Source organism: Ostrea edulis, chromosome 7 (genome assembly GCF_947568905.1).
Source record: "Ostrea edulis chromosome 7, xbOstEdul1.1, whole genome shotgun sequence".
NCBI lineage: Eukaryota > Metazoa > Mollusca > Bivalvia > Ostreida > Ostreidae > Ostrea > Ostrea edulis.
In genome coordinates, this window is record NC_079170.1 from 11,228,624 (window position 1) to 11,289,571 (window position 60,948).

Below are 60,948 nucleotides of genomic sequence, written 5' to 3' on the forward strand. Positions count from 1 at the left end.
CGCATTGGATTACTATAGAGTGAGTAACATCAACGTTTAATCTCTTTACATTATTGTGGTCAAGTGATCAATGGTATATTAGTAGAATGGGGTAAATCCAAACCACAGGTTGCCAAGGGATTGACAATTATAAAAATGCGAAGATAACGAACAATAATCAATCTGATAAATCCTATAGATAGATACAAAATTACGAATATGGCAAATACGGATCCCTGGATATACCAGAGGTGGGGATAGGTGTTCCGAAGGCGTAACCATCACATCAAGTGATGTAATGTATTTGGAAAATTAGTTCATTATATATAAGGACCACGAATTTAGCTGTCTTTAAAGAAGGCTTTTAAAATCGGTATACTATCAACTTATTTGTCAATATAATACCTCGATTGAAAAATTAATCTTACGCAGAACGAGTTGTTATAATTTGATGAACTTGAACTGTACACACCGTGGCAACTTGTTCTGCATTTGATGATGAAACAAAAAAGGTCACAACTACACATATATATAATTACAAATATATAACGTACGAAATGGTGGAGGAGTATATATTACTTCCGTAACGTACATCTCTAAGTTGTCTACTTATTTTTTGTTGAAGGTTACTTGTTTTGAAACTATAACAACATTCTCGTTTATATGCAGCATTTCGCAAATTTTATGATCGTTATAATGATCTAGCATGCCAACACAACCTATCGTTTTGACATGTTTCATTCCGATAGATGACTAGCTTTTCATCTTTCATCAAATTCATTATAGCTGATAAAGATATAGAGCTCACAACTCGTGTGCCCGGTCGACAGGGGATGCTTTCTCCTCCTAGGTACCTGATCCTACCTCTGATATATCCAGGAGTTGGTGTTTGCCCAACTCTTTATTTTGTATTGACTATAGGAGTTATGAGATTGATCACTGTTCGTTATGTTTACCTTTCATACATTGATATGAAAGCCTTCATCTACACAACGTGTTAGTGAGTAATCTACCTTGAGTTAAAGCTGACCATGCACAGAAAGAGTTATAACGTATCGAATCAACTGCAGATGCAGGTGATAATGGAAATAATGGTACATTACATGGAAAGTTGACGATGGAGAAGCCGTTTGTTAGTTTGTCGTCATTATCTATGTTTAATAAAAATATCTAAACACGAATCAGATGTAGAAAACCCTGGTTTCTTTTGTTTCCGGTTAACTGTGATATATCAAATCGACGAATGAATAAAATTGACAAGTATCATTTTACACAGAATTCCATGGTTAATGGTAAATTGAATGAAATGCTTGGTGGGGAGTTTTACATTCTCGTGTTATTCAACCCGCCGATTATGAGATTTTAAAATACCTTCATTTAACTTTACCTATTTTCTTTTAGGCGGATGGAATGAAGGTATGTAAAAATCGTCTACTTGTTGTTCTACGTTGTTTTGTTTTTTATTTATAATACACGTAAAAATTAAAAAAGATAATTTCTCATAAGAGATTCATTATATTGCTTTTATTTCAGAAATAATATATCGATTTATATTTGTCGGAGCAGGCGCACTTCTGTTTGGAATGTTTTTCTGGATTGTAATACTTGTTCGTAAATGTAGAAGAAACCTACTATCCAGAGGTGGAAGTTGTAGTATTACATTTCCTTAATTTTTATGCTTTTGCATTGTTACCGATTGTACAATATTTGTATTCATTTTTGATATGATTACTGGTTCGTACTGTGTGAATGACAGTTTTGTGTGTATAATTGTTCTAAATTTGTTTCTTATTGATCGAGACCAGTGTTTTACTTTTGTACAATTTTTGTGTGACCAGGTCTGTAGTACAGTCTGATCAAGAAAACATCAATCGTCAATCCACTCTGTAAGCTGTGCCCAGTGATATTAGGCATTATGAGGTATGACAAACATCTCAAAAGACCACATGTAACATAAGGCATTTTGGAATTAGAATCAATTTACGAATCTGTTGATGACATTATCACCATTACGTATTGTAATAAATCATGTTTGTTAAAGCGACTTTTTCCCCGTCTATGTTTATTTTATATTGTTTTTCAGGAACCTTCAACGTTTGTTCACCAAGATACCCAAAGAGGAGCAAATTACACATACAATCACCTCAATGAACCAGTGGAAAAGGAAGAAAATGCGTTCTCTCAGCAAATGTTTGTAGAGTAGGATCCTTGTGATGACGTGTACAACCACCTCCATGAAAAGGAAGCACCATTGTGTCAAGGCGTGTATGACGTCGCAGAAAATGTCTCTAAACACATGTTCCAGAGTTCTAATGATGACCCCAAATCAGATGATTTCTCTGATTTTGCTGAACCTATAGATGTAAGCACTCTCTAAATATGCGATAATTACATCTGTTAAGCTTTCGTATATTGTATAACTTGAATGTTTGGAATGTAGAACAAATAAATATGTACGCTGAACAACTTCTCGAATGTCAAATGTGAAAATTGAAGCAGAGTATGGATAGATATTCAACGACGGGTTTTCTGAGACGAAGGTTGATGCATGTTCACATACCTATTGAACTATGTTGAACTACCTATTTTGTATTGCTTATAGGAGTTATGAGATTGATCACTGCTCATTATCTTCACCTTACATCAAGACACATCGTACTGAATCATATACACGTTGGTACTTAATACAGGTATACCAATGCTGTAATATTTTATCAACCCCCCTCAATTGTATCGTGTCACCCTTGCAAACGTTCCAATCTTAAAAGTTCAGCAGCTGTAGTGAGTGGAATTTTAAAGTGCACACTAAGTTTCTTTCTGATTAATTCCCATCGTTATGTGTGTTGTATGCGCTTGTGATTAATGGTAAAGTATTAAATTTCACATTCTGAGCTTCATTCGTTCTTTCCCTTAGGGGATTTTATTTCACAACACCATTTCTTATATTTTCATTCACTTTTCTCTTTTCAACGTGCATATCTGCAGAAATCTTCGGTCCCTTGTGCATATTGTGTATTTAAATTTCATATTTGAGCCGTCGAACGTTAGTGTAATGATATGATGATAATATATATTAACTATTGGAAAAATGGAACATTAAATTTTTATAGAGCACGAGGCTGTTTCACTCCAGAATCATTTGTATGAGAACCAACGTAGGAACTGTTAAAGCATTCAAATTGTATATTCAGTAATGACCATTCAGATCTTTGTCAGAAATACAGATTGTAATGTTAAAGGAACTTAATGGCAAAGGTTTTCAACCGGTCGATTTTCCTCAGGAAAGTTAAGTGCGGGGCGGAGCTTATTTCAGGCAAGTGTGAAGACCCGAGCCCGACGAAACCTTGCTAGCTTGTATATACCGTTCCAAATACACAGGATGTTATCTGTGTTACCTGCATTACCTGTACGTTTTTGTAAGATTGAAAAATTAGTTCATGATAGTTATTTTTCTCGTGCAGGTTAATCGAAACTTTGGTAATGAAATCTAATGAATCAAACGTAAGAATTCAAGCTCGATAAATTTACTTCATATGAATGACAGCGTTAGTCATTGAAAACTTAGGCAGAATATTCTTTATTCCAAATTTTCTTTAATCCATTTGACTGCCTTTGTTCGTCGGATACCCAGTATCCGACGATGTTTGACCGCCAAACATACAGTTTCCGACGGGAATTCCTGCGTACTGCGGTAGCTTTTCTGGCTATGTACAGCTGATGTACCGATCATCGTCCCATGCTCCGTGATGACTATATATTAAAAAACAGCTTAGAAAGTTTTATTCTGTTTGAATTAGTTAACTAGACCACACACCAAAATTATCTGCCTACCAAATTTTTCTGTGTGACTCGTCTATGATGCATGGCCTACACATACAGGATATTTGTATTTTTCGACAGTTCCTTCAATAACTGGTCTAGTCGAAGAATTTGCTCTTCCTGTGGATCTCATTTCCAACCATTATAAGCAAAAAATAGCCCTTATAGTGGCTAATGCAAGGTGGAGATAACGAACAGTGATCAATCTCATAACTCCTACAAGCAATACAAAATATATAGTTGGGCAAATACGGACCCCATGACACACCAGAGGTGGGAACAGGTGCCTAGGAGGAGTAAGCATCCCCTGTTGACCGGTCACACCCGCCGTGAGCCCCATATCCTGATCAGGTAAACGGAGTTATCCGCAGTCAAAATCAGTGTGCCAAGAACGGCTTAACAATTCGTTTGAAACACGTCAGACAGCATTTGACCCAATGTGAAGCTGTACTGTCGAACTAGATCGTTATAACGACCATAGAATTTGTGAAATGCTGACTTCAATTGAGACTGTTGAAATCCCTGTACTATCAACTTGTTTGTCGGTAGCTAACCTCGATTAAAAAACTGACTATACCCAGAACAAGCTCTTGCATATCGAATCAGTAGAGATATATAAACACCGTATGCAGGTGATAATGGAATATTGCTACATAAATGTGGGAAGTTGACGATGGAGAAGCTGAAATCATCCCGTTTGTCATACAGTGGAGGTGTTAGTTTGCCGTTAATGTCTACTTTGAATAAAATATCTAAGTATGAAGCAGAAGTGGACGACTCTGTGTTGTCATTTAATTCGAGCTCACAGGGATATATCAAATCGACATATGAATGAAAGCTATCATTGTTAAAATATTAAATTGTTAATACATTTTAAACGAACGTTATTGGTTTCACTTTTGGTAAGCGTACTTATACTCCAACTGCCCCTTCAAGATATGAAATTCTCCAAAAACATGCGTTAGATTTAAACATATTTGATATCCCAGTCAATGGGTTGCATGGATATGAGCTACCGTACCTATACTGGATTCCTAAACTTCATAAAAACCCTTACAAAGTTACATTGCTAAATCCAGTAAGTGTCCTACCAAGCCCCTACTTTGCTTCTCAAACGTACTGTGCGACTACATATGCCAGAAGTTGTGTCAATCAAGTGTGAATTCAAAACATTTCCTAGGCACCTGATCCCACCTGATCCCACCTCTGGTGTGTCCAGAGGTCCGTGTTTGTCCAACTGTCTATTTTGTATTGCTTGGAGGAGTTATGAGATTGATCACTATTCGTTATCTTCACCTTGCATTTCTAAAGACATTTAAGTAAACTTGAAATTGCGAAACTTTTCTCAAATCAATGTCCATGGGAATTCCAACAGACTGTTGGAAGACCTAATCACCAAAAACCAATGCGAAACTCTAGTATACTCTTTATTCTAATTTCAGAGGACTTGTGCGTGGAATGAGAGTGGTGTTTAAAAAGGTAATTTTTTGGATGACCGATCACTATACATGAATCTCTCTCTCTCTCTCTCTCTCTCTCTCTCTCTCTCTCTCTCTCTCTCTCTCTCTCTCTCTCTCTCTCTCTCTCTCGGTCGATCGATCGAAACGAATTCGAGAACTACAAGCACCAATTCTGAACATATTATGTCTAAGCAAAGTATAGTACATTCATTTGCTAGTACTGGATTATATTTCTCATGAAATCATCGTAAATTTAATAGAAAAATAATATTTAGAACTTTTGATGCTTTCATAAACCGTGAGCATTGGTGTGTCATCTTGTATACTAGTGCATTTTGTCTGATAATGAGTAGTATTTAATTTCTTCATACATGAGTATACAATGTATGTGAAAAGAAGATAGCATAGTAAGTAGGACTGTACGACATAAAAAATACAAGTGCATATGCAATTAAAAAAACACTCCGGAAAGTAGTCAAGATAATTTCATTAAACAAACAACACGGCCGCAATAAGTACCTAAACCCCGATTTGACACTTGAACGCTTCTGTATACTAAGTATAGAAAGTGTTTTCCCACTTAGATTTACGTAATTCACTTAATTGCAACTGTGTGTACAGTATATCAACCTGAGGAAATAATCCCACAATTAACATAGATACGTACAAAATAGATAGTTGGACCACGAACTGCATTTAGATGGTGCAGTTTTTGTATATTTCTGATGCAGATACTTTTATATGTGTATTGTATAGAAATTCATGAAAAAAGTCATTTTTTTATATCAGAGACAAATGATAGAAACATTTCAAATTTGTCGAAAAGAGTAAATAAATTTATTGACATTTTTTTCATAAATATAGGTGTAAAATAACCAAAAATACTTGTCAAATCATCGAAATTTAGCTTCGATGTTTAAAAGCAGGGTGGGGGGGGGGGGGGTGAGGAATAAAGTTTACTTGTTTAAAATTCTTGTTAAGTAAAACAACATGATGACAATAATGGATTGTTCTTTTGCCAGAACCTGAAAATGATAACTGATAGTTCAAAGGGTGTGATGTATTTATTAACGGAAGCTGCCTCATTATTTTGTTACACGTACCAGCTCTTGTCCTTTGCAATGTGTTCATGTATAAGGTTTGAATTCATAAGTGCAGGCTCTTAAATTCTGCTCTCATTCAGAAGTACTCCCCTACTTTTTAACCAAACAATAGTTATGTTTTGTGATAAGAACGATGAATATTCTATCATTTGATATTGATGAGTGATCTTCAGTTTTATTTAAATTTTTACAGTTAATAATCCTGGTACTTTGTGCTTCAAAAATATAATTTCTATTATAACAGGAAAGTTTACTTTCACTATAACGCACGGTTTTCCTTTTCCTTTTTGCCTTGCTCAGAAGATCGATCCTTTAACTTTGTTGTTGCAAATGACAATGATCGGTTTAACGCTTTGTGAACTATGAACGCACGGTAAATGATTTGTGTACACAAAACTGTAAGCGGAGAGAACACGGTGAACGTACGGAAAATGGTAAAGTAGAACGTTTCAGGGACTCTGTCTATCTATCCATCTATCCCTTCATCTATCTATCTATCTATCTATCTATCTATCTTTCTATTTATCTATATATCTATGGAAGGTGAAGATAACGAACAGTGATCAATCTCATAAGTCCTATAATCAATACAAAATAGATAGTTGGGCAAAAACGGACCCCTGGACACACCAGAGGTGGGATCAGGTGCCTAGGAGGAGTAAGCATCCCTATCATCTATCTATCTATCTATCTATCTATCTATCTATCTATCTACTTATCTATGAAAGGATAAAAATAACAAAAATGAAATAAATAACGAAAATTTATTTATATCATAACTCCTATGAGGAATACAACACCAAGAGCTGGACAGAAACAGACCCTTAGACATACTAGATGTGGAATCTGGTGACTAGGAAAAGTAAACATCCGCTGTTGAACGGTCACATCCACTTTAACCCCTTCTCTACCGTACCGGTCAATTTGACCGGTGGCGCGTAAAAACGGGACAGCGCAAAAGGAGTTCCTCTAAATCTTTCAAACTACGGTAATAAGATATATGATCTATATATCATATTTTTGGAAAGTTTCTCTATTTTTTAACTATGTAAAAATCAGTTAAGTAAATAAAGCTATTAAATTAATAAAAGCATTTAAAGCGAAAGATGGCTTCGTCTAAATATGACGCAACGCTTTGTTGCAAGGCCATTTTCCCCCTCGATACGATTTTTTTAATCTCCCGTATGAATGCACTATTTTCTATATTTTTGAAAAGCATATATTCCCTGCGTTCAGAACATATAAAAATTATTTCTAATGCCTGGCAAAGTTATAAGAAAATAGCTATTTTTTGCACATGTACGCTTTCTTACAATTTTATTTCTCAGTGTTTAAACAGATCGGCGTTTTACCAATATTCATATATGGAAATAGGGAAAAGTAAATACAGCCTGTAAAAGTACAGGAAATGTTCTTTTTGATGGGCCCTTATTCGTGTTGTAATTCTTGTTAGTTTTTATATTACGATAAAATGAAATTGGGACATGCTGCGCGGTTTTCTTTAAAATTAGTGATAAAACGTCGGTGCTGAAAGCGATCGACGCGCATCGCACAATAAAGCAGTGGAAACTATTTGTATTGTCCTCTGTTGGTAATATGAATACTTTTTGATACACTAAAACAATATACATATATGTATGAAATAATCAGCCAGGTATTCTCTGCTTTAAAAAAAAAGAAGTAGAAAAATCATTATTGGTAAATAACAGTTACACCACCTACTTGTATTGTAACTTCATAAAACACCTAACGAGAATGTTACATCGGTAGAGTGAATAAAAAAATACTTCAAATTCAGATATAAACGTTATGTAATATTTATTCGGTATAGAAATATTTTTTTCTGCCAAACAAAGAAAACAAAAAGACCAGTCTGCATATTGTATATATAATACTTTCCCCCCGTGATCCGGATCGCGACCGCGGGGTTTTCTGAAAGTGTCCACGGGCAACACACGTGTTTCCGTTTCAACGAAAACAACAACACAACAAACGCTTGTATTGTATTTTACATCTTGAAAACGACCTGATGTCAGATGAAGAAGTCTGAAGATACCTTGGATATCCTGTTGCAGGATGACCCAAACGATCATGTATTCAGTATAAACATGTAAGTTGATGTAGCCACATAGACCGACTAGAAAAAAAAAACGTTCGCGGTTATGTCATGTTATGAAAAATGCACGATTAATATATTAACCGCGATTTGATGCCATAATTTGTCGTTTCATGAAAGAAAATATTTATATTTTATGATATCTAAACCAAGTGTATAACACCCAATTGTTATTAAGAGCTGAACATATCTGACATCAATTAATCTGTCCTGGCCCGGCATTAATCAGTCTGACCCCCCCCCCCTTTTGGTATCTCCTCAGCTGACGCGCGAGTGTAAGAAGAGGGTGGATTTAGTGTACGATGAGAAAAGGGTGGGATGGTTTCAATCAGACTGGGCATTCATGACCATTGTTGCGGAGGCTATTTTCCAAGATGTTCTATGTTTATAAAAAAAATCTTTCTATGAAAAGAAAACACAATCTGTTAGGAAAGCATATATTACATTATTGTATTATCGTAATAATAGAATTTATTACCGTAATTTGAGGTTTTTCTTCATATTGTAACAGAAATAAAAACAAAATGTGTGTTTGGGACAAAAGGTGTGTGCGTGGGGGGGGGGGGGGGGGGTTAACATCAATCAAAATCTGGTTATGACAGGCTATTGAAAAAGCATTTAATTATATGATCCATACATGCTGGTGTGCTTTGAGCTGATGGGCATCTGCCCACTTGTTGCTTAGATTTTCTCTAATTTCGACTAAATCCACACCCCATCAGAGTACCATGCCAGGGAATTTAGACAATGTGTACAATGAAGAACCAATTCAATTCTACTTTAAATCTGGGGCCATTCAATTTCCCTCAGAGGCACACTATTTTCGCTGGACACTGTATATTTCAACCTGAATTTCTTCAGTATTTGCTCCCATGTATATGTTGGGCATAATGCTAACACCTCCATGATGTATAGTGTTGTTTTTTTCAATACGCACTCTGCTACACTCGCAAAGTATAATGAAATAATCCATTCATTTGATTTCTAACATATGTATGTAAAACTTATTCGATACCAATTTTGATGCACCAGATGCGCATTTCGACAAATAATGTATCTTCAGTGATGCTCAACCGAAATCTTTGTAATCCGAAATAACTATGTATGTAATCCCTTACCAAGTAGCACTTTAAATATAGGACATCTCTATCTTTAAATAAATATGATCAGTACTTTCGTGCGAAACTGTCCCTTACTATCATGAAGCTTATATTCTGCTTTAAAACACAAACCAATAATTCTTAATTGTACTTTTTCATCTTTAAAAAGGTTATTGACATCCCAATATTTAGTGGGAAGCTTCCAGGTATCTTCCACTAGTGACAGTCTACTGGCAAATCCAGACATGAATTGGAAGTATGTTGATGTGGAGGACACAGGGACACCTGATCAAAGAACTGTGGCATTTCATTCGGAGTGACAACCTGGCAAGCAGTTGGTATGACTCTTTGAGGTTGAATATAGGGTTAAATCCGTATACACTTAGTTAACATTCAAATGAATCCAGATAATACATTCACAAATGGAATCATGACATTATGGTACACTGATATGCGTGTACCATTTTACTGTTTATCGTTGCATTACTAGATATAACATGCATACAAAAAGAGACAAAACACGGAAAATCATTATTCTATTTCTAATTATAAGGTATGCTAAGTGTTTTAAATGCTGACAAATAAGGTATGATGGCCAATACTGATTTTATTTGCATTTTTATTTTCAGATATGGGACCTGATTATTCAGAGAATTGCAGATTTTATGAAGCTGTTTTTGACAGAAGATTTGGTTTTCTCCATCTGTGTTGCCACCAACCATTATGCTGTGGTGGTCATATCTAGGGGGAAGGATTGGCATATGCTTCCCAAGGAAGTTCGAAGCCTGTCACTGAAGAGGAACTGTACAGATATTACTAGTTTTAAAGTACCGATATTGTGACAGTGATTTCCAGTTTAAAACGAATAATAAAATGCATTTTATAAGATTACCTTTACCAAAATTAATCTGGCTGTGCATCTAACACATTTATTAAAGATAAAATTTTACAAGTAATTAAACGCATAATTTTCAGAGGGCCTTGATTATAGAAAACATTTACAGAGCCAATTGAGTATTCAAAAGCTCTGAGAATACATCAGTATATTGGGGCTAAGTATAAACAATCTTTCTTTTTTTCTTCAGATTTTTGGGCATTATCTTATACATGTCTGCTGAGAAGTTCCAGTCGATAGACAGATATTGGTCAACACATGCCCCTATCGGAACAACCTAATATCAAGAATTATGTCTAGAAATATGTTTTAAGAGGTTGAATATAAGAAGGAAGAACAATTTTTATTAAATATAATGCAAGTACATTTAAATTTAGTGATTGAAAGTAAGTACTTGAACATTCGTATACATGTACAATGAACTTGGGGAGGAAAAACGGGCATTATTTTCGCATAGCATTTGATATCATAATGGTGTTGTTGCTTAGCAACCAAATATATTTGAATATAAAAAAATGATTTTTTTTTTTAGATTTTAATAGGAAAGATCTTTGTGTTAATGTTGCAATATTTATACTATTTAGTGGGATACAATAGCAAAACGTCATATTATTAGAAAATGATGAATATGTATATGAAGTACGAAATTTTCATTTTATGACCTTTGACCTTAATTCTCTTCATTATATTTTTTGTTAGAAACCTTTTAAAATGACTAAGATCTAGTTAAAGATTATATTTTTAAAATAATGTGACATTTACTAATCATCATGCAATGTAATTATGTTTGAATTGTGTCGAATGGATGTAGAAAGGCAAATTTGGTCAAAATTACACCATGAGTGTTGTTACTTAGCAACCAAAAATATTTGTTTGTCAATCAAATTGATTAATTTGATTGTGATGTTTTTGTAGTATTTTAAAAGACATATCAGCTCATACATTTAGAATTTCCTATTTCTGACTCGAATCCAGTGAGAGGGGTCGTAATATATATATTCCAGAGAAAAAAGATTGCAAAAATGTGCACTTAAATGACCTTTGACCCCGTAGAACTCTTTGTTGTCATGGGATAACATGACAACCTTTATAAAAAAAATGTTCCCTGTCCAATTCGTAACAAAATTATATATCACATGCCTACCTAAAATCGTGATACATGCAGATGTAACTCTATTTAAAAATATTGTCATTTAGTCTTTAAAAACCTCTAAAATGTACCGGTAGAAAAAGGTTTAAGCCCTGTATATATCTCTATAGGAAAACGGAGTGATCTGTAGTCAAAATCAGGGTGTAAAGAACTGCATAACACGTCAGACAACATTTGGCCTAAAACTAGATCGCTCTAACGACCATAGGATCTGCGAAAATTGTATGTACAATATTTATAATGTAGAATCCTGCTTTCCTCATTACTAATTATTTCAAATACATCCTTCTTAGTATGTCAATGATAGATTGCAGCTCTCTTCACATAAGTGATACACTAAAATTCAATTAGAATTGTTAGTGTTGCACTTCGATAAATCGAATCAAAGGTAAATTTGCAAACACTTTCATCCTTGAAATTCTTGAAAGGTTGAATTTAGATACACTCGGATATGAAACCCTAAACCCTCATATTCGCCGCAATTTTATTCCATATGTGATATTTCAATACAATTGGTATACAACTATTATACATTCTCACACATATGCAGCAATGATTTGAAAAATGACATCATTGTGATTCTCTTATTCCATTTCTCAAGAATACCCGATTGTGATAAATGTCTGCCCTGTGGCGTGTCTTTCATATCCTAGATACCCCATATTAAATGTACAGACCCTGAAAAATACAACTACATCAAATGAACCGTTCCGTTCTCCACTAGAATCGTTCCCACACAAAACCGCTCCATTCGAACCATGCAGCGTACCACAAAATCGTTCCTCTCTTATCTAACAATGAATTATTCATGTGTTACAATCTTCATTTGTACTCTTCAAGTGCGTGTGTGAATCTCTGAAATGCTTAAACAACGGTGAACTACCACACGAATGATTGGAGAAAGAGTAAACGCCTCATGTGAAATCATCATACCTGATACTCCTGTCTGTTTTCAAGTGTCAAAAAAGGACTTACCTGAGCATACGTATCGTATAGATGTCATTGCATACATGTGCCGTCAATTGATTCATTGTGGATGCGCACCCCGCTATTAAATTAAGACGAATCCCAGTGTTTCATGTTTGCAAACATCATTCAGTTTAAAAAAAATCATTTCTGTATAATTTTAAGTTCTTTCATTTTGAGTACATGATTTGTATCATGATGAATGTAGAATCGTCGTCTACATTGACTATATTATTCATCAGGATAATTTTAGATTAAAGATGTTTAGAAGTTAGATTAAATCTGATATTTACAGAGCAAACACTATCAACAAGAAAAAGGAAGTCGCTTCTTTTCGATTGCTCATGATCAACTACAAAATGTTTGCACGCTCACTGACGAAATGATTTGCACACTCTGATATCTTGAATAGAAGTAAATCATCAATGAAAATTAATAGCATCGCAAACATCATTCAGTTTAAAAAAAATCATTTCTGTATAATTTTAAGTTCTTTCATTTTGAGTACATGATTTGTATCATGATAAATGTAGAATCGTCGTCTACATTGACTATATTATTCATCAGGATAATTTTAGATTAAAGATGTTTAGAAGTTAGATTACATCTGATATTTACAGAGCAAACACTATCAACAAGAAAAAGGAAGTCGCTTCTTTTCGATTGCTCATGATCAACTACAAAATGTTTGCACGCTCACTGACGAAATGATTGGCACACTCTGATATCTTGAATAGAAATAAATCATCAAAGAAAATTAATAGCATCGCTGGTGCAATTCACTTCCACTAGACCTGCAAGACTATAATCACATGTACCGAATATCAATATACATGAAAGGTGAAGATAACGAACAGTGATCAATCTCATAACTCCTATAAGCAGTGCGATATATATAGTTGCGCAAACACGGATCCCTGGACACACCAGAGGTGGGATCAGGAGCCTAGGAGGAGTCAGCACCCTTTGTATGTTATATTTTGTTTTTTGTTTTGATGTTTTCCGCCACACTCAAGAGTTTTTCAGTTATATGGTGGTGCCCAGTTTTTATTGGTGGAAGAGAGAACCAAGATACAATGTACCTGGGAAGAGACCACCGACCTTCCGAAAGTAAACTGGGAACCTTTCTCACTTACCGGCGCGAGCGGGATTCGAACCCGCCCCGACAGAGGTGAGAGGCCGTGTGATTTAGAGCGCAATGCTCTAACCACTCGGCCACGGAGGCCCCCCTTGTATGTTATAGGGTGGATAAGTACACTTTATATTACTGTGTAATACCCTGACTATCGTGCATGAACCACGAGTTAAATACATTTATCGCATGGTTTCTCCTCTATCCAGTGGATATCACTTATTACATGAATTTTCGTTATCATATTTTCTCCTACGCTGTTTGTGACGTTTTCAATTTCAGGAAACAAATTTCTCAACAAATTGCACAAATAGTAGCAAATTACTCGTACAATTACCTATACGAACCTGTGGAACAGAAAAAAGACAATGTGTATTCTGAGCTGGACTCTTGTGATGACGTGTACAACCACCTCCATGAAAAGGATGCACCATTGTGTGAAGGCGTGTATGACGTCACAGAAAATGTCTTTAATGACATGAAACACAGTTCTGATGATAACCCTGAATCTGTTGGTCTCTATGAATTTGCTGAACCTATAAATGCTAACATGTATTAAAGATACAGCAGGTGCACGCGTAAAGCTTTTTGTATTCTTTCAACTGTTGATATTCAAATCACAAAAATTATATACCATTGTATTAGAACGTGTTGCTTTAATCAGGAAGACAATTTGATTTTGGCAGTTCGTCAACTGTTGGAATATGAAAAAAAAATATATTAGTTTTACGACTTCTCGAATATCAAAGGTGAAATTTGAAGCAGAATATATTACCACACTTAGTTTTCAGGGACGAAGGTTGATGCATGTAAACGTACCACCAAATATCAAACACAGCTGATATCGATAAATGCAGTGATCTTACAATGCAATTGTATCAATTGAACAATAGTTCTAACTACAAAGGTCCGTCTGCTTTAGTGAGTGTAAATTTCAAGTATAAATATACAAGAGTTCTTTACTCCAAGATCAGCACGTGAATATTATAAACGTGTATCATAGTGATTATCTGATGTATTTACACTGTGGTCTAGTAGTTATCCTGTCATAAACCCGCTAATATTAAATTTGAACAATGCACAGTGCATTGTTAAGTTTGATATTGTTTGTTTCTTGTATAGACCTGTTTAAGATGTAACCATGTTCTATGGAAGATGATTTGTTCACGTCTGATAATGTTTCATGCTGAATTAAGCAATTGCTTTTGATTCTTATTAATATCCGACTGTGATAAAGTTCTGCCCAATGACGTGTATTTCACATAGGCTCGATACTAAATAGTAGATGTATGATGTCACACATTTGGACTCTTTGCAAAAATATGTCTGTCTAAAGTTTTCATGTGATCGTCATATCTTATGAAAACTGATGAAATATACCTGTGTTTTTATTTATTCGTGATTCTAACTTTTATAATTCTGATTCATGCAAAGTTGTCGAGGTTATTGCATGAAAAGTGAAGATAACGAGCAGTGATCAATGTTAAAACTCCCATAAATAATACAAAATTAAGAGTAGGGTAAACACGGGCCCCAATATACACCAGGCATGGGATCAGGTGCCCAGGAGGAGTGAGGATCACCTGTTGATTGACCACACCTGCCGTGAGCGCTATATCGTGACAAGGTAAATGGAATAATCCGTATTAAAAATCAGTATGCAATAACGGTCAACGAATTAGTTTGAAACACGGCAGACATCAACCGATCTAACGACAGTTTGTATTTACTTAAATTCTAAAGAAAAAGTGTTAAAAGAAACGTTTCCCAACAACGCTTATATGTTCGTATTATCTGATCCCGCCTCTGGTGTGTCCAGGAGTCCATGTTTGCTATTTTGTATTGCTCAATTGTCGAAATGCGCATCTGGTGCATCAAAATTGGTGCCGTATAAGTTTTACATTATGACCCCTGGGTCGAGTCCTATGCTGGTGGACTGTTAGTCCCCGAGGGTCTCTACAGCCCAGTAGCTAAGTACTTCCTTACTAGCTTGAAAATACGGATGCATATTTAATTGCTGTTATAAAATTTAGGAATTCTTTTCAAAATTAAGGATTATCTCCCTCACGCATAGCTCTTGTCCTTAGACGAATTTGACTACGCTTTTTTTTTGGCACACTGTTTTTCCCTATAGTAGCACTAAAACTTCATTGTTATTTCGGATTTCAAACATTTCAGTTGAGTATCACTGAAGAGACATTATTTGTCGAAATGCGCATCTGGTGCATCAAAATCGGTACCGTATAAGTTTTTACATAACACCCTTCATATACACAACGTGTTAGTCAGTAGTCTACCTTGATTTGAAGCTGATCATACACAGAAAAAGCTCTATTGGATCGAATCAGTTCAGATACATCAACTACAGATGCAGGTGACAATGGGAATAATGGTATATAAATATGGAAAATTGACGATGGAGAAGGGGTTTGTTAGTTTGCCGTCAGTATTGATGTTTAACAAAAATATCTAAACACGAATCAGATGTAGGAAACCCTTGTTTCCGTTTAACTGGGGTATATCAAATCGACGTATGAATAAAATTGACAAGTATCATTTTACACAGAATTCCATGGCCATGGTTAATTGTTATTTGAGTGCTTGGTAGGGAGTTTTACATTCTCGTGTTATTCAACCCGCCGAGTATGAAATCTTAAATAGCTTCATTCAACTTTACATATTTTCCTTTAGGCGGATGAAATCAAAGTATATAAAAACTGTTTTACTTCTTGTTTTACGTTGTTGTTTTTTTGTTGTTTTTTTTATATCTATGATTCACGTAAACGTAAAAAGGATAAGTTTTGATGGTGAATTATTGCATTGTTTTTATTTCAGAAATAATATATCGATTTATGTTTTTCGGAGTATTTTACTGGATTGTAATACTTGTTCGTAAATGTAGAAGAAACCTACTATCCAGAGGTGGAAGTTGTAGTATTACATTTCCTTATTTTTTATGCTTTTGCATAGTTATCCTTTGTACACTATTTGTATTCATTTTTAATATTTATTTCTTTGAAATATTTGTGTGACCAGGTTTGTAGTACAGTCTGATCAAGAAGCCATCAATCCTCAGTCGACTTTGTATGCTGTGCCCAGCGATATTAGGAATTATGTTGTATGACACAAATCTGAAAAGACTGCATGTAGTATAAGGCATTTTGAAATTAATATCAATTTACGAATTTGTTGATGACATTATCACCCACATATAATGTAATAAATCATGTTTGTTAAAAGGACCTCGTTCTCGTTTATGTTTATTTTATATTGTTTTTCAGGAACCTTTGACGTTTTTTCAACAAGATACCCAAAGGTTAGCAAATTACACATACAATCACCTCAACGAACCAGTGGAAAAGGAAGATAATGCGTTCTCTCAGCAAATGTTTGTAGAGCAGGGTCCTTGTGATGACGTGTACAACCACCTTCATGAAAAGGAAGCACCATTGTGTCATGGCGTGTATGACGTCGTGGAAAATGTCTCTAAACGCATGTCCAGAGTTCTGATGATGACCACAAATCAGTTGATTTCTATGATTTTACTGAACCTGAATGAAAGCACGCTCTAAATTTGGGATAGTTACATCTGTAAAGCTTTCATCTATTGTATAACTTCATTTTGACAATTCTTCAATGTTTGGAATGTAAAACAAATAAATATGTACGTTGAAGAACTTCTCGAATGTCAAATATGGATGTTGAAGCAGAATATGGTTAGATGTATAACGATGGTTTTCTGGGACGAAGATTGATGCATGTTTACATACCAAGACACATCGTACTGAATCATATACACGTTGGTACTTAATACAGGTATACCAATGCTCTAATAGCTCATCAACACCCTTACAATTGTATCGTGTTATCCTTGCAAACGTTCCAATCTTAAAAGTGCAGCAGCTGTAGTGAGTGAAATTTTAAAGTGCATACTAAATTTCTTTCTGACTTATTCCCATCGTTATGTGTGTTACATGTGTTTGTGATTAATGGTAAACTATTAAATTTCACATTCCGAGCTTCATTCGTTTTTTCCATCAGGGGATGAAACCACACCATTTCTTATATCTTCACCTACTTTTCTCTTTTTAACGTGCGTATGTGCAGAAATATCCGATCTCATGCATATTTTGTATTTAAATTTCATATTTGAGCCTTCAAACGTTAATGTAATGATATGGTGATAACATTCATTAACTATTAGAAAAATGGAACATTAGATTTCTATAAATCACGAAGCCGTTTCACCCCAGAATCATATGTATGAGAACCAACGTATCAACTTTTAAAGCATACAAATTGTATACCCAGTAATGGCCGTTTAGATCTTTGTCATTTAGAAATACAAATTGTATTGTCAATGGAACTAAAGGTCGAGGTTTTCAACCGGTCGGTTTTCCTCAGGTAAGTTAATTGCGGAGCGGAGCTTATTTAAGGCAGGTGTGAAGACACGAGCCCGAGAAAACCTTACTAGCTTGTATATACCATCCCAAATACACGGGATGTTATCTGTGTTACCTGCATTACCTGTACGTTTCTGTAAGATTGAAAAATTATTTCATGGTAGTCATTTTTCTCGTGCAGGTTAATCGAAACGTTGATGATTAAATCTAATGAATCACACGTAAGAATTCAAGTTCGATAAATTTATTTCATATGAATGAGAACGTTAGCCATTGAAAACTATGGCAGAATATTCTTTATTCAAAATTTTTTTGAATCCATTTGACTGCCTTCGTTCATCGGATACCCAGTATCCGACGATGTTTGGCTGCCAAACATACAGTTTCCGACGGAAGTTCCTGAGTACTGTGGTATATTTTCTGGCTATGTACAGATGATGTATCGAGCATCGTCCCACGCCCCATGATGACTATATATTCAAAAACAGCTTAGAAAGTTTTATTCTGTTTGAATTGTTTTTTCTGAACCTCACATCAGAATTATCTGCCTACCAAAGTTGTCTGTGTGACTCGTCTATAACGTATGGCCTACAAAGACAGGAAATTCGTATTTTCTGACAGTTCCTTCAATAACTGGTCAAGACAAAGAAATTGTTCTTCCTCTGGATCCCAATTCCAACCATTATAAGCAAGAAATAACCCTGATAGCGGCTAATTTCTCTTCCAATTAGTTAAACTTTTGTGGCCATGTTTCGATGGAAAAATTACGCCTATAAATTTTCAACTGAGTGTTTACAAGATTTCATTAATGTACAATGCATTTACTCATAATTAATCTGTTTAGTATAAAATGGATGTCCGTGTAAATTATATTCAACAATCCATGATAATTATTATCAATCGTACCCATTTCTAAGCATAACCTACTATATTCTATTATAATTTATGTAATTGTACATGCAAAGTTTATTACTATGAGGGTGTGACTATATCTCTACATGAAAAAGACAAAACCGTTTCCCCATCGAGCAGGTTTACGCAGTAAGCATCAACAGATTGCATGAACGTCGCCAGATAAGATAGATAAAATATACACAAAGACTAGTAGCCAAATGTCCATCAATTTCTAGTATCCAATCTGAAGGTTAATTTCTCCTGATTGACAAGGGTTCACAGACCAGGTACATTTGAAAGCGGTGCTAATTTTCTCGGTCTTTAAAACAGATACATTTTTTCCCAATTGTTTTTGGAAAATGACAACATACATATATCTGCTAAAAACACACGATGAAATTCATAGTACCGCTGGGTAAGTAAAATTTGTTTCAATTTTAATCCAAATCGAGAGGGTAGTACCGAGTATATACCCCTTTTGACTCACCTAAAACAACCACCTACAGGAAAGAGCGACTCTGTCTTCATCGACTGGTAGATAATAATAATAATATTTATTGATATAGCGCCCTATATGACTATGAATAATCACTCTAAAGTAAAAGGAAAATATAATAGCATTAAGACCGATAATATCAAAACAATGCTAAAAACATCCATAATGTGAAGTGAAATTTCTAAAATCTACCACATGATATGCATGAAAAACGTTCCACGCCGTACATTCAAATGATATAAAATAGAATAGTTGAAATAAATATATATTTATACACTTGAAAAAGTCATGTTAAAATGATGGTAAAGAAATCATAAAGATTTAACCACTTATAATACAAATAATATGCAAGTCTAAAAATGTGTTTTTAAATATTTTTAAAAGTGTTCAAATTCTGACAACGGCGAATGGCATCAGACAGATAGTTTCAGAGTGTAGCTGCTGCCACATGCAAGCGCCTGTTTCCATATGTGGAGGTTCGACATCTAGGTCTAACTAATGTCAGTGCATTTTCAGATCTTAGGGAACGATTTGGTTGGTAAACAGTGATCACCTCCTCCAAGTATTTTGGTGCCATCTTCTGAATCACTTTATATGCGTAGAGAATAATTTTGTATTGGCTGTGTCTGTTAATAGGAAGCCAATGTAAAGAAATCAGCACTGGAGTTATGTGATCACTTCTCTTGGAACGAGTGATGATTCGTGCTGCCATATTCTGTATCGCAGTTTTGCGGAGTCAGTTGTGTTAATACCGAAAACAAGAGCATTGGCGTAGTCGAGCTATTATTGGGAAGAATATCGACTGCCAAACAAGGGTTTCCTAATCGGCGCATATCTGCTTTGTATTAGCTACTTAATCATATAAAATCCACACCATAGACAAAATGCACAGAAAACACGTCTGGCTTCCAGGATTAAACTGCAAAGAGAGAATCAAGCCAAGATGTTAACAAAAATAATTTCTCTCTCATTTTCACTCTCTTGGTTGACCTATTTCTTTCGATTTATCTAATCATTTATCTATCTATTTTTTATTATTTATCACTCTATCAATCAATCTTTGTATCTATCTATCTATCTATCTATCTATCTATAAATACAGAGAGAACATCGGCCTTTCAATTGGCGACATAACCGTATGACTGTTTTCAATTCTGTCGAAGATTATGCCAAAATAAATAACAAAAAGAACTTGATACATTGTCGGAATGGATTAAAAGTATTTGAGTAATATCAGAATTCCACATTAAACATATTAAAACAAAAATACGTAACGTCTATCCTTCTGTGTTTAGTAAATCATAAGTGTTAAAAGAATTGGATAGGTTACATGAGGAATATGTTTTGGTTTAAGTTGCAAGGCTCATTATTAGAACTGTATTTCAAAAGAACTTGGCACTACTTTCGCTTTAGTCCGCATTGATTTCACTATTGGTAATCGTACTTATATTCCAACTGACCCTTCAAGATATGAAATTCTTCAAAAACATGCATCAGATTTAGACACATTTAATATCCCAGTCAATGAGTTGGATGAATATGAGTTACCGTACCTATGCTCTATTCCTAAACTTCATAAAAACTAGTAAGTGTTCTACCGAGCCCCCGCGTTGCTTCTCAAACGTACTGTGTGACTACATATGCCAGAAATGGTGTCAATCAAGTGTGAATTCAAAACATTTCTAAAGAAATTTAAGTAAACTTGAAATCGCGAAACTTTTCTCAAATCAATGTCCATGAGAATTTCAACAGACTGTTGGAAGACCTGGCCACGAAAGACCAATGCGGAACTGTAGTATATTTTTTTATTTTAACAACAGAGTACTTATGCATGGAATCAGAGTTGTGTTAAAAACGTATTTTTTTGGATGACTGATTACTAAATATGAATCTCTCTCTCTCTCTCTCTCTCTCTCTCTCTCTCTCTCTCTCTCTCTCTCTCTCTCTCTCTCTCTCTCTCTCTCTCTCCCCATATCTCTAAGTAGAATATAAAACGGATTCGAGAACTACATGTACCAGTTCTGAATATGTTGAGTCTAAACAAAGCATAGTACATTCATTTGTTAGTACTGGATTTATATTTCTCATGAAATCATCGTAAATTAAGAAGAAAAATAATATTTAGAACCCTTGAAGTTTTCATAAACCATGAGCATTGGTGCGCCATCTTGGATACTAATGCATTTTGTCTGATAATGAGTAGTATTTAATTTCTTCATACATGAGTATATACAGACTGTGGACAAAAGTATTTGCACGATCGCGTCATTTTTCAAACGTGTTTATCGAGTATCATACATTGCGGGTTATCTCTCTTTTCACAGACATGAGTTATCTTTTCACCAATGATGTATTTCAAAAGTTGAAGGTCAGTTTTATTACGTAATGATGTTTGTGGTCGTCTGCAACTATGTTTATACAGGCAAGGTAGTGATTAGAAAACATGGGTTGTAAAGATCAGAACTTGGTATAGGCTGCTAAGAAAACATTGTAACTTTAGTTCAGGGCTGTAAAAGTTCGGGGAAGTTGGAAAATTATTAAGAATTCCTATATCAACTGTGTATAGTGCTTGGAATAAGTTTTGAGAGCGAGGTACAACAGAAAATTAACAAAGAAGTGGACGAAAGAAATTGTCGAGTGCACGTGCAGAACAGAGACTTGTTGGATAGAAAAAGATCACTGTCGGACGTTACAAAAATATAATCAACTTCACTGCAAATATTTAAAAAACAACAACAACTATTTGGCGATGTTTAAGACTGGGATGGATACTAAATATGTGTTTTTATCAAGAAAATACGATCCGAGTTGTCAATCATGTAAAACGTCTACAATGGTGTGCGGGTAAAATAAACTGGACCGTGGAAAATGAATGGAAAATGGTAATTTCTTCTGACAAGTGCCAGATTGTCTTCGGAAATTACTGTCGAGTAATTTAAATCTTGACTGTCGGACTGTATTTTCCCCCGAAACTGGTAAAATATATGGGGATGCATTACGTGCCATGGCATTATTACTTTTTGTAGAGTCAATACATATAGCAACATGAATAACTCAGAAAAATATGTAGATAAATTGTGGCATGTACAGCAACAGTCTTTCAAGATGACAATTATCTGTTTATGGATGGCCATACACCTGTTCATTGATCTTGTCTTTCAACCAATTACAAAACTGACAAACAAATTCCAGCACTGAAGCGGCCCGCACAATCACCTGATTTATGCCCCGTAGAAAACATATGGCTGGTAATTAAAAGAAAACTTCATATTGCATTCGTACATTAAATTTTGGTGATGAACTGTATCACAAAATTCTGGAAATCTGGACTTCGTTTACAGTAAATTATACAAAACCCCCATGCACCCTTCCACAATGAGTGCGCCAAGTATATCACGGAAGTATTAAGGTACTTGGCATTCTTTTATTTATTTTTATTGATTATTGATAGAAACAAATTGTTATTTACAATATTTTTGCATTTACAAGTTACTTGTCCTGTTCAGATACTCCAAAAACATGTTTGTTTACCGTCAAGCGTTTTCGATAAACAAAATGGCCGCCATCGCCCGTGCAAATGCTTTTGTCCACAGTCTGTACAATGTATGTGAAAAGAAGATAGCATAGTAATTAGGACTGTACGACATTAAAAAAAGATACTGGTATATATGCAATTAAAAAACATTCCGGAAAGTAGTCAAGTTAGCTTCATTAAACAAACAACACGGCCGGTATAAGTACCTATACCCCGATTTGACACTTGAACGCTTCTAAATACTAAGTATAGAAGGTGTATTCCCACTTAAATTTTACGTAATTCACTTTATTGCAACTGTGTGTACAGTATATCAACCTGAGAAAATAATCCCAGAATTAACATACGTACGTACAAAATAGCTAGTGTGACCACGAATTGTATTTAGATGGAGCAATATTTTTACATTTCTGATGCAGATACTTTTATGCGTGTATTGTATAAAAATTCGTTAGAACAGTTTTTTTTTTGGTATCAGAGACAAATGATACAAAGGTTTCAAATATGGCGAAAGGAGTAAATACTTTTATTGATAATTTTTTCATAGATATAGGTGTAAAATAACCAAAAATACTTGTCAGATCGTCGAAATTCAGCATTGGGTTTTTAAAGCATGGTAGGGGTGGGAAGGGATAAGGAAAGAAGTTACGTGTCTAAAATTCTTGTCAGGTAAAACAAAATGATGATAATAATAAATTGTTCTTTTGCCCGAAAACCTGAAAATGCTAAAATGATAGTTCGGAGGGGGTGAGGTATTTATTAACGGAAGCTGTCTCATTACTTTGGTACATGTACCAGCTCTTGTCCTTCGCTATCTGTTCATGTATAATGGTTGAATTCATAACTGTAGGCTCTTACATTCTTCTCTCATTCAGAACTACTCTCCTACTTTTTAACCAAACAATAGTTATGTTCTGTGATACGAACGGTGACTGTTCTATTTTTTTTATATTGATGAGTGATTTGCAGTTTTATTTGAATTTTCACAGTGAATAATCCTGGCATTTTTGTGCTTCAAAAATTGAATTTCTATTATAACAAGAAAATTTACTTTCACTATAACGCATGGTTTTCTTTTTCCTTTTTGCCTTGCTATGAAGATCGATCCTTTAACGTTGGTGTTGCGAATGACAATGATCGGTTTAACGCTTTGTGAACGATGAACGCACGGTGAATGATTTTGTTCGCAAAACAGAAAAAGGAGTGTGCACGGTGAACGGACGTATGTCTATCTATCTATCTATCTATCTATCTATCTATCTATCTATCTATCTATCTATCTATCTATCTGTATGTCTATCTATCTATCTATCTATCTATCTATCTATCTAACTATTTATCTATCTATCTATATATCTATCCATCTATTCATCTATCTATCTATCTATGAAAAGATGAAAATAACAAAAGCGAAATAAATAACGAAGATTGATTAATTTCATAACTCCCGAGGAATACAACATCAAGAGCTGGACAGAAACAGACCCTTAGACATACTAGAGGTGGAATCTGGTGACTAGGAAGAATAAACATCTGCTGTCGAACGGTCACATCCACTTTAACCCTGTATATATCTATAAAGGAAAACGGAGTGATCTGTAGTCAAAATCATGGTGTAAAGAACTGCATAACACCTCAGACAGCATTTGGTCTAATGGTAGGCTGTATTGGCAAATTAGATCGCCCTAGCGACCATAGGATTTGCGAAAATTGTATGTGTAATATTTATAAATTTTGATATAACAAAGTTTAATCAAAACAAAATGTAGAATCTTGCTTTCCTCATTACTAATTATTTCAAGTACATCCGTCTTCGTATGCCAATGATAGAGTGCAGTTATCTTCACATAAGTGATACACTAAAATTCAATTAGAATTGTTCTTGTTGCACTTCGATAAATCGAATCAAAGGTAAATTTGCAATCACTTTCATCCTTGAAATTCTTGAAAGGTTGAATAAATTTGAATACACTCGGATATGAAACTTTAAACCCTCATGTTCGCTAGAATTTTGTTCCGTATGCGATATTTCAATACAATTGGTGTGCAACTATTATACATACTCACACATCTGTAGTAATGATTTAAAAAATATGCATCATTGTTATTCTGTTATTCCATTTTTCATCAATATCCGATTGTGATGAATGTCTGTCCCGTGACGTGTCTTTCATATCCTCCTGTCTGTCTTCAAGTGTCATAACAGGACTTACCTGAGCATAAGTATCGTGTAGATGTCACTACATGCATGTACCGTCAATTGATTCATTGTGGATGCGCACCCCGTTATCAAATTAAGACGAAGCTCAGTGTGTCATGTTTCAAACTTTATTCAGTTATTCTTAAAAGAAATAATTTCTGTATAATTTTGATTTTAATCATTTTGATTACATGATTTGTATCTTGATAAGTGTAGAATCGTCGTCTACATTGAATATATCATTCATCAGGAGCATCTCAGATTAAAGATGATTAGAAATTAGATTAAATCTGATATTTACAGAGCAAACCCTATCAACAACAAACAAAGGAAGTCGCATCTTTTCGATTCCCAATGACCAACTACAAAATGTTGCACGCTCACTAACAAAAGAACTTGCACACTCCGATAATTTAAATAGAAAAATATCGTCAATGAAAAATTAAAGCATAGCTGGATCAATTAACTTCCATTAGAACTGCAAGATTATAATCAGATGTACCGAAGTTTAATATATATGAAAGGTGAATATAACGAACAATGATCAATCTCATAACTCCTATAAAAAATACAATATAGATATAAACTTCTCAACAACGCAGTAACGTAGATAAATAACTGGGTAATATTAACATGTAATAAGAAGGGAACCAAGGACTCGTTTAATAAAATAACATCGGGGCACATGTTTCAAATAAATAATGTTGGTAAGACCCTTCTCTATAAACACATTAATTCCCCAGAACACTTCATCTTGTCGATGAGGGTCAGGATATTAGAAAAATTATTACCATCATACCATCATACAAACAATCCACTATTAAGTACCCCTTTTCGTAGACAACGAAAAGATCACTGGATCAGGACTCTAAGTACTGCAATTTCTTATGGATGCAATGATAATGTATATGATGTTGAAAATTTTATGAGTCCACAAGGAAGTAACGTGAATATGATAGAACTAATTCCCAATATCCAAAGACGGAAACGCAGTCATGGACATTGTTCATATAAAAACCAACTATGCATGCTGTCACGCTTGGTTCACTTTTGCCTTCGTCAACAGACAATTCGGTCCACATCATATTCGCTCAGAGCTTTGCTCTGTTTTATTGAGAGTTGTATTAAAGAAGTCATAGCTAGTATATACTTGGACTGTTCAACACTAAAATATAGACTGAACTCCATGATTATGGATGAAAGGCGAGTATAACGAACAATGATCAATCTCATCAATCCCATAAGCAATACAAAATAGATAGTTGGGCAAAGACTGAACACTAGAAACACCGGATGTGGTATCAGGTGCCTAGGAGGAGTAAGCTTCCCCTGTCAACCGGTCATACCCGTCTTGAGCCCTATATCTTGATCGGGTAAACGGTGTTAACCATAGTCAAAATCGGTGTGTCACGAACGGTCTAAAATCGGTATGAAACACGTCAGACAGCATTTGACCTAATGATAGGTCGTATTGGTGTTGATATTGAAGTTGCCAATCACAGGCTCTTTAAGCCCTCGATGATGATAGCATACCGCCAGTTCCTTAAGGTGAAATTTACAAACAAAGGAATATATACCGTCAACGTAATCAAAGAGTTAAGTCTTGTATTCCAACATATTTCAAGTTCAATTTTACACCTTGTATTTCCTACAGATACACTTCTACTAATGAATCGAAACATTTTAATTATAAACAAACTTTGCAGTACCCAGATATGGACCATTTTATACTTCTAGTTAATCCACTAACCTGTCCTTATTCTCCGTCTTCTTTGAACTGTAGTCTAGCTGGACATGTCATTAGTGGTGATGTTGATAAAGTTGAAAATCAGTACCTTAAAAGACTTATTTTAAAAGATCCTAAATTCATAAAACATCGGTCTTTCAATTGGCGACAGGACTTCATCTCTATTGCGAATTATGTTGAAGATTATGCCAGGCGATGGGCTAAATATGAAAAAGGAGAACTTGATACATTGTCATTTGCAATGTATCACACATTTGAACATCAAAGAAAATGAACAAGTTCCTAATATTTTAGGAATTTAATAGTTGCATTATTTACAACCTGAATAAACCCAAAAAATGTATATTAACCTATGCATCCATTGCTTTGCATATCAATTCTCACATTCATAAGGTCAACATATTGACTTAAGCGTCTTAACGTTACATAATTTCCATGCTGAAAAACAACACCAAGTTTAAATGAATAGAAAACGCAAACTACAATATATATTGTAATAAAATAAGTTGTTCTATATCCTATGAATCTTAGATCATCAATTGTGAAAGTCTCATTTATTTTGACGAAAGGGCCAAGTTTGGTACTTTGTGGCTCTAGTTCTTTTATCCAAATATCATAATTCATGTGAAAAATATTCTACTAGAAAATGCATTAATTTTTATATAATCTCTTGACAATAAGAAATCAACAATTCACGTCATGTTTTAATTGTTAATCAATGGAAAAACATCCTTGGTATGAAATTGTTAATCATGGATACTTGATACTTCTACCAAATAGTAGACTCGGATAATTTGATACATTGTAAAATGCAATAAGACGCATTATGTTTATTAAAAAAAATATGCTGATTAAGAATTGAAAATTAAAAGTATGTATTCACGAATTGTACATTTTTGTACTATTTTCAAATAACAACTGTTTTGTGATAAACTGCAATATTTTACATCTACGATATGCAAGGTGAAGATAACGAACAGTGATCAATCTCATAATTCCTACAAGCAATACAAAATAAATAGTTCGGCAAACACGGACCCCTGGACACACCAGAGGTGGAATCAGGTGCCTAGGAGGAGTAAGTATCCCCTGTTGACCGGTCACACCCGCCGTGAGCCCCATATCCTGATATCTGAGGAATACCATATTTATGTTTAAATAACAACAATAGTTTGTAATTTATTTGACAAGAAGCAAATGTATGCAAGGTGAAGATAACGAACAGTGATCAATCTCATAATTCCTACAAGCAATACAAAATAGATAGTTCGGCAAACACGGACCCCTGGACACACCAGAGGTGGGATCAGGTGCCTAGGAGGAGTAAGTATCTATGAAAAGCAATGCTTCGTTCTTTATGAAAAACAGAAAAAGTAAAGGAGCTGTTTTCGCATTTTTTGACAAAATTGCATTATGATATACTAATATCTGATCCATTGCAATTATTTACATTTACAAACATTTTGGAATAATTCCTTCTGATATTTGAATTATCATATTTTAACATTATATTCCACCAATTTAATCAAGTTTTGTGGCAGGGCCAAATTTTGTTGGCTTGTTTCTTTTGTTACGCGACTTCATATCATAGATCATTTGTATTTCCAAAGAGTAAAACTTGTGATATAATGATCACTATAAATTTATTTAGTAGTGATCTCACTGGACGTAGTTTCTGTACCAAAACTTTTGATAATTTGACTTGTAAATCCTTTACGCTATTGAGTGTAACTTGTGTGGCTTAATTTATGTGGGAGAAACTAAGGGTTCACTTAATAAAAAAAATACCGGGACACAGATGTCAAATAAATAATGGTGTTAAAAAACTTCTTTACAAACATTTCAATTCATAAGATTTTGGAACAAAAAAAAACATCACACAAACAATCCAACATTAAGTACCCCTTTTCGTAGACTACGAGATCACTGGATCAGGACTCTAGGTATTTAATTTCATTATGGATGCAATGATAATATACATGTAGTGGGAAATTTGAATAGTCCACAAGGAAATAACGTGAATGCAAGGTGAAGATAACGAACAGTGATCAATCTCATAACTCTTACAAGCAATACAAAATAGATAGTTGGGCAAACGCGGACCCCTGGATACACTAGAGGTGGGATCAGGTGCCTAGGAGGAATGTGATAGGACTCTTTTCAAATACCCAAAGACGGAAAGCAGTCATGGACATCGTTCATATAAAAGACCAAGTATAAATGATGTCACGTTTGAGTCACGTTTACCCTACGTCAACAAACAATTAGGACCGCATCATATTCGTACAAAACTTTACTCTGTTCCATTGAGAGTTTTACAGAAGCCACAACTAGTCTCTATTTGGATTTTTCATCACCTGAATACAGACTGAACTCTATAATTATGGATGTTGCCAATCACATATTTTTTAAACCAGCACGAGTCATGGATGATATTCTTTCCAAATCATGTTTTACATACGTTATTTGAAATCTTCCCGTTTATCATAAAGTTGAGTTGTTAGTTTGCTGACTCTGTGGTGTCTTTTACTTCGAGGTCACAGGGATATATCAAATCGACATGTGATTGAATATTAGCATTGTTAATATATACATGTAAAACGTCGTCGATAAAAATAAATGTCTATTTGAAGGCCACAACAAGAAATTGTTCCTTTCACGTCAAAGTTCTGCTTCATATGAATATAAAAACAGATCGAATTTTCTAAAGGTATGTCCAAGGTCAATGTTAAGGTAATCAGGTCAACAAGTTTGGTGTCAATGGAAAGGTCTTGTTCCAAGAAATACAAATACTAAATATGAAAGATCTGACAGATATGACTAAAGTTAAAGTATTTTGCCAAAAATAGACATATAGACAGACGGACAGGCCAACAAGGATATGCCCTATTTGATTCCAGGGGCATGACACAATGATAGAGACTCGGTTTTTTTTTTGTCACAGGTAAAAAAAAATGACAATGGGACAATCTTATTGCAATTATGTGTTGCCTATCTGCTCAAACGTTCGGTACGCATATTTGTTTAGCAATTGTGTGATCGGATCTAACATCTTTTGAAAATATTTTGATTGGAATGACCATGCATATATTTTGCCAAAACTACTTTGTTGATTACATGGTGTGTACTTTGTTAATATTCCGAATTTCAAATTAGGATGTTATGATGTCAAAAAATCCGTAAAAAGACATGTTTTTGCAAATTTTTCAGAAAACGGCTGTAAATATTCCTCATATTATCTACATGATAGCGTATATACATTCTGACAAAGTGTTAATGTTTTTCTATTCATATTTAACCGATAACAGAGCTAATCTTTCATGAAAAAACATTTGATTATTAAAAACACTATTGTGAAATACTGTCTGACTGTATCTCTGAATTATTCTATTCCAATCGAAAAGGTTCACTTTAACCCAGAACCTGTACACAAACTGTTTAAAAGAAAACGTTTACTTCGAATGATTTTAATTCTAGTTAGGCATCTTTATCATGCGACAAACTCCTTGCAAAAAAATTATTTTGGGTTTTTTTTAGACTGAGGTGAACAAATACTAAGATGCATTGATAATAAGGAAAACACAGTACCTTGGAATTTCTTGATAAAAGATCAATATAACAAATAGTGATTAATCTTATAACTCCTAAAAGCAATACAAAATGGAAAGTTGGGCAAATACGGACCCTTGGATATACCAGAGGTGAGAGGAGGTGCCTAGGAGGAGTAAACATCCCCTGTCGACTGGTCGTACCCGCCTTGAGCCCTATACAATGATCATGTAAATGGAATTATCTGTATTCAAAATCAGTGTACCGAGAACGGCCTAACAATTGGAATTAAACAAAGTAATTAACATTCGACTCAATGATAAGTTGTATTGGCATACTAGATTGTTATAACGACCATAGAATTTGCATAATGCTGACATTAAACGAGACTGTTAACACTCCTGCACCATCAATTTGTTTATCAATAACCTGCCTCGATGTGAGTTAAAGTGTCCAGGAAGAGAACTCATTCCCTGTTGATAGGATCCATGCGCTACTAAGTATTTGTTTTAGTCAGGTAAACGTAGAATATTTTCTGCGACAATAAGCTGAGAGATATACACCCTCTATGCAGGTGATACCAAAAGTAACGGATGAAATTTTATACACAAAATACAGATGTAAAAATCAAGAATTTAATGGATATATCCTTGTAATAAGTTTCTATGGATTTGTTTAGACGGAGGTGGACAAATACTAACAAAATGACAAGAATCATTGATAGTAGGAAAACACGGGTCATTGGAATTTTCTAATGTCAGATCAGGTGTCTAGGAAGAGGAGTCATCCTCTGTTGACATAATTCATCCGCCACTAGATGTTTGTTTGAGTCAGATAAACGTAGAACATGATCTATATATCTAATCAGGTGAGAAACATATACACCGTATGCAGCTGATAATAAAAGTATCAAATGAGGTATTATACACAAAATGCAGCTGTTAAAATTAAACAATAATGACAATTTCCTTAATTTTAAATGGTACTAAGAATAACAACGAGGAAGCGAGCGTAATTGTCACGTAGAGTATATTCATAATTCAAATTTGCATATGTGGATATGTTTACGTTTTGCTATATAATGAATACATGCTAAAATAAATCAGACAGACAGCCATGATGAGGGGGATGGAGTTAGTCGGTAAGTAACTGGTGATCTCAATACAAATATTTTGCTTTAGTAATATCTTTCAACGTAGTTCAAAGTTGTAACCACAAATTTAATACATTGTATCTCTTGAAAACTCTGTTGTGCATAATTTCGTTCAATAATTTTACTTAATCGCACCTAAAAATTGTTGCAAAATGAACAAGTGAAGATAATGAACAGTGATCAATCTAAAAATTCCCACCGAATACAAAATTAAGAGAAGGGCAAATTCAGAACCCGAAGATGCCAGAGATGGGATTAAGTACCTAGAAGGAGCAAGCATTCACTTTGTACCAGTCACACCCACCGATATTATGCTAATAAAATATTCCGTAGTCAACCGCAAACTGAAATTAGATCATCAGGATGTGTTAAATGTATTTCTATTAAACAACATTATGAGAAATTAACATAATGCAATATATTGTTGAACATTGACATCTAAGCAACGGATGTTAATAAGCCAGGATATAAGGATCAAGGTATGTGTGACAGGTTTACAATGGGTGCAATTTCCTACGCACCTGCTCCCTACTCTGATGTTTCCGGAACTTATTTTTTATTTTTGTTATCGATCTCTGTTTGTTAACTTCACTTTATTCAAACTAAATTTTACAGGAATAATTTCTTTATGATTACAAAATATTACATACTCTTTTAAATCCAGTTTTGAAATTTATGGTGAAAGCCCTTATAATTAATCTTGTTTTATCTCCACTTCGTTTGAGCTATATATTTATGTTTACTTCCCTGTTTCCTTTTCTATTTATAGATATATTTCTATTCGTGATCGGTCTGAATGGGATTTTGTTGTCGCCCAAGTCAATGTTTTCTCTGCATTTCCAAGAGTAAGATTTTCCTTTGAAACACCCAATTTAGAGATTTGTTTCTTTTTGTACACCTTGATACTTAATGTTTTTAAATTGTCGTAAAATGATTTTAAAAAATGGAATATTTAATAAATTTGTGCCGAAACTGTAGCAGGGATCCACGCTATGATGAACAATTCTTGCATTTGCAGGGAATTCAGAATTCAAGATATTATCCGGTTCGTACAGAGCGATCAAAGTTGTGAATTTTTTCTACAGGAAATCCCATCACTCATTCGACAAGGTATTGCGCAATAACAAATGCCATACAAAGAAACAAGAAATCATATTTAGGTGTTTAAGATTCTCTACCCCATTCTTAACATTTCAGACAACTTGACATCTCATCAAAATGGGGAGACTTGCACACTTCTCACTTCCTTCGACAATTCGTCATCAAATGAAACGATCCGGCTTAGCGGTATTGTTGTAAGGCTCTATGCAAATGTCAAGAAATATGAATTTTCTATGATGCCTAACCAATGCAAAGGAAACACTTCATTCAACGAAATTCAGATTCATGTCTCATGTCAACCTACAAAAGGTAATACATACATATATATTCTCCTAGTAACAATCCAGAATATACATATATATTGAAATAGATACATGCATTTGCATTATATTATTGTTTGACTTCCTTTCCTTATATTGTAGCACATAACGTAAACATATGCGATGATGGAAGAGGTTGCAACACTGGAAGAGAATTCTGCAGAAAGCTATTTGAGGATGAAAATGAAAAAGAGCTTTGTATTGGTACAGAATACTTTATTATTGACTATTTTAATTATTGCATTCTAGAATCAAAATTATACTGTGTCTCATTAAATTTCTTGGGGATCAAACTTTGTGAATTTTCCATCATAAAGTTTTGTCGATGGTGAATTTCTTAGTAAGATACTTTATGTTCGTTCGTGACAAAAAATGGTGAGAGGTGATATTGGTTTAACCCCCACTAAAACAACGAAATTTGATACTCAATGAAATATCACAAACAATGGTATATCTATCACTGAACAAAACTGTACAGACACAACTATTTAGCCTGCTGAAAACACAGTGCAAAATGTTTTGAATACTCTGATTCTTATTTTAATATAAGCACGACGCAACCTTTTTGAATCCTGTGACAAGGACGTGCAGTACACACAAACCACTAAATGCAAGAATATGTTCTGCTATTGCAAGAAAGTATTTGAAGTAATGGGTAGTAAATGCTTACCTGGTTAGTAGAGACTACACATAAAGAGAACAAATGATATCCACTAGGATTTTGCTATGTTTAATTTCATGTTTGAAAGTAAAATGACTCCTGATAAAAGCAATGGAATATATGTATTTACATTGTATAGTTGGGATGTCTTTGAACGAATCATGCTCTCACGACCGTCAGTGCACTGGTACTGCAAACGCTGGAAGGTGTCAACAGAACAAACAGGGTCGAGGTGGTGGTGTTTGTTCCTGCGACCCAGGATTCTTTCAAGAGGGTTCGAATTGTTTACAAGGTATGCCCCTTTTAAAACCCAACATATTTTGACAGTATTAGTAAGAAAATTTACATATCTGGACAAATAATGGAAGGTAATTTATTAGTATGTCACTTCTGTGCTGCAAGTTTTCCAAACCAATACTGTGTTCTATGCTTATGTTTATGCTATCTATAAGCAGGATACAGATACACTGTACACATGTATGACGATAATTCCTGTTTGTAATAACAGTTGTATGTATCCCTTTATGCATAACAACCTTTATCATATCAAATAATACCGATTTTGTAAAGTCTGCAGTAAAATACTTTGAATATGATTTATCGTGGAGGATCATAGTGTCACAAATGAAATGACGTCATCGTGACAGTAGCTACATGTAGATCCGGTTTGAAACACCCATCGAAATTGTGAATATGGATGGATTAAAATAAATGAAACTTAATACTTTGTGGCAGACCCATTTGATTATAATATCTTGAGAATTCCTTTAGAAAGTGATTTGAACATTTTCTTTATAGAACTCCCCCCAAAAACAACAATGACCAACACTTTTAATAATATATTATTTGAATCTGGTGATTATGATGGCTACAGTACACCATAGCTATTTTTGAAAATGTCACTCCATGTGCTATGCATTGTCGCAATGTCGTCTTGAAAAATAAAGTTATTTTGGGGGAAATGTCTGAAAGCAACTGATACTAGTTCATTATGGATGATCTTTATGCATTTTAGGCGTTTGTAATACAGTTAAAAACTACCAAGGTACGAGGTCCTTTCCAAAATATACAACCCCAAATACCTATGATGACTTATGCGCCGTGACCAGTACTTATGTATTAGAACATTCACTCTCTACCACACGTATGTCCACTTACCACTTAACCTAAAATCAGAAACTGACGTGTTTCATACCGATTGTTAAGCCGTTCTTGGCACACTGATTTTGACTGTGGATAACTCCGTTTACCTGATCAGGATATGGGGCTCACGGCGGGTGTGACCGGTCAACAGGGGATGCTTACTCCTCCTAGGCACCTGGTCCCACCTCTGGTGTGTCCAGGGGTCCGTGTTTGCCCAACTATCTATTTTGTATTGCTTGTAGGAGTTATGAGATTGATCACTGTTCCTTATCTTCACCTTGCATATGGTTCAAGTCACCATTTAAGTTTCGTTGCTTTCCCCTTTAGCCCAAGCTGCACTTTTATGTTTAATTTACCTCTTAAATTTGACTGTTTACATAACAACACGCCTTTTAGATTTCTTCCGAAACACGAGAGCTTTTCACAGGTTCTTCTGAAACAGAATTTTCTCTAAAATGGTTGAATATTTGAGTAATTTTTCGACCCGGTCTTCTTTATCAACCTCAAAACTGATTGTTTGCACGTCTTTTTATAGAATGCCATAACTGTCTTGTGGAGTTATTTTGATATTTAGTGATGTGTATACATAAATATGTGATGTTCTTTTCTCATTACGCCATGTGCTTCTCTCATGTCATGTGCTTTTCTCATCATGTCATGTGCTTCTCTTATTCTGTCATGTGCTGCTCTCATCATGTCATGTGCTTCTCTCATTATGTCATGAGCACTAATTATTTCATGGGCATTTATCATTATGTCGTGTGCTTCTTTACTATCTGTTGTGCACTAATTATAATGTCATGAACATTAATTATTATGTGATGTGCATCTCTCATGTCATGTGCATTCATCATTATTTCATGTGTATTTACCAACCTGTCATGTGCATATTTTATACCATTATGCAATGTGCTTTTCTGATTATGTCATATTCACTTATTATGTCATGTGCTTTTTGTCGTTATGTGATATGCTTATGTGTTTATATGATGTGATTTTTTTGGTTCATTACGTCTAGAACAAACATCGTATTGCTATGTGCAAATATCATTATGTTGTGTGCAAACTTCTTTATGATGGTGATCAAAGTCACCTAACGTGATAACTGTAAAGCTAGAAAATGGCGGATGGAATGATAAATGAAAAATGCTGAACTGGCATTTAGAGTTTTCAGAGAAATTAAGTCCGAAAGAGCAAATATTGCTGTTATTGACTTTGAGTTTTGGCAGCTGGAGGCTCTTATATATTTAATTTCCATGTTGCTTTTACTCTAGATAGTGTTTAATTAAGATTAAAAATCGACTATTTGGACGCCTCAAATCTAGTGATCTGAAATACACACAATGTAGAGTAAAATTGTGTAGGGATTATATACCCATGTCTTTCCGGTCACCAATAATCAAGATCAACAACAGCAGGATTTGCTGTCTTGGGCTTCACAGGAAGCTAAGAAAGTTTGCCGAGGTAATAATTTATTGTTAGCAGCATACGCTGAAAAAAGTGGTATATAAAACCAATCATTATTATCATTATGATCTGTTTGAAAACCCCAAGATCAGTTCAGCATTTTTCATTTATCACAAATCAGCTGCAATCCTAAAACAACATGAAAAAACTTGAAATACATCCTGACTCAACTTGTACGAACTGACGTGACTTCCTGTGCACTCTGGGGAAGGCGCCGAAATCGTAAGGAAATACTTTCAATAGAAAAATAACGATTATGTCACAAGTCAGCAGTCCCTCCTATTACATCGATGCTGATTCTATCATTGTATCCGTAAGTTTTCAACTTGACAGTTATCATGTCACGTGACCATGATCATCTAAAACATGCCATAATGATGAATGTTATTGGCATGATTAGTGCTCATGGCATCATGATAGGAGCACATGGGATAATGCGTATGGTCAGTTTTTAAATCGAGATAAGCTACTGACAAACAAGTTGATGATACAAGGGTTTCAATAGTCTCATTTAAAGTCGGCAACTCGCAAATTATATGATCGTTATAACGATCTCGATTGCCAATACAACCTATCATTGAGTCAGAATTGAAGCACATCGCATAGTGATGTATACGCAATCACTAAATAACAAACGAATATGAATTGACGGCTTAGCCGTTCCATATCTCCCCATTTTCTTATTGTTCTCCATGGAACCCATGTCCGTATACAACTAAATCACAACAGACATTGCACATCTGTTTTGTACCAAACCCCTAGCATTATCGGACTGTTTTATCTCGCTCTGAGTGTTAGTTACAATTCCTTGTTTTGAATTTTGTGAAAAATCTTTAGAAATCCTTGTTTTCTATTTACGTTCCAAATGTCGCATGTCATTGTGTCATAAAGACTTATACTTCATATCTAATTATAAATGTGACGATATGTTACCCATTTACGTGCTCTATTAAGTTTACATGAATTCTGAGATATATTACAGGTAATAAACGTGTTGAACTTTCCTGAGCCGACATTTGGGCGCCATTTTGTTGAAGATATTGTGATTCACCACTGTAACTCTAATGCATTACATTGGGTTTCTAAAAGGCAAAGTGAAACAAAGTACGTTTACGATACCAGACCGGACATAAAAATATCCGGAAATCGTAATTTTGAAAAATAAAAAAAAATCCGGGCGTGGCGATATTCGAGGGGCGGTCGGGAATGATAATCTACTAATTAATTTATTTGCCCTAATAATGCATATTTTTACTCTTGTTTTGTTCTTTTCTTTTTATCGTCATTGCACATTGAAATGTTAACAATCATGTATGTTGTATGCCCGAGAGGGCCCTAATTTGGAAATAAATCATATTCATTCATAGAATGATGGAATACAATTTTTGAGTAACGAAAGACTTCAACTGAAATTATTTAAATCACAAGATTTTCCCATAAAGGAGTAATCACCCCGTGCTCAAGGCACGGATTTATTGTTGTATAAATTTTCCCACAGGTGTAATTATTAATTATATGTAGTCGACGCCTTTTCCAATCTTGTGAATCACACAGACAATGTACAGGAACTTATGGGGCACGGGAATGCAAGGTCATCGCTGGTATACAAATGTGTCACTGTCCGGATAATTACACAGTTTTTCGAAACTTTTGTTTAAAAGGTTTGATGTGAAATATAATTTGGTAACAATAAGATGCTATCGAAATGGGAGGGACATCATCAACTGTTTCTAAATTATAGTGATCATATACAAGTAGCTAAATTTGTGCTAAAATTTGTTGATATGTTAATAGTTGGGTCAGTCATAGGGGAGACGTGTACAGCAAATGCAGAATGTACCGGTACACAAAATGGCGGAAGATGTGTCTACAGCGAGGCTACACGGACTCAAACATGTGCCTGCGATGAGGATTTTCTAACAAATGGTTCATATTGTTTACCAGGTTGGACATTTTCGCAGGAAGATATTTATTCCCTTTTACCTTTTAATATGATATGTTCATTTGGTAAACGATGTTTAATTCATTCTTGTATTATAGTGAACAAAACGCTTTTTGAGACTTGTGAAGTAGACGATCAGTGCAATGGAACATTGGGTTTGGAGATATGCAGAACAGTTGGTGATAGAAAGATGTGTGTCTGTGGATCTCAATATATAGTGGACATGACTTCCTTAACATGTCACAAAGGTATGAGAAAATATGAAAATACAAAATTACGCGCAATATAATGGACCCACAATATTGATGGGGAAATTTAGACAGTTTCAGACTACTACCCCCCCCCCCCCTGTACACAATTTAATGTTTTCATTAATCGGACAATTTAAACACCATTTTTTGTTGTTATCATATTGCTTGTCAAGAATTTTACACAACTTAAACGGTAACATCTCCCTTCATCCCTTCTGATACATTGAAAAATATAATTAATGTTAGCACGGAGCTCTATAAAGTCCAATCTGCAGTTTGGTCATATTTCATTATTCAATAACTTATTTTTTAAATAATAAAAAAATGTTAGTAGGGTTAGCATTTGATATGTGACTATAACAATGACCTGTGTATAACTTGTACATTCCATGCAAATTCGAATGGGTTTTCGCCTCAGTAGAACAACGGGGGGTCAGCTAATTCGTGTATCTGAAATCAACAGAAGCGATTGGCTTCTTACGGAAAGTGTGAAATACATTGGGTCGGTGCAAGATACCCATGATCGTAGACTAGATCTGATATCGCGCCGACCCAATATATTCTACACTTTTCATAAGAAGTCAAAATCCAAACTAACGAAACGTATACACTGTGACAAAGACCCTAGGAACTTGCATGGTATATACTTATTATTAAAAAAATCATTGCATTATCCAGATACTTCCGATGAACATTTCGTTTATGAAAATGTCTATCAAAGTACATTGAACATAAGTATCGGTCAAATGCAATTAACTCTGGATTTTAAAAATAAACCATCCAATAGTTTGGATTTTTGCTTCTATTAATTATGTAATAAATTCCAATTTGTTTATCATCGACAATGCTCCAATTTCTATATTGGATCAAGTTATATTTGTCAAGTTGCATATTAACAAAATAAATTGGAATTAATTATGTACCTTCAACAGTGCATTAGAGAGAGAGAGAGAGAGAGAGAGAGAGAGAGAGAGAGAGAGAGAGAGAGAGCACATCGGTAATTATTGAATATCCCTAATACATGTTTGCTTTTCATTTACTGAATATACTAATTCGCATTCAAAACAGGAATTGCCTGCAAGTACGCCTTATTTAAATTATTTAAACATAGAATTTAAGAATATTTCAATGAAGAAAGGGAAAATAAAATTAAAAAAAATCAAAACGAGGTTTTCTGAAAAACATAATATATAGTGTTTGGTATCGTTGGATTTGGCTCAAAATCCTGAAAAACAATATAAGTATTGGAGTGAAAATATTGACATTTTTTCTTTTTTGTTAACTCCACCGTTATCATGATTCTTTAGCCTGTGGCATATTTTCACATCTGCAAGGCTTCCGTGGCCGGAACAAAGCTCATAGAAGCTGTATGTATTCGCAAATAACACACACCGTGGAACATGGAGGACAAGGTGCATCTCCGTGGATTTTCCACCGTGGTGTTTCCACGGTGAGGTGTATAAAACTCGTGTCGTATACTGTAGATAAGGCAATACAACTCGAGATTCCAAGTCTGACAGTGTATGAATTTCTTCCAAAGGCTACATGGCTAAATATTTGCACGTATGTTTTTCTTCAGGAATTGCCCAACAAAAGCGTTTTCTCTTCATATCATTAACAACGGAAGTGACTTCCTATGCATAACGGGGAGGTTGATCAATGTTCGTTATCTTCGTCTTTCATGAATATGTTTGCTCAAGACTTAATGAACCAAACAAACATGAGGAAAGCACATCACCTAGTGACATAAAAATGCACATTACTTAATGGTGAATGTACATGACATAATGACACAAGCACGTCATATAATTAAACAAACAATTCACATAATGATAAATGTTAATGACATGATAATTCGTGCTGATATCATAATGAGAGAAGCACATGGCATAATAAGAGAAACAAATGACACAGTGAGAGAAGCACATGGCATAATGAGTAAAGCACATCACATAATGATGTATACACATTCACTAAATACCAAACGAACATGGGATGACGGTTTAGTCGTTCCATATCTTCCCATTTTCTTATTGTTCTGCAAGAGACCCATTTCCGTATACAACTAAATCACAACACACATTGTATTTCTGTTTCCTACTAAGCTCGTAGCAGTATCGGACTGTTTTATCCCGCTCTGAATGCTAGTTACAATTCCTTGTTTTAAATTTTGTGATAAAACTTTAGAAATCCTTGTTTTCTATTTACGTTCCAAACGACACATGTCATTGTGTTACAAAGAATTGTATCTCATATCTAATTATAAATGGGACGACATGTTACCCATTCATGTGATCTATTTAGGTTTACACGAATACAGGTAAATAAATGTGTTGAAGCTTCCCGAGCCAATATTTGGGCGCCATTTTGTTGATGATATTGTGATTCACCACTTAAACTCTAATGCATTACATAGGATGATCGAATGTCATGGTTTGAGTAATGAAAGAACTCAACTGAAATGATTAAAATCACATGGCTTTTCCCATTATACAGCAGTACTCAACCCATACTAACGGTAAGGATTGATTGTTGTATAAATAACCACACAGGTGTAATTATTCATTATAGGTAGTCGACGCCTTTTCCAATCTTGCGAATTCCACAGACAATGTACAGGAACTTATGGGGCACGGGAATGTAAGGTCATCGCTGGTATAAAAATGTGTCACTGTCCGAATAATCACACAGTCGTTCGAGACGTTTGTGTAAAAGGTTTGATGTATAACATGATTTTGTAACGATAAGATATTACTAAAATGGGAAGGATATCATCAAATTATTCTAAATTATAATGATCGTAAAGATAAATATGGGTTCATATGTGTTGATATGTTAACAGTTGGGTCAGTCATAGGGGAGATGTGTATAATCGGTGAAGAATGTACCGGTACACAAAATGGCGGGAGATGTGTCTACAGCGAGGCTACGCGGACTCAAACATGTGCCTGCGATGAGGATTTTCTAACAAATGGTTCATATTGTTTACCAGGTTGAACGTTTTTGCAGGAAGAGATTTATTCGCTTTTGCATTTTATTATAATATGTTCATTCTTTAAACGATGTTTATTTCATTCTTGTATTATAGTCAATAAAAAGCTTTTTGAGACTTGTGAAGTAAATGATCAGTGCAATGGAACGTTGGGTTTGGGGATATGCAGAACATTTGGTGATAGAAAGGTGTGTGTCTGTGGACCTCAATACATAGCTGACATGGCTTCCTTAACATGTCACAAAGGTATGGGTAAAATCTGAAAATAAAAAATTACGCGCAATATAACAAACCCACGATATTGTTAAATGTGTTTTTGATATATAGATAGCAAGCTGCTTAGAACAAAAACAATTGTAAGCATTATATCAAAATATAGATACCAAGCACTTCCTAAATCTACTGAAGATGATTAATAAATCAAGTCAAGTATCATTGTTGGTTATATTATGCAGTGATAACATATATATATTTATATACAATGCATTTTGATAAAAACAAAACGTGAAAACAAATTCCGAGGTATTATTCTGAAATTATCAATAAAATGTGTATTATGAAATAAGTCAATGGCGTCAGGCGATCTCGTTGATCACGAATTAGATACAGGTGTTTCACTGTGATTAGGAAGAATCATGGATACAGAAAACATAAAAACTTCCATCAACACCTTGTATTAGTTTGTTACTCATTGATCATGAGCATTGTACCATTAACCAGGTTCGTCTCAATTTTGAATAGAAATAGCACTACATGGATGTAAAAGAAAATGGCTAGGTTTCAAAACTTGGTGATATACAAAGTGTATCAAATTATCAGTTGGGAAGGGAATATTTGATGCGTGCACAATGGATGCACAATGGACTAGGACAAAGAATGCAGATGTGTGCCAATACAGTACAGTGAGCCAAGGTAACAACTGTGCTTGTAAGGATGGATTTGAATGGGTGAATGTATCATGTGTACCAAGTAAGAGAATGTAGAATCTCAAACAGCAACCATTGATCATAAATGCTAACAAAAATCTTATACCTAAAATCAAATCTCATTGAATTAAGGAAAAAATTTATTATTTTTTCGTTGGATATACAAAAAAGGACGGAAAACTGCATCATTGTGCGTAGCGCATGATGCAAAAGTTTTCCGTCTTTTTTTTTGAGGTACAGGTATACCTCCATCCAACGAAAAAGCAATGAATTTATTCCTTATCATTTAATATTTTAAAACATTGAGTTCATATGATGAAACATTATGTGATTTGAGTTGAATTAACGAATTATTCTTGGACTACATTCTATATAATTTCGAGATAGTAATTTGTGAATACACAACTTAAAAAAAAACTAAGTTTACTGTTGAGCAAACGGGTTTCTTGTGGACTGAAGAATGAAGTTTTGAAAGGAGGAGTTAGATATAATTCCTGTTGAGAAAAAATTTGCATGAATTTTGTTGAGTGGAACTGGAATTAAGTGCAAAGTTCGATGCCAGTACTAACGGAAAGCGTGGGATATGTGCATAATCATGATGTGGAATGCAAGGTAGGGTTCTCTTGAGGGTTATCACGGCTTTCAGGTGGACAAGTAACTGTTACAGAAGGTTTTTCGAGTTTTATCAGTGAATTTCTAAGGCGTCACAGCTGTTGTAACGTCGTATGGAAGTTTCGTTTCGGTGCCCACTCATAAACATATTATGCCAGAGTTCAAAACCATAGTCGTTAAGGGCTACGATATTAGGGTATCTCTGAGGCAGTGTGCGGTATATCTGGTATTTGGGTTCGCGTTATGAAGGAAATTGTCGCAAACTGCAAATGGATTGTTGTCATCCCCGGTTGAATACAAATAACTCTCAGCTCGAAATTGCAGAAGCAAATGTGTGTTGTTATAGTGGGGTGTGTGTCCTCAAATGGCCCTGTTTATTTCATTTTGCATAATTGATTATTATTTATATTTGATATTTGTTTGCTTTTGTTTAAATAATTTATAGAGATCGATAGATTTGTTAAGTTTTTCTTTTCAGGTTTCCCTAATCTATATATAAATACGAAGCATCCAGAGGAATCCCTAACATTCCAATAGAAAATAGTTCCGGCCATTTATTTTTTTTATCGTTGGATACGATATTCCAATAATTTTTCAACCAATGACAAAGGGTGTAACATGCAAAATTAAATGATTTATAAGCATTCATTAAAAGTTGTATTTACTTTAACAGTATTTATATTACATGTAATTAATTCACACTAATATGGTCAACATACTTTGTTTAGTTGACCCTTGCTACGGCACGTTTGATCGTCGCCGATCATTCGTGGTGCACGTTTGGTTGCCGGCGACCATTCATGCCACACGTATCGTCACAGGGCAATTTAATATGCCGTGAGGATGGACACGATTGATCGCCAATTTTAGGCCATACCCGAGTACGAATGGTCGCCACCCAAGCTGTCACTCCTAAACACTAACTTTGCTTTCCTCCTCCTCCTCCTCCTCCTACTCCTCCTCCTCTTTCTTCTTTTTCTCCCTTCTAATCATCCTCCTCCTTCATCTCCAATTTCTTTCGGTTAGATCAAACCGAATACTTGTTTAGAATTGGTGGGCTTTCTAGTGCATAAAATTATGTACAAAGTGTTGTTTATGTCGAATTCAAAGATTTCATTTTATTGTCAAATCATAACAGATGGCAGTACTTGTTTTGTATTTCACTCTGTATGCTCATGTGTATTTGTATGCATGTCTGGGCACGCATACTTATCAGGATGTATGTCACCCCATGTTAATATCTACTCCTTTATAAAGGTATCTTATATAATCTATAAGATATCTTCTATTCTGAATAAGATATCTGATAAATTTTATAAAATGTCTTATATAACTTGCAGTTCATAATATATCTCATAGAATATATGATATTTTTCAAAACTATATGAGACATCTCATAAAGTTTGTAAGATATCTTGTATATTAAACAAGATATCTTATAAAGTTTATGAGATATCTTATAAGATATAGGAGATATAAAATTATTCTTGTAAGATTTTTTATCAAACGTATAAGATATCTCATATGTTTTATAAGAAAATATCTCATAAATGCTTTTTCAAAAAAAGATATCTCATCAACTTTATGAGATATCTTATAAACATACGGGATATGAAATGTTTTACAAGATGTCTTATACATGTTTTGAAAAGAAATTCATACTGTTATGGATCAGAATTACCCAGTAGCAGAATTTACTAACAAATGCAATCAAACAAATAATTTATTTGCAATTCTTGAAAGCAAATTATAATAGTAGTAATGGAACTAACATACGATACGTGAACAATAAACAATGTCCGTGCCGAGTTGAATCTGTATATAAAACAAATCACAAATGGGTTGTTTATTTACGACGAAATTCCTAAATCCTAGTCCCAGATATAGCATAATCCAAAATGCCTAAAGTACTTGTTTAACTAGAACTAAATATCGGCTAAATTCATAGTGTATTTATAATCAGAATACACTTTATGGTTCATTCTTGATAGACACCGTTCGTCATCTTTCTACTATATGATAAACATCGAACTCTACAACAATCTAGGTCATAGATGTCACTCAAGTGCAAGCATTACACAACAATATGATAATATATATAGTTTATAATATATCTTATAAAAATTGATTTATGAGATATCTTATAAAAATAGAAGATATCTTGTAAAGTTTAAGAAATATCTTACAAAACATAAAGAATACCTTATAAAGTTGAAGAAATATCTGACAATACATAAGATATGTTATGTATTTTACAAGATATCTTACGAAATATATGAGATATATTATAAAATTTCTTTTATAAAATACTTTATAAAAGTTATTATTGACATTTGCAACTATATTTTTCTACTTAACACTATTACGAACATTACGTATTTATCACTGCATAAATCCACTACAGGGTCAACAGCCGTGACGGCTGTGCGTATCAACATTTGTTAAAAGTAGGTAATACGTACTACTTTTACTAAGGCAATACACATCTAGCAAACGCTCTCACTTACTACAGAAGTATATCAACAGATGAAATGAACATCACAAAATGTATTTATGGTCTTATTTGTATTCCAAGCAGTGAATTTTCATCAATAATTGATAAAAGCATTTCTTTAAACAATGTATTTATACTTACTAATGTATGTCTAAAATTTTGTCTGCTTCAACTTCACCGTGGTCATCGGGGACATTAGGCTTTAGCAAAAAGGTAATTCACAGGATGTATGGTCGATAAGTCGTCGGTGTGCAGGAAGACTTACACCCCTACTGCCTCCGTGCCATAGCAGCCATAAGGTAATTGATGTCGGTTTCCAAGTTTATGTCGGGACATCGAAGCGAGGCGTCGTTAAAAACCTATTACAGAAATTTATCGAGTCAAAAGAAGCGTTCAGTGAGCTTATGTTTCTCAACAATTACACATCCAAATCTAAACCGTCCCTTACCTTCGTGCACTTCCACATTCTTTTCTTCGATGTTTAGTTCTTTCCGGAGATTCATCTGAGCTGCGTCCTCTGTCCTGTCTATAAATGCTTTGCCTACACCTGACGTCTGCCGCCCTGTTCTTCATTTTCCTCCACTTCAGTCTTCTGTTAACTCCGTAATATCCACAGAATATCTTTCAAAATCGATCTTCATCGTCTTCTCTTTCCAAAAGTGAAAGCGCATCACAACTGTAAGTGTAACCTTGTGCACCCCTGATTAAATCATGCCCCCCTAAAATTAGACATTTGGAAGAGTTTCGCATTATATACTTCCGAGTCAATGTATATGTATACGTTGATATGCTTGCTTTTTAGCGTCTTAATAATCAAAACAGTTCTTAATTTGATGGAACTTTGTTTTGTGTTTTCGTCATTTTGAACATATATGACGCTTCGTTGTGCAGGTCAACAATGTGAAATGTATGGCAACGTGTTGTTAACAGAATTCAGCAATATTGCCGATCACAAAAATCTAAATTTAAGTCTTGAGGTATCGTTTAAAAATATTTATCGGGATATAATTACGGGTTGGTACGTGATCAAATTTTCACGGGACCAACAAGTATTTATATCCCGATAAATATTTTTAAATGATACCTTGTTTCTTAATTAAATACCATATTAGAGTGAATGAGCTATCTTAAATCCAAAACGTTAAGACATCTTATAAAGTTTATGAGATATATCATATACTGTTTAAGATAACGCGTATAAAAACATATCAAGCTATTTTATATCTTTTATACGATATCTTATAAGATTTATGAGATATCTTTGAAGAAAAGTAAATGTAAAAACGGCATGCCATAGGATGGTGTGTAGAGTACGGTGTTGTTAAAATGTTGCGACTCGTGTGTTTGAAAGATAAATTCACATCTAATTTCATCCGGATATGTCTAGGTTTTTTGTTTGTTGGCTATGTATCGTTCTTCACTTGTGTTAAAAATGTGTGCACGTATGTGCGTGCGTAATGCAAAACAAACTTTGTTACACATGAATGAACCCATATACGTACACACGCACATAGCTACACACATGCACGTATACGCACATGCATGCACACATACACAAGCGCACACACTCACACCGTCACTCAAACACACAGACGCGCACGAACGAACACACACACACATGAACACATACACTTTTTTGCAAAACAAAAGCAAATTTGAGGTCTGGGACAGGGGGCTTGGGTGGCGACCATTCGTATTTGGGTATGGCCAAACATTGACGACCATTGGTGCCCATCCTCACGGCACATTCAGTTGTCGGACGACGATACGTGTGGCATGTTTGATCGATATGAATAAAGCGTGCCGCACGTATCGTCGCCGGGCGACCAAACGTGCCAAGGTGACCAAACGTGCCGTAACAGACCCTGCCATAAGAAAGGAAAATCAATGTGTTCTTCCCAATACCCTGCTTGGTTTTTCGGATATTTCGTTTGGGCGATGTGCAATGGTCGATTGTTTATACGGTTTTTGAATACAACATAAACAAACAAAGCATTCCTAACTTTCATTATTTACATTTCAGTTGGTAGACAGCTGCTTGAATCCTGTGAGTGTGGTTTGCAATGTAACGGGACTACAAATGCAACTGTGTGTGGATTGTTTGGAAACAGATCACTATGCTTTTGCAATAAAGGCATTGTTGAGTCTAAAGGGAAATGTACCGAAGGTAACCATAGTTATGGACATCTTCACTTAAACAACAAAATGCAAGAGAGAGAGAGAGAGAGAGAGAGAGATGGTGAGAGTTATGTCTTACAAACTTTGACGGCAAGGCCGTGGAGTTATATAATGCGGGATTGAATATATTTTGTTGTACGTTTAGGCACTATTTTGCTGCAATTATTTTTATCTCAAGAGATCGATACAGCAGACTAAGCTTTCGAGTTTGAAATCTAATGTGATTAGTGTTGATATATTGCTACTAATACCGTGTATTCAGCAGGTAAAGGTCTTGGTGAATCATGTGAAATTGACAGTGTACAGAAACACTACATGCTGGTGTTTGTGGTGAAAATAGTTCGTGTTCCTGCGATTGCGGGCTCATCAGAGAAGACAAAGGCTGTGTTAGAGGTTAAATTTTACAATTACACAACCTTAAATATATTGATGAGTCATTCGTGAATTTTGTTTTCAGATATTTGAAATTAGTCATTGTTCGTTATCTTCGGTCGTTTATGAATAGTTACAACTATTAATTCCATATTTAACATTTACAATGATTTATTTCTTAAATACCCACTCCTCCTTAGCACCTGATCCTACCTCTGGTGTATCCAGGGGTAAGTGTTTGCCGTGCTCTTTATTTTGCATTCTTTATAGGAGTTATGAGATTGATCGCCTTTCGTTATTTTCACCTTCTCGTATAGTTTGAAAACTATTAAGGCTAAAACAAATCTTAAAAGAATTCTATTTCTAGAAAGTATACATTTAGACGCAGTACATGGATAGGTACGAATGAAATCAGTATGGTAATGAGGTCATCAGTAGCTGACCGCTGTAACGTCATGACAGTTGTTACAGCTTGATCAATGTATATTGAAATACATGTGTATGCATACAAAAGTTCATTTTTAGGACCATGTCAAATGATATATAAAAACTGCTTAAAATCTTTCAACTTTCCATGATTGAATTACGTGTTATACATATAGCCCTATGAGTAGAAATAACCCGGTCAAGTTTGTTGTTTGGTTGGAAATCTCGTCTAAAAAGCGCCTACTACCGACATGACTAAGAAGAGGTAAACAAGTATTGAAAAAACTAATGACGAAAGTTGTCACAACAATTACTGTGTTCTTTACATTTACACATCACTTCTGGAGCGATATATAAGTTTCACGCGCAAATTATGTTGTTTTGTTTGCACACTGTACACATAGTGGACATGTAATGTGATGTGCATACAACACAAACTGTATGTGTGGAAACTGATGCTCAGTTGATACATATACAATTGTTTTAATCTACCATTATGAGAATATATCTTATTTGATTAATATTTATAAACATAATTCACATGAGTACAGAAAAGTTTCTAGGTAATGGAATCTTGAATGAATACAGGCAGGATGAATTAATTATACACACTATAACTGTGTTTATAAACTTCAGTACAATTCAAAATTGTCAGGTTTCCCCATCTTCACTGCTGAAATATCACTTGGTCCCGTAGTGTTCTATAACTTGATATATAAGAAAAGCAGTTTTATTGAAACTTTAGTGAATTTCGCATTGGATTTCTATAGAGTGAGTAACCTCAACTCTTAATATCTCTACATTACTGTGGTCAAGTGATCAATGCTATATTAGTAGAATGGGGTAAATCCAAACCACAGGTTGCCAAGGGATAGACAATTATGAACATGCGAAGATAACGAACAATAATCAATCTGATAAATCCTATAAATAGATACAAAATTACGAATAAGGCAAACACGGATCCCTGGATATATCAGAGGTGGGAATATGTGTTTTGAAGACGTAAGCATCACATCGAGTGATATCTTGTATTTGGAAAATTAGTTCATTATGTCTAAGGACCACGAATTTAGGAAAAGCTGTATTTAAAGAAGACTTTTAAAATTTCTATACTATCAACTTATTTGTCAGTAGAATGCCGCGATTGAAAAATTAATCTTACGCAGAACGAGCTCTTATAATTTGATGAACTGGAATTGGACACACTGTGGCCACTTGTTCTGCATTTGATGATGAAATAAAAAAGGACACACGGGCTCACGGCGGGTGTGACCGGTCAACAGGGGATGCTTACTCCTCCTAGGCACCTGATCCCACCTCTGGTGTGTCCAGGGGTCCGTGTTTGCCCAACTATCTATTTTGTATTGCTTATAGGAGTTATGAGATTAATCACTATTCGTTATCTTCACCTTACACAACTACACATATATAACGTACAGAATGGTGGATGAATATATATCACTTCCGTAACGTGGAGCTCTGTGCTGTCTACTTATTTTTGTGGAAGGCTACTTGTTTTGAAACTATAACAACAGTCTCGTTTATAGTCAGCATTTCAAAAATTCTATAATCGTTATAGTGATCTAACATGCCAATACAACCTATCGTATTGTAAAATAATGTCTGAAATGTTTCATTCCGATATATTAGCTCTTCATCTTTCATGAAAATCATTATATCTGATCAAGATATAGAGCTTACAGGGGGTGTGACCTGTCGACAGGGGTTAATTACTCCAACTATATATCTGCTCCCACCGCTGATATATCCAGGGGTCTGTGTTTGCCCAACTCTCTATTTTGTATTGCTGAGAAGATTATGAAATTGATAACTGTTCGTTATGTTTACCTTTCATACATTGATATGAAACCCTTCATCTACACAACGTGTTAGTCAGTAGTCTACCTTGATTTAAAGCTGACCATGCACAGAAAAAGCTCGTATGTATCGGATCAGTTCATATACATCAACTACAGATGCAGGTGATAATGGGAATAATGGTACATAAATATGGAAATTTGACGATGGAGAAGCCGTTTGTTAGTTTGCCGTCATTTTCTATGTTTAACAAAAATATCTAAACACGAATCAGATGTAGAAAACCCTGGTTTCTTTTGTTTCCGGTTAACTGGGATATATAAAATCGACGTATGAATAAGATTGACAAGTATCATTTTACACACAATTCTATGGTTGATTGTTCTTTGAATGAAATGCTTGGTGGGGAGTTTTACATTCTCGTGTTATTCAACCCTTCGAGTATTAGATTTTAAAATAGCTTCATGCAACTTTACCTATTTTCCTTTAGGTGGATGGAATGAAGGTATGTAAAACATGTTCAACTTCTTGTTTTACGTTGTTGTTTTTTTTTTTTTGATATCTATGATACACGTAAAAGTAAAAAGGATATTTTCTGATGGTGTTTCATTGTATTGTTTTTATTTCAGAAATAATATATCTATTTATGTTTGTCGGAGCAGGCGGACTTCTGTTTGGAATGTTTTTCTGGATTGTAATACTTGTACGTAAATGTAGAAGAAACCTACTCTCCAGAAGTGGAAGGTGTGGTATTACATTTCCTTAATTTTATGCTTTTGCATAGTTACCGATTGTACAATATTTGTATTCATTTTTGATAGGATTACTGTTTCGTACTGTGTGAATGACAGTTTTGTGTGTATACTTGTTCTATATTTGTTTCTTATTGATCGACACCAGTGTTTTACTTTTGTACAATTTTTGTGTGACCAGGTTTGTAGTACAGTCTGATCAAGAAAACATCAATCGTCAATCCACTCTGTATGCTGTGCCCAGTGATATTAGGAATTATGTGGTATGACACCAATCTCTAAAGACTGCATGTAGCATAAGGCATTTTTAAATTAATATCAATTTACGAATCTGTTTATGACATTATCACCATTATGCATTGTAATAAATCATGTTTGTTAAAGCGACTTCATTCCCGTCTATGTTTCTTCTATATTGTTTTTCAGGAACCTTCAACGTTTGTTCACCAAGATACCCAAAGAGAAGCAATTTACACATACAATCACCTCAATGAACCAGTGGAAAAGGAAGATAATGCGTTCTCTCAGCTAATGTTTGTAGAGCAGGACCCTTGTGATGACGTGTACAACCACCTCCATGAAAAGGAAGCACCATTGTGTCAAGGCGTGTATGACGTCGCGGAAAATGTCTCTAAAGGCATATTCCAGAGTTCTGATGATGACCCTAAATCGACTGATTTTTATGATTTTGCTGAACCTATAGATGTAAACACATTCTAAATATGCGATAATTACATCTGTAAAGCTTTCATATATTGTATAGCTTCAATTTTACAATTCTTCAATGTTTGGAATGTAAAACAAATAAATAAGTACGTTAAACAACTTCTGGAATGTCAAATATGAAAGTTGAAGCAGACTATGGATAGATACTTAAAACAGTTAAACCAATGCTCTAATATCTCATCAACACCCTTGCAATTGTATCGTGTCATCCTTGCAAACGTTCCAATCTTAAAAGTACAGCAGCTGTAGTGAGTGGAATTTTAAAGTACATACTAAGTTTCTTTCTTATTGATCCCCATCATTATGTGTGTTATATGTGTTTGTGATTAATGGTAAAGTATTAAATATCACATCCCGAGCTTCATTCGTTCTTTCCCTCAGGGGATTTTATTTCACAACACCATTTCTTATATTTTCACTCACTTTTCTCTTTTCAACGTGCTTATGTGCAGAAATCTCCGATCTCTTATGCATATTTTGTATTTAAATTTCATATTTGAGCCTTCGAACGTTAATGTAATGATATGGTGAAAATATTCATCAACTATTAGAAAAATGGAACGTTGAATTTCTATAAATCACGAGGCTGTTTCACCCCAGAATCATTTGTATGAGAACCAACATATCAACTTTTAAAGTATTCAAATTGTATACCCAGTAATGGCCGTTCAGATTTTTGTCATTTAGAAATTCAAATTGTAATGGCAATGGAACTTTTAAGGCCGAAATTTTGAACCGGTCAGTTTTCCTCAGGTAAGTTAAGTGCACGGCGGAGCTTATTTAAGGCAGGTGTGAAGACACGAGCCCGAGGAAACCTTGCTAGCTTGTATATACCGTCCCAAATACACGGGATGTTTTCTGTGTTACCTGCATTACCTGTAAGTTTTTGTAAGATTTGAGAAATTATTTCATGGTAGTCATTTTTCTTGTGCAGGTTAATCGAAACGTGGATGATTAAATCTAATTAATCAAACTTACGAATTAAAGCTCAATAAATTTATTTCGTGTGAATGAGAACGTTAGCCATTGAAAACTTAGGCAGAATATTTTTTATTCAAAATTTTCTTGAATCCATTTGACTGCCTTCGTTCATCGGATACCCAGTATCCGACGATGTTTGACTGCCAAGCATACAGTCTCCGACGGGAGTTCTCGTGTACTGCGGTGTATTTTCTGCTATGTACAGCTGATGTACCGATCATCCTCTCACGCCCCATGATGACTATATATTCAAAAACGACTTAGAAAGTTTTATTCTGTTTGAATTGGTTTTTCTGAACCGCACACCATAATTCTCTCCCTACCAAAGCTGTCTGTGACTCGTCCATAACGTATGGGCTACAAAAACAGGACATTCTTATTTCCCGACAGTTCCTTGAATAACTGGTCTAGAAGAAGAATTTGTTCTTCCTCTGGATCCCATTTTCAACTATTATAAGCAGGAAATAGCCCTTATAGCGGCTAATTTCTCTTCCGATTGGTTAAACTTTTGTGGTCATGTTTCGATTGGAAAATTACGCCTATAAATGTTCAACTGAGTGTAAACAAGATTTAATTAATGCACAATGCATTTACTCATAATTAATCTGTTTAGTATAAACTGGATGTCCGTGTAAATTATATTCAACAATCCGTGATAATTAGTATAAATCGTACCCATTTCTAAGCTAAACCTACTATATTCTATTATAATTTATGTAATTGTGGATGTAAAATTTATTATTATTATTGTGTGACTATATCTCTACATGAAAAAGACAAAACCGTTTCCCCATCAAGCAGGTTTACGCGGTAAGCATCAACAGATTGCATGAACGCCTCGATCGCCAGATAAGATAGATAAGGTATACACAAAGACTAGTAGCCAAATGTCCATCAATTTTTAGCATCCAATTTGACGCTAAATTTCTTCTGATTGACAAGGGTTCACAGACCAGGTAAATTTTCTCGGTCTTTAAAACAGATACGTTTTTTTCCAATTGTTTTTGGAAAATGACAACACACATATATCTGCTGAAAAACACACGATGGAATTCATAGTACCGCTGGGTAAGCAAAATCTGTTTCAATTTTAATCCAAACCGAGATGGTAGTACCGAGTATATACCCATTTTGGCTCACCTAAAACAACCGACTACGGGAAAGAGTGACTCTGTCTTCATCGACTGGTAAAGTAGCTATTAATGGGAAGAATATCGACTGCCAAACAAGGATTTCATAATCGGCACATATCTGCTTTGTAAAAGCTATTTACTAATATAAAATCCACATCATACACAAATTGTACAGAAAACAGGTCTGGCTTCCAGGATTAAATTGCAAAGAAAGAATCAAGCCAAGATGTTAACAAAAATAATTTCTCTCTCACTTTCACTATCTTGGTTGACCCATTTCTTTCTCTTTAACTAATCATTTATCTATCTATTTTTTTTATTGATCACTCTATCAATCAATCTTTGTATCTATGTATCTATAAATACAGAGAACATCGGTCTTTCAATTGGCGACATAACTGTATAACTGTTTTCAATTCTGTCGAAGATTGTACCAAACGATGGACTAAATAACAAAAAGAACTTGATACATTGTCGGAATGGATTAAAAGTGTTAGAGTGATATTTAAATTCCACATTAGACATATTAAAACAAAAGTACATACCGTCTATCCTTCTGTGTTTAATAAACCCTAAGTGATAAAAGAATTGGATAGGTTAAATGAGGAATATCTTTTGATTCAGTTCAAAGGCTCATTATTACAATTGTTTTCAAACGAACTTGGCATTAATTCCACTTTATCCCGCATTGATTTCACTTTTGGCAATCGTACCTATACTCCAACTGCCCCTTTAAGATATGGAAATCTCCAAAAACATGCATCAGATTTAGACACATTTAATATCCCAGTCAATGGATTGAATGAATATCAGTTACCGTACCTAAGCTGGATTCCTAAACTTCATAAAAACCCTTACAAAGTCACATTGATAAATCCAGTAAGTGTTATACCAAGTCCCTACATGGCTTCTCAAACGTACTGTGCGACTAGATATGCCAGAAGTGGTGTCAATCAAGTGTGAATTCAAAACATTTCTAAAGAAATTTAAGTAAACTTCAAATCGTTAAACTTTTCTCAAATGAATGTCGATGGGAATTCCAACAGACTGTTGGAAGATCTGATAACCAAAAACCAATGCAGAACTCTAGTATATTTTTAGTTTAACTTCAGAGTACTTGTGCGTGGAATCAGAGTGTTGTTTAAAAACGTAATTGTTTGAATGACTGTTGTCTCTCTCTCTCTCTCTCTCTCTCTCTCTCTCTCCCCTCTCTCTCTCCATATATATATATATATATATATATATATATATATATATATCCAAATTGTGTTTTTTAAAAAAAATCACAGTGTCCGGTATAAAATATTAAAAGAAATAGAATAAACAGTACACAAAGTTAAAAATTTAACGCAAGCGCTTTCATTTTATAATCCTCAGGCGTTACATTTTAAAATAGTTTTGAAATGGTTTGACGTCATAAAGGCGTCCTAACATTTCACGTACATAACGACGTCATAAACGAATGAAGGGAAAAGGATTTTACGTTAAGCATATTATGACGTCATAGATAATAACAGTAAACATATTTTACAGTAAGCTATTGAGAGCCGGTTTTAAAGTCTTAATAAAGTGTCTTTCTTTTTCTCGTCGGGAAATAGTATTTTCTGTATACAGTTTATAAAACGGAAATACACTGAATTGTCCGTGGCCACACACATCTATATGTTCACTAACTTTAATTTTTCTGTATTCGGGTGCTGAAATGTGTTGTTTATGAACTCGTATACGAGTTCGCAGAGTAGTTCCAGTTTCACCGATATAATGTGCTGGCTGTGGAAAACATTATATCGGTGAAACTGGAACTACTCTGCGAACTCGTATACGAGTTCATAAACAACACATTTCAGCACCCGAATACAGAAAAAATTAAAGTTAGTGAACATATAGATGTGTGTGGCCACGGACAATTCAGTGTATTTCCGTTTTATAAACTGTATACAGAAAATACTATTTCCCGACGAGAAAAAGAAAGACACTTTATTAAGACTTTAAAACCGGCTCTCAATAGCTTACTGTAAAATATGTTTACTGTTATTATCTATGACGTCATAATATGCTTAACGTAAAATCCTTTTCCCTTCATTCGTTTATGACGTCGTTATGTACGTGAAATGTTAGGACGCCTTTATGACGTCAAACCATTTCAAAACTATTTTAAAATGTAACGCCTGAGGATTATAAAATGAAAGCGCTTGCGTTAAATTTTTAACTTTGTGTACTGTTTATTCTATTTCTTTTAATATACATATATATATATATATATATATATATATATATATATATATATATATATATATATAACTTCAAACTTACTGTGTGACTACATATGCCAGAAGTGGTGTTAATCAAATGTGGATTCTAAAAAATTCTAAAAAACTTTTAGTAAACTTGAAATCACAGAATTTTTCCCAAATCAATACCATTAAAACCTATCACTTTTCAACACTATACACGACCATTCCTCACGATGAATTAAAGACTATACTTTTTGACATCATAGACAGTTGCTTCTTCAACAAAAACGGAAAACGAAAATATTCATATCTAGTGATCAGTCTTTCAAAAACTTACTTTGTTGAACACCACTCTGATTCCACGCACAAGTACTCTGAAGTTGAAATAAAAAATATGCTAGAGTTCCTCATTGACAATATCTTCGTGGTCTTTAGTGATCAGGTCTTCCAACAGTCTGTTGGAATTCCCATTGGCACGAATTGTGCTCCTTTGTTAGCTGACCTGTTTTTATATTCATATGAAGCAGAATTTATTCAAAAACGTCTACGTGAGAAGAAAAAATTTCTCGCTGTGACCTTCAATTCGACTTTTAGATATATCGATGACGTTTTGTCTATTAACAATGATAGCTTTCATCCATATGTCGATTTAATATATCCCTTTGAGCTCGAAATAAAGGACACCACAGAGTCGTCCACTTTTGCTTCATACTTACATATTTTATTGAAAGTAGACAATAACGGCAAACTGACAACTCAACTGTTTGACACACGGGATGATTTCAGCTTCTCCATCGTCAACTTCCCACATTTATGTAGCAATATTCCATTATCACCTGCATATGGTGTTTATATATCTCAACTGATTCGATATGCAAGAGCTTGTTCTGGGTATAGTCAGTTTTTAAATCGAGGTAAGCTACTGACAAACAAGTTGATGGTACAGGGATTTCAACAGTCTCGATTGAAGTCAGCATTTCGCAAATTCTATGGTCGTTATAACGATCTAGTTCGTCAATACAACCTCGCATTGGGTCAAATGCTGTCTGACGTGTTTCATACCGATTGTTAAGCCGTTCTTGGCACACTGATTTTGACTGCAGATAACTCTGTTTACCTGATCGGGATATGGGGTTCACGGCGGGTGTGACAGGTCGACAGGGGATGCTTACTCCTCCTAGGCACCTGATCCCTCCTCTGGTGTGTCCAGGGGTCCGTGTTTGCCCAACTATCTATTTTGTATTGCTTGTAGGAATTATGAGATTAATCACTGTTCGTTATCTTCACCTTGCATATATATATATATATATATATATATATATATATATATATATAAATATATAGAAACATGCTGGATAGTTGCTAAGCATGATTACACACAGGATTGAGTAAATAGAAATTTATGGGAATGACGGCAAGTGCTGACAAGTTCTGAACGCTTATTCAATGAAGATTTTTCGGGATGACATATTATAAAGAATATCTCTAGAATACAAAGGTTGCACTTTTTTGAAATGTTTGAGTATGATAATGTTTTTCCTAAAATTTCCCACTTGATTTTGTAGTCAATATTTTTGTCTTTCAATGTCCATATGGATTTGCTGAGCTCGGTGGTATTCTTTTTCGTGGAATTACGGAATGAATGAGTGTGGTTGGCGTATCTTAATTTGAACTCGGTGTCTGCTAGTCCCACGTAGCTCTCTTCTTGTCCATTATCGGCTCTGACTCTAGCTAAATACACAATTCCGTGGGCGCGACATTCACCGTTGAGCGGGCATTGATCTTTGTTTCGGCAATTACACCTGTTACATGTATCTCCGGTCTGGCGCACTTGTTTGATTGAAGCGTTATGCGAGTCAATTACATTTTGCATGGATGGCATACAACTGTATGATATTTTAATAGTGTTTCTGTTGATAATCGGGCGTAGAACATGGCCTATCGGGAAACACTCATCTATAATTTAGAAAAACTGTTTACCCAAGTTTGTTTTTACGTTACTATCATATGGGGGGTTAAACCATGTGATGTTACGGGAACGATTTCTTCTGCTGTTCTGTTTAGTTTTGGCTGATTCGTCGTATGTTAGCTTGTATTTATAGCCGCTTTCATCAAGTGCTTTTTGGTATATGCCGGCGGCTTTGACGAATTCCTCTTTGTCCGATGAAATTGATGACAATCGGTGATTGATGCCTGATGGTATAGCTTTAAGTATGGAAGGCGGGTGGTTACTGCCGGAGTGTACGTAACTCGGAATGTTGCCGGGTTTCAAATACGGGGAATGTTTACTTGTATGTAAGTTCAACGTTACGTCCAAATAGTTGACCACCTTGTTGGCATCTATAGTGATACGGAGACCATGATCCTCAAATATCTTGCACAGACGTTGTTTTATCTTCTCTGTGACTTGTGCGCTGCATTTCGTAACGCCTAGTCCGTCGTCTCTGTATAGTCCTACGTTTAATAGACTACCGAACTCGGCTTTGATCACTGACAGCAGGTAGATGCCGACTAATTCACAACACTCAGCGCCATCGTATGAGCCCATGGTAATATCGAATAGATTTTCTTTGGCTTCTTTCTTGACCCACGGTTCGTTTTGACATAGTAATAACGACTTCTTTGTGTGCATAATGATGTGACTATCCGCATCGGAAATATGATGGAACTTCGATGGAACTTATGATGGAACTTAGAGTCAGAGCCGATAATGGACAAGAAGAGAGCTACGTGGGACTAGCAGACACCGAGTTCAAATTAAGATACGCCAACCACACTCATTCATTCCGTAATTCCACGAAAAAGAATACCACCGAGCTCAGCAAATTCATATGGACATTGAAAGACAAAAATATTGACTACAAAATCAAGTGGGAAATTTTAGGAAAAACATCATCATACTCAAACATTTCAAAAAAGTGCAACCTTTGTATTCTAGAGAAATTCTTTATAATATGTCATCCCGAAAAATCTTCATTGAATAAGCGTTTAGAACTTGTCAGCACTTGCCGTCATTCCCATAAATTTCTATTTACTCAATCCTGTGTGTAATCATGCTTAGCAACTATCCAGCATGTTTCTGTGTAACATATTCTCAGCCACGCGGATGTTTTTCGTTAGATGTCATTTTTCTCCCGACGAGTGAGGGGAAACCATCCCCTTACGAAACAGCCTGTAGAGAAATAAATGTTATGTGATTGAACTCCATCTGATCGTCAATATATATATATATATATATATATATATATATATATATATATTACAGGATTATCTGTCCAAACCGGCTATGTGTGGTTCCAAAGAAATTGGCCGGTTTGCACAGAGTCCGGAGTGCAGAATGTTGACAAGAATGAGAGTTGCTTCCCTTGTATTCACTATCTATGCATACGTGTGTAATGATTGTTAACGTTTTAATATATCACAAAAGAATTCAAAATGTAAAAATATAAATGTCAGTGTTTTATTGTCGTGCTCATTTGAAAAAGTTTCAATTTTTATTAAACAGTTTAAAATCTGGGAATTATTCGCGCAATTTTCTGTTGGTAAATTGTCGATTTCGTCTACATCATCGCCGTGATCAAGTGCTACATTATGTACGTTCGTCAAGTTTGTGTTGTGTTCGTTTAAAATTTGTCTTTCCCATCTTTCATTGTAAATGTATCGCTTTCAACTGTCTCAAGTTGTGAAACGGACACTAATGTAATGCCGAGTGATCGACCGGACATGGTGAGTTGTGCTAACTGCATATCATTACTGTCTGACTAGCCGTAAAGCTCCGAGAAGTCCACGGGGGGAAACCCTGCTTTTGGAAAACATAACGGAATTGTTGCCGATTTTGTTTCATTCCAAGAATGTATCGAATTCATCGATTAATTGAACTTTGTCTTTTAATGTCAGTTCTCGTCTCTGTCGTTAGGGGGAGGACGCCATTACCTCGTGCGTGGTGCTGTCATAATTGAAAAGTGCATCCCCTAAAATTCAGGTTTTATTTTAAACTGATCGCGACTCATCGCCAGTTGTACTCTTTTATTTACCTGTGGCTTCCCTTGAGACACCCTCTGTGTACACCGCGTGTGATCGACCGAATACCGACAGGTTGGTCATCGTGGGGCGGCTGGTTTAAATGCGATAATTAGAGCTAATTACGAGCAGTTGGGACCTTGTGTACACCGAATACAATTGACCGCAACAATTAGGGTGGTGTATCATCGAGGGGCCGGTTTACACAGGATAATTAAAGTTAATTGATAGCAGTAGGGACTGTGTAAGCCGGCCGGTATGAAGAATACGCAGTATCCGGAGTACAGGGAATTATTAATAAAGGATTTGTTAAAGAAATGTTAGGGACTATATTTTGTGGCCGGAATTGACAGAGCGCCGGAGTACTCAGAGGCCGGTTTGGACAAATTATACTGTATATATATATATATATATATATATATATATATATATATATATATATATATATAAGGTCAACAAATAAAATCCAATACTTAAAATTTATCTATAGCGCTTTCGCCATGCGGGCTCGTCAGTACAATTTTAAACAATGTAAACAAGTTCCATTATGACGTCATCCCCGGGATGTTATATGGGCAAAGTTAAACATAATACAGTCATGATTGTGAAGTGAGAACATTATACAATGTTAATGTTAGGCAGTTTTAAAAATAAAAACATATTTTAAAAAGTTCAGTCTATAAGTTTTAAGCGCCTCTG

At 34.8% G+C, this 60,948-nt stretch overlaps 3 protein-coding genes and 1 long non-coding RNA gene across 4 annotated transcripts in view; all 4 read left to right on the forward strand.

The window, feature by feature from the left end:
• The window catches only part of LOC130047604 (prion-like-(Q/N-rich) domain-bearing protein 25), a 13,022-nt gene extending 11,373 nt beyond the window's left edge, over positions 1–1,649 (forward strand). The window contains exons 8-9 of the mRNA XM_056142942.1: positions 1,381–1,395; positions 1,513–1,649. Coding sequence (XP_055998917.1) covers positions 1,381–1,395; positions 1,513–1,649 — 152 coding nt within the window. The remainder of the gene's footprint in view (positions 1–1,380; positions 1,396–1,512) is intronic.
• A 6,670-nt stretch (positions 1,650–8,319) lies between these two features.
• LOC125655382 (uncharacterized) lies at positions 8,320–11,285 on the forward strand. The gene is made up of 3 exons (XR_007362716.2): positions 8,320–8,471; positions 9,747–9,915; positions 10,207–11,285. It is a non-coding gene; the product is annotated as an uncharacterized LOC125655382 (long non-coding RNA).
• A 20,311-nt stretch (positions 11,286–31,596) lies between these two features.
• LOC125662158 (stabilin-2-like) lies at positions 31,597–48,228 on the forward strand. Its single transcript, XM_056142943.1, has 13 exons — positions 31,597–31,685; positions 32,467–32,542; positions 32,716–32,807; positions 32,895–33,107; positions 33,221–33,322; positions 33,919–34,071; positions 38,184–38,333; positions 38,430–38,579; positions 41,154–41,297; positions 41,425–41,574; positions 41,671–41,820; positions 47,630–47,845; positions 48,050–48,228. The coding sequence occupies exons 1-13, from the start codon at positions 31,661–31,663 to the stop codon at positions 48,226–48,228; spliced, it is 1,800 nt and encodes a 599-aa protein (XP_055998918.1). The 5' UTR covers positions 31,597–31,660.
• A 601-nt stretch (positions 48,229–48,829) lies between these two features.
• On the forward strand, positions 48,830–52,239 carry LOC125655376 (uncharacterized). Its single transcript, XM_048885655.2, has 3 exons — positions 48,830–51,147; positions 51,337–51,418; positions 51,582–52,239. Exons 1-3 carry the CDS (start codon positions 51,002–51,004, stop codon positions 51,873–51,875), a joined length of 522 nt encoding a protein of 173 aa, XP_048741612.2. The 5' UTR covers positions 48,830–51,001; the 3' UTR covers positions 51,876–52,239.
• Positions 52,240–60,948: the final 8,709 nt, after the last annotated feature.

Coding starts and splice junctions, on each gene's coding strand:
- LOC125662158 (XM_056142943.1), top strand. CDS start 31,661: ATGATGAGGGGGATGGAGTTAGTCG. Junction 38,580..41,153: donor TTCCTTAACATGTCACAAAG/GTATGAGAAAAT, acceptor TATTCATTATAG/GTAGTCGACGCCTTTTCCAA. Junction 47,846..48,049: donor GAGAGAGAGAGAGAGAGATG/GTGAGAGTTATG, acceptor TGTATTCAGCAG/GTAAAGGTCTTGGTGAATCA.
- LOC125655376 (XM_048885655.2), top strand. CDS start 51,002: ATGGTGTTTCATTGTATTGTTTTTATTTCAGAAATAATATATCTATTT. Junction 51,148..51,336: donor CTACTCTCCAGAAGTGGAAG/GTGTGGTATTAC, acceptor TTGTGTGACCAG/GTTTGTAGTACAGTCTGATC. Junction 51,419..51,581: donor GTGATATTAGGAATTATGTG/GTATGACACCAA, acceptor ATTGTTTTTCAG/GAACCTTCAACGTTTGTTCA.